Source organism: Natrix helvetica (assembly GCF_964273705.1).
Source record: "Natrix helvetica genome assembly, chromosome: Z".
Lineage (NCBI taxonomy): Eukaryota > Metazoa > Chordata > Lepidosauria > Squamata > Natricidae > Natrix > Natrix helvetica.
Window position 1 is genome coordinate 35,281,561 of NC_138554.1, and position 72,089 is coordinate 35,353,649.

General features: G+C 35.9%; 8 protein-coding genes across 8 annotated transcripts; 6 read left to right on the plus strand and 2 right to left on the minus strand.

Moving 5' to 3' along the window:
* Window positions 1–260: 260 nt before the first annotated feature.
* Window positions 261–13,509, minus strand: LOC309401535 (olfactory receptor 10A7-like; the record flags this gene model as incomplete). Its single annotated transcript, XM_081970605.1, has 2 exons — window positions 261–1,220; window positions 13,282–13,509. 2 exons carry the CDS (start codon window positions 13,507–13,509, stop codon window positions 261–263), a joined length of 1,188 nt encoding a protein of 395 aa, XP_081826731.1.
* A 1,383-nt stretch (window positions 13,510–14,892) lies between these two features.
* Window positions 14,893–16,213, plus strand: LOC309401536 (olfactory receptor 6B1-like; the record flags this gene model as incomplete). Its single annotated transcript, XM_081970606.1, has 1 exon — window positions 14,893–16,213. The coding sequence occupies one exon, from the start codon at window positions 14,893–14,895 to the stop codon at window positions 15,862–15,864; it is 972 nt and encodes a 323-aa protein (XP_081826732.1). The 3' UTR covers window positions 15,865–16,213.
* Window positions 16,214–19,489: 3,276 nt separating this feature from the next.
* Window positions 19,490–20,527, minus strand: LOC309401537 (olfactory receptor 11A1-like; the record flags this gene model as incomplete). The annotated part of the gene is made up of 1 exon (XM_081970607.1): window positions 19,490–20,527. One exon carries the CDS (start codon window positions 20,525–20,527, stop codon window positions 19,490–19,492), a length of 1,038 nt encoding a protein of 345 aa, XP_081826733.1.
* Window positions 20,528–29,900: 9,373 nt separating this feature from the next.
* LOC309401538 (olfactory receptor 1E16-like) lies at window positions 29,901–30,931 on the plus strand (the record flags this gene model as incomplete). The annotated part of the gene is given in 2 exon segments (XM_081970608.1): window positions 29,901–30,408; window positions 30,411–30,931. Coding segments are annotated over 2 exon segments (1,029 nt in total).
* Window positions 30,932–37,071: 6,140 nt separating this feature from the next.
* On the plus strand, window positions 37,072–38,004 carry LOC309401539 (olfactory receptor 1f45-like; the record flags this gene model as incomplete). Its single annotated transcript, XM_081970609.1, has 1 exon — window positions 37,072–38,004. One exon carries the CDS (start codon window positions 37,072–37,074, stop codon window positions 38,002–38,004), a length of 933 nt encoding a protein of 310 aa, XP_081826735.1.
* Window positions 38,005–43,455: 5,451 nt separating this feature from the next.
* LOC309401540 (olfactory receptor 5AP2-like) lies at window positions 43,456–44,391 on the plus strand (the record flags this gene model as incomplete). The annotated part of the gene is made up of 1 exon (XM_081970610.1): window positions 43,456–44,391. One exon carries the CDS (start codon window positions 43,456–43,458, stop codon window positions 44,389–44,391), a length of 936 nt encoding a protein of 311 aa, XP_081826736.1.
* A 7,948-nt stretch (window positions 44,392–52,339) lies between these two features.
* Window positions 52,340–53,275, plus strand: LOC309401541 (olfactory receptor 10A7-like; the record flags this gene model as incomplete). Its single annotated transcript, XM_081970611.1, has 1 exon — window positions 52,340–53,275. One exon carries the CDS (start codon window positions 52,340–52,342, stop codon window positions 53,273–53,275), a length of 936 nt encoding a protein of 311 aa, XP_081826737.1.
* An 11,415-nt stretch (window positions 53,276–64,690) lies between these two features.
* On the plus strand, window positions 64,691–65,629 carry LOC309401542 (olfactory receptor 10A7-like; the record flags this gene model as incomplete). The annotated part of the gene is made up of 1 exon (XM_081970612.1): window positions 64,691–65,629. The coding sequence occupies one exon, from the start codon at window positions 64,691–64,693 to the stop codon at window positions 65,627–65,629; it is 939 nt and encodes a 312-aa protein (XP_081826738.1).
* Window positions 65,630–72,089: the final 6,460 nt, after the last annotated feature.

A 72,089-nucleotide genomic window follows, 5' to 3' on the forward strand; every position in this document is an offset into this window, starting at 1 on the left:
TTGCAGACTTACATTGTTACATTTCTGCAATAAAATGAAAATTTAACAGCAGAAAGTCACTTGAGTGCTTCTTTAAAAAACGCCATTATTTAAATATGTATTTACACATATAATACATACATACATACATACATACATACAGTACATGATCTGGTCATCACCGAAGAATAGATGTGGATCAGGATAATTTTATTTAGAAAGCAGAAAAAAATAATTTCTGAATATCTTGATCTGCCCATAACATTTATAGCATTATGAGATTATGAAATTTTGTTGCCATGTTTTCTAATTACTTTGAAGAGAGCTTCCTTCACTTCTCTGTTTCTCAAGCTATAGATCAGAGGATTGAGCATGGGAGTCAGGACAGTATAGAATATAGAAAATATTTTGTGTAGCTCTTTTAGTGTTTCCATTTCTGGAACTATATAGACAAGAAATATTGACCCATAGAAAAGTGTCACTACAATTAGATGGGATGAACATGTGGAAAAGGCTTTCTGTTGAGCTGTTTTAGAATTGATTTGCAAGACATTATGAAGAATACAGATATATGAGGCCACTGTTATGAGAAAGGGTGGCCCTGTTCCCATAATGCCTAAAATAAATGTAGCAAGCTTTACTAAGCGTGTATTGCTACATGAAATGTTTGCTACTGGATATATATCACAAAAGAAATGATCAACTTCATTGGGTCCACAGAAGGTAAGTTTCAGCAGAAAAGAGGTTATGATAGTGTTGGTCAAGAGGCCACTCATCCAAGATGTGAGGGCCAGTTGGAGGCAGAGCCTACCATTCATGAGAATGTTGTAATGTAGTGGTTTACATATTGCTAAATATCTATCATAAGACATCATTGCTAAAAGGTAGCATTCAGTGGCTGCAAAAAATCCAAAGAAATAGTATTGTATGATGCATCCATAGACTGATATAGATTGATCTCCACTTATAAAACTAGCCAGCATCCTGGGCAGGATAGTTGAAATGTAACACGTCTCCAAGCAAGACAAATTAACAAGGAAGAAATACATGGAGGTATGAAGATGCTGGTCAGTCACAACCAGTGAAACAATTAGGAGATTTCCAGCAATGGATAAAGTATAAACAGGAAGAAATAATATGAAGAGGATTATTCGCAGTTCAAGGAGATTGCCAAATCCCAGAAGGATAAATTCTGTAGTAGTTGATTGATTTTGTTCTTGTTGAAGAAAAGTAGAGCAATTCTGAAATAAAAATGAAAAATGATATTAATCTTGGTGGCCAGACTCTATTCTTCCTTTTTTCCTTAACTCCAGGCTCTAATATTTTCTCTGAAAATGTTTTGAACATTTAGTATATTATTCTCACTTGTTTCCATTAAATAATGAAGATTGGATATCATATATCTGGATAGCCTAGAATTTATTTTAATTTATTTTTTAATAGATCTTCTTTTTACAAAGATATATTGGGAACTTTTTTTAGAGCCCTGCCAACCAGAATGATTTAAGGAATTCAGGCAACAAATTGGCAAGTGAGAGCAATCATGTGTGTCACATCGTTTGGATTTTTTTCAGCATGAGTTCTGCAAATATATTTTTGTGTTTTGCAGGAAATTTTTGTTCAGTTGAAGAGAGCATTTGTTTCTGCAAAATAAATAAATCATCATAATTTCTTATCTATTTTCTTGAAAATTTTGAATTTAAAGAAGGCAACTTGCTCAGAGTTAGTGACTATAGAAAAGAGAGTAGTGGGAGTACTATGCCTCCCTTCTTTCCCAAAGATTAGAACTATTCTAAGACTAAGTTACCTTTAAATTTAAACTGTAAGCTCAGCTTCAAATAAGAAAGTTCAATTCCCTGTCACAATCAGCCTTACACTAAATGGAAATAATTAATTGTGATCCCTTTTACATTTTTTACAACTATACAACTGCATAGTTCTTAACCATTAGCTTTGTCTGGAAAGTTTTTTTTTCATAAGTTAAATATTTATAGGGTCAGATATTTATGTGGCTGTTATTTAATGTGTTACAAAGCAAGTTAGTTAAAACTTGTTCATTCCTCCCATTTTAAAACATTAACTTATATAATCAACAGTTCCAAAAATTGTAAAGGAATTAAATCACTTGCTGCTTCTTTTTTCCACCTCTTTTCATCAACTGCATTATCTATGAAAGCAAACTGCTTCTTTTTCTCCTTCTATCCTCCAGCACACAAATAAAAATCTCACAAGAGACATTTCTTTGTACAAATTTGTTACTGTATAATCACAATTGCATATTTGAAACTGTTGATATAGATCCAGATTCTAGAATTCTAAAGGGTGAAAATTAGAGAAGGTTACATAGGGAGATGGCCAAAACATAGATACCCCTTTCATCACTAATCCTTCTTCACTAAAAAAACAACAACACCTTTTCCTTATGCTACTTTTCTTTGAAGCAAACAGATATTGACATGTTAAATCTTGCTTGTTTCGTGTTCCATACACACTGAAATTTATCCCAGTCTATCCAATATCATTGTCTTCACAGCTGTTTACTGCCCTAAATAAATCAAACAACCCACCACCAATTTATCTATTTTTGTTTATGGATTTGTAAAGAATTATGACAAAAATCCTTTGGATTCCTTTGGATTTTTGTGAAATTGATGTGTTTGATCATCTTTCAAAAGCTTCTTTCTAATGACTTTTATTATGCATCAGTCAATTCTATAAATTAAATTTGCTTCATTTAAGAATATATTTTCCTTTGCCCTTTTGCTGCCAATCAGTCTCATTAAAAAGATTATTTTAAGATAAAGAGAAGAAGCATATATTAATTTTCTCTACAGAATTTGAAAGCTAGATGTTGCATTGTCCACAAGATGTGCAATTCTTTATTTTAAGGGAAAAAAAGAAAGGATTCTCATCAAAATTGGGACTTAGATGGAAAGTATCTTCTCTCCTTGATGTTCCTCTAGCCTAGAGCAGTAGCTCTGCTTCTGACAGTTTTGTATGATATGTAGAAGGGTACTGCATTACATACTCATCTGACCAGGTTCTAACTTCTAACTTTTTGCACCTGAATAACAATAGTGCAATTTTCTATAAATATGTGCCAAATACTAAGTCATACAGGCATTTTAATTTATGATTAGAACACAAAATGCTATTTTAGCAATTCCAAGTCTTCTAAAATTTGGGGGAGGAGAGATTTATCTTTTCTAATTTTTTGTCTTAAAAGGGAAATGAATGAACTTATTTATTTAGACTACCTCTTCATTTAAAAAGAAATCAAAATTTGACTTACAGATTTAGAAATTGAAAAGTCTCCTTGTCATTACAGATTTCAAAAATTTTACAAGCTATCCTTAAGATAATAGCTTCTTTTAAAAAACAACAACAACGTATTAAAATTTTGTTCTTAATTTGCATTTGAATTCAGGGAAGATATTTCATGAATTCCAGACTATTTTTGAGAAGTCTGAATTATGCCAGTGAGAAATATTTCTCAATCTTTGTATAATTTTTTCTCAACTCCATTTCTTTTGTAAACCCTTAAAATTACAAAGGTGGGGATGTTTGTTTTGCTAGTCAATGACTGAAATAAAACAACTGCCTGTCTGCAGAAGGAATAATAAATATTCTATGAATTTATACCATGTAATAGTTGGTTTTGTTTCTTTGCTTGTAGCATACTGATGTTATGTTCTGGATTTTTATTTTGCATGTTTTTTCTTTACAATACCTAGGAAATCTACTTTTATAAAAGTTCATTAAAGTAAGTGATACATTTATTGAAACTGTAAAAGTGTTCACAGAGTACTTTTACTTACAAAGAATATGCTACTCTTCAGTTATGACAAAAATAATAGTGATATTTTATACAACTATTGTCTGTCTGCATATTAACTATCAATTAAACATTTGATACTCCTCATAAAACTCAGATTATATAAATAAAATATATTCTGCTTTGAATACATAACACAGAATATGATGAACATGTAAAGATTTACCTCTGAACTGCTTAGATTCCTAGGTGGAATCTCGGTGGTGTTCCATTCATGTTCCATCCCAAAGATATATGTTTTGTATCTTTAAATCCAAATTTTATTTTTAAATGGTCTTAAAATCAGTTTTCCTTTCATGAACATACTTAATCATTCAATGATTATGCACACCTAATTCTCTAGATATATATTTGAAATTGCTTCAAAATAAAAGTCTATAATTTACTTTCTGTGTTAATTACAAAAAGCACAGCCGAATTTAGTTATCTTTGAGTTCCAGATAGGGCAAAGAGTGGAAAAAAATCTGGACCCTGGTATCTCATTCTCAATGAATAATTCTTGAGTGAAGATTTTGGTAACAATAACTTCAAGTATTCTACATCTATGACAATGATAAACAATGTTTGCTCAACTTAAGTCCATGCTTAAGTTCTTTCTCACACTGTAAATCAATCATTTGTATTTAATTACTTCAACACCAAAGTAACCCAGTAACAAACTAAAGGTTCTAAATTTTTGATATTGAAAAATCCTTCTACCTTCTAATAATTTAAAGCATATGAAATCAGTTGCTCTAGATGAGTTAAAGGGAAATTTATTTCATAATTAGGTTATTATCTCCTGATAAATTAGTTTGCAAACTAAAATGTCAGTTTGCAAGAAATTCTGGGAGTTCTGCCAAGCATCTCAAACTATTTTTAGTCTATTGAAATACCTGCAGTGGGAGATATTCTAAATCAAACAAGAGAAACAAAGCAATATTCAGACAAGAAAAGTTGCATGTCTACTTATTAGTATTATTATCATCGAATGTATTTGCCAAACAACCTGCAGGTCAAAGCAATTCTGACCTTAGGATGCTTTTAATTGGCTTTCCATATTATCATTATTTCCTTAAGGTATAAATTGTAATTATCCTTCAAGTTAACTTGACTGCTGGTGATTTCAAGTTAAATTTGACTTTTGGTGACTTTATGGAGTTAACCCCTTGGTGTTCTTGAAAACAGTACAAAAAATATTTTGGATTGTCTTCTTTCAGGATGTTTCTTAAATGCCTAATATTCACTGCAGGTTTGGGATTCCTGGCAGTTTTTCATTCATGGTTTAACATTTTTTGACTTTACTTTCTGAATTCAGATGAATCGTCTGTAATTTATAAATCACAATGCTTCATCTTGAAATATCAGATGAGAATTCTATCTTACTTTTGAAATATTTTTTATTGCTAGACAGGGAATAAAAACAAAACAAAATGGAAACAATCTGAAACAATCTGAAAACTATGAAATGTTTCACCTAAATCAACATGACATACAGTATTAAATTGTACAGAAGTTTTTAGTCCAATATCCATTAATTTAAACTTGCCAATGGTTAGGAATTAAAGAGTTTCAACCCAACTTCAGAAGATGCTATGGAGATTTTCAAAATTCTGAGACACCAAATAATTTTATGGCTCTTTACTACTCTTGGCCTTTCTTATGACTATAGTTCTGTGATTGTGAACCTATGGCACATGTGCCACAGGTGGCATGTGGAAGCATATTTGCTGACACACAAGCCATCAGCTCCAGTGCGCATGTACATGCCAGCCAGCTGATTTTCAGCCTTCCGGAGAGCCAGGAGAGGCTATTTTTTTGCCTTCTCAGGATTCAGGAAAGCCTCTGGAGCCTGGGGAGACCCCATGGGCCAACTGGAAGTTCAAGAATGATACATTTCTGGTTTCTGGAAGATGTCCGGGGGGGGCAGAGGGGGTATTTTTGCCCTGCCCAAGCTTCAGGAAAACCTCTGGAGCCTGGGGAGGGCAAAAACTCCACCCCAAAAATGGAGCATCCTACGCACATGCATGGGGTGAGGGTCACATGTGCATGTGCAGATGGTGTGGGGTGCGTTGAATTGTGGGTGTAGGCATGCACATACACAATAGTGTGCACGTACATAGTTTTGGCACTCCTTTAGAAAACTGTTCACCATCACTGCTATTGTTATTTTCAAAACGAAGGATGGTTGTCCTGATTAATAATGGGAGTAAATTAAGGGAGATGAGATAAGAATAATAAATGGCACTCAGCTTCTTACTTTAAAATAATTTTCTACAGCCTCATACTACAGCTGAAATAATTTGCACAACTATAATATTGGCTACATAAAATTAATTTGCAGATTAAATAGATCCAGCTTGAGAGAAGCTCCTCTAAATGTCAACATGAATAGCTGTGACCCAAAATTGATTTAAGATAGGTAATAGTAACTCACAGTTTTCATTATCTATAGATTATTAGAAGCTCTTTTTTCCAGTCTTTAGAATTTTCAAAACTTTCACCATCTAATTTTGAAGGCATATGCTCCATTGATTTTTAAGAGAAAAATATGACAAAGTTCAGATTGGTTTACGATATTTTTAAAAAATATCAAAGGAAATAAATATTTATACCCATATAATAATGATTTAAGTTGACATTGGAACGTTAAAATAGAATACAGAAAAAGCATCATACATCAACACTTAAAGCAAAATAGCAATATCTAGCAATTAAATTGAAATTTTAAAATAAAAAGTAAAATTCAGAAAAAAATCATAAAAATCAATGTAATAATTAAATATAAATCCCTAAATATTTGCATATTCATTTGATCATGTAATAATATATTGTAAAATATTAAATTTATATTTTTATAAATGAAATATATTTTTTTAAAAAATTGTCATTTAATTTGAAAAGTTTTATTCACATATCTACATATTTAGCTGCTATGCTTGCAAAAATAAACCTCAACCAGTCATAATAAAATGATACGAATTAATGAATTCATAATTTTTTAACATCATTGATAAAATTGTTTAATGGATTATCATTATTAAAAAACATTTTATTTTTTTTAAAAAACCCTTTGATCTATTGATATTTATGTGATATTCCAGTCCATGCCCAAACTATGTATTGTGCTGTTTCAAAATAATGAATTCCACGGGGTATTATAAATTTTCAAGGGAAACACAATAATGTCAAACTCTTGGATACTACTGATCTGTGTACCATAACTCTCAAACTATAACTACTACTTTTGCTCTAAGGGCTCCATGAAAAAATTACAAAATTAGTCAGGATGCTTTGAAACAAAATTGGGAGTCTCTGCTGTAAATAAATATCAGTAAATAGATTTAATCAAACATGATAGCATCTCATTCTATTTTGAGGTTGCTTAATGTCTAGAATACAATGACCAATATAGTTGAATCAAAACAATTGATTTAAAATTATTGTTCCAGACCATGCCCATATTTTCTAATATAACATTTTATCACCTATTTTTGAAGTGGAGTTTTTCTATGAAAACTTAAGTAGAATAGAATTTTAATGAAACTCCATATTACAATAATGAAACTCCATATTACAAATAGATCACATGTCTATTATGATTAATATGTCTATACACATATGTAGCCTTCTAACTACGCATATTTTTTTGTTTGGCCACTCATGAGATTCAGTATCAAAAGTAATCAATGTACGAGATCGCTTCCGGTCCCTGCAGGCAATGGACGTTTCGTCTGCTGCTTGTCTTCTCGGTGGGCTCCTTTTGGAGCACAGGAGACCTTGGAGGGGACTCCTGCCATTGGGACGGCTTGCTGGAGCCTCCCAGACTCGGCGGCAGCTGGCACGGGTTTTCCAGCCTTGCCCAGGAGCCGGGGAGCAGAAGAGGGGGTATGCTTGCCTCTTCGCCTAATGGATTCCGGAGGAAACAAGTTATTCAAAGGAAATGTGGCTGAAATGTTGGCTGTGGAGAATCCTTCCTAATCTTTTCAATTACTGGTAACGGATAAGCAGCAGGCTATCGTAAGTTTTTGTTCAATCTATTTTAAACCGAAGACTGGAGGGGGGATTTTTTCTTTTCAACTCCCTCCCCTCGGACAAAGCGGCATTCAAACTTTCTCTCTCCATTCCGGAATGGAGAGAGAACAAAGGCTGACTTACCACTCGAATTAACTATGTGAGAAAGACTAAAATCACAGTTGCAAGAGTGTTTGCTGAGCTGTTTTTTAAAAAAATTAAAACTTTTGCTCTTCTCCCTGTGGAAAGGAGGAGTCGAAATGGCTCCCCTCCGCTCTTGTTTTTGTACTTACAAATGAAGTCTGCTTTTTGAAACCACCCTGTGGAAAAAAGAAATGATTTCTGGCATCTTTTAATACCTCCCCGAGGGTGCTCCGTGTCAGGCCTGTAGTTCTGTTCCTTTTAGGATCTTTGGCCTGCCACACTTTTTATTAAATTCTTATGCTGTTTTGTTAGAGTAGTAGTTGGGAGGGGGGAATAGAAAGGAGTAGGATTGTGGAATGTATTGTTATGGATTTTCTTAGAAGCTCAAGGTCGTCTTTTGTCTCCGCACCTCGACACCTGGCCGGAAGCAGAGGGGTGTACATCCCAATGTGGAAGATAAAGATTGGACATGTGATGAATTATGGGGTGTGGGGATAGATGATGAACTTTCAACTGGGTGAACCCACAGGGTGTACATTAGAGTTGAAATTTCACAGCATAATGCCAACATGTCTGTCTTATTAAATTGGAGTTTTAAAGATAACTTTGCTTTGGACAATGATTTAATTCTGCATGATATTTGGAACGCTGACACTCTGGACCTCTTCTGCTTCGTGGACCTTCTGGATTTGATTATTTGGTTTTTCCCTTCTTCTTGTACCTTTGTGTCTTGGAACAGTGAAGAAGAACTGACTTTTTACTTTCGGATTTGCCTGTTGCCCTGGACCAGCCCGGCTGCGCCCCCTGGCAATGCCATTTTCTTTGCATAAGATTTACCATCTCTGAACTTAGACAATGGGACCTAAGAAACCCCCAACGGGCAAGTCACTTTTGGCCCGGCTTCAGCGGCTTCCAGTCCAAGTACCCAGCAGCCAAAGATTGCTTCAAACAGAAGCTGCTAGAGAGAGTTCAAAAAAACTTTCTGTTAACCAAATGTTTCAGGAAATTATGAGAGATCAAAACGAACTGAGGAAGGAAGTGGCAGACCTCAAAAATGAACTCAGAGGGGTACAACATAAGACAGCAGAGAATAAACAGAGAATTGTAGTACTTGAGGAAAGCGCAGCTGGGATGGAAGAAAGGGTTAAGGAGGTCCGAAAGGGAAATTTAGAACTGGAAAATTTTATGGCCAAAATAGAATTGGAAAGAATGTCTTTTTTTCTCAGGTTCCAGAACCTACCAGAGACAGAAAATGAAGATCTTAAAGATATTATGAGCACAATTTTAGCAGAATACCTTAAGAGAAACAAAGAGCAGATGTGGGGGGGATATGACCTGGTCTATAGAATCAATTCAGCATATGCCAGAATTCATAATGTTCCAAGAGAGGTACACATTAAATTTCTCAGGAGAACCATGAGAGACGAGGTACTAGGGGCCCAAAGGGAGGGACCTTTAAAATACCAAGACAAAGAAATTACCATTCTAAAGCAAATTCCAAAAAAGATCAGAGAAAAAAGGAGGAAGTACGCTTCCTTATCAAAGAAACTATATAATAGAGGAATTTGGTTCAGATGGTTATTGCCAGAAGGAATGTTGATTTTCTGGGAGGGAAGTCTAGTTAGAATTAAGACAGTGGACGAGGCAGAGGCCTTTATTAAAAAAACATATTTCCCTCCCAGAGGACGAAGATAGCAGAGGTGAGGGGGAAAGCAGCAATGTACAAGATATGGAGGGGTGTGCACAGCTCCACCCGGGAGCAGAGAGGAGGAAGCAATATCGAAAAGGCTCAGGTCACAAAAATAAAAATATCTGAAATATTATTGCAATTGTTGATATACTAGAAAGTGACAAAGAAAGAGATGATTGAACATGTTTTTGACATAAAGTAAGAATTCTGTTTATGCTATCCTTTACATGTTATTTTTAAAATTGTAAAAGTGTGAGATTTGGGGGGATTTCTACGGCCAACATGGGAGCTACTAAAATTTTCTATGTACCCTATTACCTTTTCCCTATAAATGTTTTTAAAAACCAAAAGCAATCAATGTACCAGCATAGCCCAATTTGTCTTTTATTGCATGTAAAAGACTTTCTTTCTCTGTATGTTGATTTCTAAATAAATCCATAGAAGTAAGTAGGAAGGTATTCAGCAATTGTTCATTCTGTATAAATTTCACCATCATTTTAGCTATTGTCTATCCACTGCAGGATGAAGGCCTCTTCCGCATGTTTCCAACCAATATGGTCCTGAGCTTTCTTTTACCAATTGCACCCACAATACTTGATGATGTCATTAATCCATCTTGTTTTAGATCTCTTTCATGGAAGCTTTTTATCAAGTTGGATCCATTCTATGACTGCTTTGGTCCCCCTCCCATCAGTTCTCCTTTCTATGTGACTAACCCATTCCCATTTCAATTCTTTTACTCTCTTAAGGATATTATATACTTTCATTTGTTCTCTAATACATGTGCAAATCTTTCTAGTCTTGCAATGCCAAGCATCTATCTTTCCATGGTTATTTCTGCCAACCACATTTAACATGCTGTTCAATTTCCCTTATAGTATCACCTACCTTTGAGATCCATTGGCCAAGCTATATGTAGTGGTCTACTATGATTATTTTTCTCCAGACATAAAAAAATTTTTTTTGTTGCATTTCTTAACGTAACCTGGCTCTTCTTCAGGTTTATTTTTAAGCCAATTGATCCTCCTGCATTGTGCAACTCTTGTTATGTGTCTTTGTAGTTCTTCTGGTCTTAAGAGAAGAGAACAACATAAGCTGAAAGTCTTACATGATTTAAATATGTGACATTGATTTTTATTCCATCTTTTGCCTAATCTAGTTTGTGAAATACTTCTTCAAGGCAGGCTGAGAAAAGGATACATGATAATATATTGCCTTGTTGTTATTACCACTTTAAGATCATTAATGCAAATTGTCACCATTGTTTTTTCATATATTGAATGTGGTAAATTTATATTAGCAATGTCTACACCTTGGTTGAGCAATGCATTACTTATAGATTGTTGGAATACTGAGTCAAATGCCTTTTTGTAGTCAATGAAAACCATGCACAGAGGCATGGTGTATTCACTGTGCCTTTCAATGACTTGCTGAAAAACCTAGATGTGCTGTAGCCATTTCTGAACCCTGCCTGCTCCTTTGGCTATGCATAGTTTAATATTCTCAATTCTTTTTGTTATTATCTTGCTGAAAACTTTGTGATGCTGGAAGAATATATAAATGATAAAATAAATAACCAATTTATGTCCTTAATTACCTCATGAAATTCTAGAAGACCCCTTGCTATATAGATTTCCTTTGACTAAAGTACCTTATATTGGTCTATCATCATTTCATATTCCAAAATGAGTAAACTAGATTTTCCTTAATAATTTTATAAATTGAAAAATGTCTAAATTGTTGATTCACTTGCAGCACATCAGGCAATAACATAGAAAAGTTACCTCAAATTGCCAAGATAACATTAACATATAAACATAATTTCTATTATGTTTGGCAAAGATCAACTAAACCTTTAGGTAGAGATGGTTCAACTGAAATTCCTGTATTGATCCAGGAGTTGGACTTAATTACCTGAATACCATTTTAACTTTATGACTCAATGGTCTTTTCAATTATTTTGTCACACTGACAAAAGTAACAGTAATGATAGGTGGATCAGTAAAGCTCTACAGAAAAAGAATTTGGGAAAAATCAATCAACAAAGTGAGAAACAAAAAGAAAAAGTATGGAGAGAACCAGAGACCTGGACGAGCAGAGTTAATCTGGAAGAGCAATTTTGGACATCTTTTAAAGAAATGGATCAAGAACAAGCATATGTTTTAGTATAGTTGCCAGATGGCACTAATACATTCATATGGTGTGATGACTTGCAAGTAGTTATCTCTGTACAAATAAAAGGATAATCATTAAATCGTGGATTTAGGAAAGACTCTGGATGACTTCTAGTGTAACCTCCGCCCAGGACAGGAAACCTCATATCATTCCAGACAAATATCATTTACCATCTTTAAAGTAATCAATGAGAAAGAAGGAACATTAACATCTCTGTAGACTTGGGAATTTGATTGAATCATACATGTTTTTCTGGAAGCCAAAGAGGAAACAACTCCCCAAGCTCATCTCTTCAGAGTATTTTGTTAAGGTTTAATTTCACAAACATACAGTCTTTGTTTGCTCAGAATCTCTTTATTTCACTTTCACAAATGAAATCTTCTGCTGGTGACTTCTGGATCAATAACAGACAGAGCAGTTCTCATTGTGTAAAAAATATTCTGTTTTCTCTAAATGATTTTACTAATTTTACAGCCAGTTTGGTAAGAGCAGAAGTACAGTGGATGGAATATCTTCCTTCCCTGGATATTTCAGTTCATCATAGGGCTTCTATCTCAATCTCATTTTTTCACCTGACCAATAAAAAGGTGACCTGATCTGTGAAAAAAGGCAAATAATTTATTTTATGGAACCTTCCTCAACTTATCTTTCAGATGTATTGGATTAACTGTCATAAAGCAACCATGTAAAACATATACATTATTTTAATGTAAAAAATAGAAGTAATTTAGCAGATGAAATCATGCTAAAATGGATCTCAGGACAAATCCTTTTCAGAATTAAGAAATTATATATAAATATAGAAGGCTATATAACTTTATTGCTTTCTATCATCTATCTATCTATCTATCTATCTATCTATCATCTATCTATCTATCATCTATCTATCTATCTATCTATCTATCTATCTATCTATCTATCTATCTATCTATCTATCTATCTATCTATCTATCTATCATCTATCTATATGAAACAGACATTGTAATCTCCAGAAATTTAAGATTTATTTCTCACTTAGCTTTTGTTAGCAACTGCTAACATCATCATAGTGTTAACGTCATTAAAGAGATGTCTGCTTTATACAATGTTAATTGATTTGGCTGTTATGCACATGCTAGGCTCATCCAACTGCCTCCCAACTGTAATAAACATTCCTTCCTCCTTTATCGAACATTCTTTCCTCCCTTATCCCTGCTGCTCATCCCCAGGAAACAACGCTGAGCTGTCTGACGTTGCTTTAAAGGTATTCTCTCTGGCTTCTTCCCACACCGCTTATTCTGTCTCTCAGGTACATCCAATATATTAATCAGCTTCATTTGTTGTTTTGATATATATATATTTGGTGTCTCATTGCTTGGTAAGTGAGTAGTAGGTCAATGTGCCTATTGATGGAGTTGTTATCAGAAAACCAGGCTTCTTTCAGTAAGTGTCCCCCTTTTGTTATATCATGGGCAACAATTTTTGCCTCTGGAAAATTGAACATGCGATTGTGTTCTTTCATAGGTGTCCAGATCTGAGAGCAGTGTTCTTTGCACTGGACAGCCAATTCATGTTCATGCATTCTAGTCTGTAGTTGCTTAGCTGTTTCCCCTACATAGTTACTTGCACAGTTTCTGTAGTTAATATAGTAAACCGCTGAGGATGCCTCCTGTTTGGTTAATGCTTCTTTTGGGTGCATCACTTTCATTCTCATGTTTGATTAGGTTTATGCACCACCTTGACCCCATGCGTTCAAAGGATGCGTGTAGCAGTTTTGGATACCCCCTGTATATATGATAGCACCCTCCACGTGGATGTTCCACTTTTACTCTCAGTGGGCTGTCAGACTCCGGGTGTAATACAGTGTCTGATAAAGTCTGTGGAATAACCATTGAGCATGCAGATCAGATAGAGATGTGCACGCTCTTTTGCTTTAGCCATCGCGTACTGCAGTAGTTAGTATCCTATTGAAAAATGCTTGGATGCAGTTGGGAGGCAGTTGGATGAGCCTAGCATGCACATAATGGCCAAATCGATTGATATTGAATAAGACAGACATCTATTTAATGACATTAACACTCTGGCAATGTTAGCAATTGCTAATGAAAGCTAAGTTAGAAATAAATCTTAAAGTTCTGGAGTTCCTGTTTCTTTTATAACTACACCTGGAACTCACATGTTTAGGACAATTCGATATATATATATATATAGGAATCAAGTTACCCAAAGTGCTGTACATAAGCATTGGTGGAATGATCTACTTATGTTTTACTAATATGAACATCCTGTTTGGATATAAATTGGTATGTAGGATATGATTTTGATCCATGCATGTGGGTGGGTGTGGGTGTAGCTTTTATGCTTTAGTCTTTTGCACACTGGACCAATTTGATGAGCATCATCAAAAAGCCATATTGCTTAATTTCAACTTACCATATTTTTCAGAGTATAAGTCGCAGCTTTTTCCCTCAAAAAAGAGGCTGAAAACTGGGTGCGTCTTATACACTGAATACAGAATTTTTTGCCTCCAGAAACCCTGCCCCCTTCACCAAAATGGCCATGCATAGCCTTTAGGAGGCTTTCAGAGTTAGCCTGGGGGCTGGGGAGGGCACAAATGATTGAAACAGAGCCATTTTTTGCTCAATTTCACACACACCCAGGAGCACTCTACACGCCTCCTAAAGGCTATTCATGCCCTTTTTTGAAAAACACGGGGCCATTTTGATGAAAAATGGGCCATTTTGGGGAGGTCTGAAAAATACTCTGAAAAATATAGTATTCTATTTGATAACACTTTGGGAAACAAACTATCATGTTTCCTAGAATCAGATTCTAAAAGAAAGTTATGGGAAATATGGATCAGAGCTAACTATAATGTCAGTTCAGAATTATCTGAACAGTTGAAATAAGGTGTATATGTATTGCAAAGAAGGGATGCAAAATGGTATTTCTTAAATCAGAAAATGGCACAGGATAAAAACTTTCAGTGGCTATCTAATGTCAAAATTTTCAGCAAATTTAAAGCAGCATTTGCAAGTCTTCCTGAGCCTATCCTGAAAAAACATTTTTTCTCATTATTTTCTAGAGTTGCTATGATATGCAGAAGATTCATTCAGTGCAGAGCACAGAGAAAGGAAACCAGTCATCCATCACAGAATTTCTTCTTGAGGGTTTTGGAAATATCCCAGAATTACAGCCTTATTTATCCTTGTTCTTCCTAATTATTTATCTTGCAACAGTCATTGGGAATCTCCTCATTATATTTTTAGTTGTAGCTGATCATTACCTTCACACTCCCATGTACTTCTTTCTGGCAAATTTGTCCTGCCTAGAGACCTGCTATAGTTCAATCATTTTGCCCCAAACATTGGCCAATTTGTTCAGTGGTCAGAAATCTATTTCTTTTACTAGATGCTTGACCCAATTTTATTTGTTTGGCTCTTGTGTTAGTATAGAGACATACCTCCTGGCGTCCATGTCCTATGACTGTTATCTGGCCATTTGTAAACCTTTGCTCTATGCAACTATTATGAATAAAAAACTGTGTTTTAAACTTATAGCTGCAACATGGGTAAGTTCTATAATGGGTAATGGTATTTTGATGTGTTTGGTGGCTCAATTATCCTTCTGTGGACCCAACATTATAGACCATTATTTCTGTGATTTCTTTCCAATAACAAATTTGTCATGTAGTGACACAAAATTGCTAGAACTTGTTACCTTCATATTGACTTTTCCTTTCACTATTGCACCTTTTCTACTCACTCTCATATCTTATTTTTGCATAATTGAAAACATTCTAAAGATATCTTCAATTTCTGAAAAGCGAAAGGCTTTCTCAAACTGTTCCTCTCATCTCATAGTGGTTGGAATATTTTATAGTACAGTAATCATCGTCTACATGCTGCCAAATATACCAATTTTGAGGCAACTCAATAAAGTTTTCTCTGTTTTCTATACATTATTGACACCTCTGATTAATCCTCTGATCTACAGCTTAAGAAACAAAGAAGTTCACAAAGCCTTCAAAAGATTGGGATGTAAAATAATACATTTTAAAGGTTTTTAGACAAATTAATACATGTCTTTCTCTAATCAATTGCTTTTTCATGTTGTTTCTACCGGTACACTGCTCACAAGGTTGTGCATGCATGCACGCTGTGCATGCATGTATTATCCACCATCCCTGTGACACCCAGCTGCTTGTTGGGGCTCACGCAGGTGCCACATGCTGTGTGCAAATGCGCAATTGGCCGGTTGCGGGCAGGTGGGCCAAACGAGACACCATACCGGTACACTGTCAGCTGCTCCTGGTTGTTACTGATATGGCCATACCGTATCATACCCAAAGGAACCCACCACTGGTGTGGTTGCCTATAAGCAGCTATAGGGGTGGAGTGGGAGGTTAACCCAAGAAACCTGATTTGAATGGCTACATGAGAATTGTTAATGCATTTAGTGTATTTTTTCCTGTTTCAAAATTATGTTTTATGCATTCAACAAGGATCTCCAAAACATGATGACATAATAAACATGTTAATTCTCACACAATCCTTTGTTGATTTATATTTGCATTTTCCATGCATAACGTGAATTCTTCAGATTCAGGGTTACTGCAGTATAGTGGAGACCTGTGCAGATAATGCTAAATCTAATTTTAGAGATCTAAATCCAGCTCTAACTTATCCTGAACTTTTGACCATGCTCTCAAAGATTGGATTTGAAATATAAAACACGTAGAGGTAGTAGGTTGGGAATTTTTTTTAAAAAAACCTTTATAATTTCTACTTGTTTTGTAAGTATCTTGTCTCTGAAACTACTTGTGTTTTGGGGTATAAGAACACTAAGGAAATTTTGACATGCTGTACTGTGCCAGACTTACTGAGACTTTTTACTGAGACTACTGAGAAATGTTTTTCTGTGTCCTTATTAAGTTAAATAAGTAAGATGTGCAAATGAAACAAACAAAATGTTAAAAAGTTATGATATTTATGTAGTTATTTACCAAGCACATCTAATTATATTAAAGTAACCAAAATATATTTACAATCCCAAGGCATGTCACAACTTTTGAGTACCCCCAGGGCCCGATTTAGATGAAAAGAGGCCCTAGGCTATTCCACTTATGGGGCCCTTTCACCTCCCATTTTTAAGTTTGTAAATTACATGAGAGATAATAAAATACATCATTACTGTGATATATATCAATATATTAAATGAAACATGTTGTAATTGGTACTAACCTTTATAAAAAAATGTGGCACGGATAATAAATAAAAATAAAAGGCCCCTCTTGATCTTGAGGACCTAGGCTGAAGCCTAGTTAGCCTATAGGAAAATCTGGCCCTGAGTACCCCTAATGTTTGGAATTTGAAATTTGAAAAAAATGGACATGCCCTAATTTTTGTGCACCCAATCAAAAATTCAGTTTCTTTAAGGATTTTGTTTTTAAAAAAGCAAGCCATTCAAAGAAGCTTGGGATCTTCTACAGTTTTTGTGACATCCTTCATCATCCAGTCAGATCTGAGGAAGCTTCTTGGATGAGAAGCAAAATGTCCAGTTGCCTCTTGAAAAAGCACCTTTGGGTTTGTGAACTACAGGAAATAAAAATGAATAATAAATAGAGTTGAAGACTGAGTAGATTCTATAACCCTAAATCAAATAATGTGAAGTGTTGAGCAATTCAGAGCCATTAAAAAAACAAATGGATGGGGAGAAAAATCAGAGAGCTGGAAGGAAGCATTTATGGTCAATCCTTAATCAATACAGGTCAATCCTTAATCAATACAGGCATCCAAAATTAATTATTCTAGTTACATATCCAAAATGAATTGTTCTATTTAGTCCCAGATCCATTAGAACATATCCAACTAAAGAGAGCTCATCCACAATCTTTATGGGCATCCTTACTATTTGTGATTGCAGAAATATTGCTAAAATGTTTTCTCCAATCTGGTATGCTTATGTGCTGTGCTGTATCTTTCATAATAAAGTAATGGTCAGGGATGGCAAAGTGGAAATACAAAATTACCTTGAAGGTTGGAAATTATGGAAATCTACTATACTATATTTTCACTATATGAACTTCTACATAAATGGATATTGGGAAACACAAAATAGATACAATTGAGCAAAAACAAAAGCAAGTAGGTTGGTGGTGGAGGGAAAATGAGACAGAGAGGAGAGGATAGTTCTTTATTTTTCCCTATAAATACACATTAGAGACAATTCATTATGCTGCCCATGAACTGCCTGACTCCTTTAAAAGAATAAACACTAACACTGGACAATTACATTTCTTGTTAGCAAAGAATCAAAACATGCATTTCTGATTCATATCACCCTGCAGACTGAATCTATTACATTCTAAAGTAAAATACAAATGTAAAAAAGAGAAAACTTGTATTCTTCTAAAATATCTCCATTATTTAGATGCATATTTACACAAATATATATTGAAGCATGCTGAGAAGTAATCTGGTCATCACTGACGGACACATGTGAATCATTTTTTTAAAATTTAGAAAGCAGAGAAATCATTTCAAAATACCCTGATCTTTATATATGTGTGTGTGTGTGTTTGTGTTACAACCCCTGGTATGACCAAATATGGGAGGGAGCTCACTCCTCCCTCTTTCTGTCCTTTCGGCTCATCACAGAAAACCATCCAGGCATAAACCCATATTTTTATTTTTAATGTTGCCTTTTTATATTTGTGTTGTATTTGTGCTGATAAAATAAAGGGAGACTAGTATAGATCCATTTCGAGCTATTTAGCTCTCATCAGCTAGCCATACCCTTACTGGGATTCGAACCTGGGCTGTGTTATACACTAGGCAAGAGCCTTAGCCACTATGCCACAGGCTTCTCCTCCTTTATCAGCTGAGCCAGGGAAATAAGTATGTGTTTGTGTTACAACCCCTGGTATGCCTAAATATGGGAGGGAGCTCACTCCTCCCTCTTTCTGTCCTTTCGGCTCATCACAGAAAGAGGGAGGAGTGAGCTCCCTCCCATATTTAGGCATACCAGGGGTTGTAACACAAACACATACTTATTTCCCTGGCTCAGCTGATAAAGGAGGAGAAGCCTGTGGCATAGTGGCTAAGGCTCTTGCCTAGTGTATAACACAGCCCAGGTTCGAATCCCAGTAAGGGTATGGCTAGCTGATGAGAGCTAAATAGCTCGAAATGGATCTATACTAGTCTCCCTTTATTTTATCAGCACAAATACAACACATACACACACACGCACACACACACACACACACACACAATGTATGTATGTATGTATGTATGTATGTATGTATGTATGTATGTTGTATTTGTGCTGATAAATCAATAAAGAGAGACTAGTATGGATCCATTTCAAGCTATTTAGCTCTCATCAGCTAGCCATACCCTTACTGGGATTTGAACCAGGATATGGCTAGCTGATGAGAGCTAAATAGCTTGAAATGGATCCATACTAGTCTCCCTTTATTGATTTATCAGCACAAATACAACACAAATATAAAAAGGCAACATTAAAAATAAAAATATGGGTTTCTGCCTGGATGGTTTTCTGTGATGAGCTGAATGACAGAAAGAGGGAGTAGTGAGCTCCCTCCCATATTTGGACATACCAGGGGTTGTAACACACATACGTACATACATACATACATACATACATACATACATACATGCGCCATTACAAGATTATGAAATTTTGTTGCTATATTTTCTGATGGCTTTGAAGAGAGCTTCCTTCACCTCTCTGTTTCTCAAGCTATAGATAAGAGGGTTGAGCATAGGAGTTAAAATAGTATAGAATATAGAAAAGATTTTATGTAGCTCTTTTAGTGTTTCAGTTTCTGGAACTACATAGACAAGGAATACTGAGCCATAGAAAATTGTCACTACAATGAGGTGGGATGAACATGTGGAAAAGGCCTTCTGTTGGGCAATTTTAGATTTAATTTGTAAGACAGTATGAAGAATACAGATGTATGAGACCACTGTTAAGAGAAAAGGAATCCCTGTTCCAATTATGCATAAAATAGAGGTAGCAAGCTTTACTAAGTGTGTACTGCTGCACGAAATGTTTGCTACAGGATATATATCACAAAAGAAATGATCAATTTCATTGGGTCCACAGAAGGTAAGCTTCAGCAGTAAGGAGGTTATGATAGTGTTGGTCAAGAGGCCACTCATCCAAGATGTGAGGACCAGTTGGAGACAGAGTCTACCATTCATGAGTGTGGTGTAATGCAATGGTCTGCATATTGCTAAATATCTATCATAAGACATCATTGCTAAAAGGTAGCATTCAGTGGCTACCAGAACCCCAAAGAAGAAATACTGTACAATGCATCCATAGATAGGTATAGATTGATCTCCAGTTACAAAACTAGCCAGCATCTTGGGTAGAATGGTAGAAATATAATAGATTTCCAAACAAGACAAATTTAAAAGGAAGAAATACATGGGGGTATGAAGATGCTGGTCAGTCACAACCACTGAAACAATTAAGAGATTACCAGCAATAGAGAAAGTATAAACAGGAAGAAATAATATGAAGAGGATTATTCTCAGTTCAAGGAGATTGCCAAATCCCAGAAGGATAAATTCAATAGGAGTTGACTGGTTTCTTCCCTGCTGGTGGAAAGTCAAATGATTCTGAAATACGATTGAAAGAACATAATTAATTTTGGTGACCAGAACATCATCCTTCCTTTTTCTTTGATCCTTAAACATTATTGGACATTTAGAATAGTGGTCGCAAATCTTTTCCCATTTAATAATGTAAATTGAGTATCCAAATTCGAATAGCCGAGAGCTTTCTTCCATTTCTCATTCACTGTATACAGACATATGTATAATCTCGCTGTAGACAGACAGACAGACAGACAGACAGACAGACAGACAGACAGACAGACAGATCACATACATACATACATACATACATACATACATACATACATACATACTTACATACATACATATGAGTTGTGGAGAAAAAGAGAGAGAGAGAGAGAGAGAGAGAGAGAGAGAGAAGAAGAAGAAGAAGAAGAAGAAGAAGAAGAAGAAGAAGAAGAAGAAGAAGAAGAAGAAGAAGAAGAAGAAAGAAAGAAAGAAAGAAAGAAAGAAAGAAAGAAAGAAAGAAAGAAAGAAGGAGGAGGGCGAGGGAGGGAAGGAAGGAAGGCGACATCCCATACATCTCTTTTGCCTATTGCTTATATTTATGGATATGTCTGCATAAAGTTATTTATCTATACTCTTCAATACACAGCTATTCAGCATCTTAAATTAATGGACAAAAAGTTGGAAAAACATTATGGAACTCTGAACAGAGAAAAGGCAATATGTACATTTATTGTTTACTGGAAACTCTTTATAGACTTTTTGAAGTCAATGAAACAGAAAAAAAATGAATTTAACAGTTTTGATAATTACCTAAGGTGGATTATAGAAAGAAGTGAGCTATTGTTGTGGCACAATTAAGAGGAAAGTTTATAATTATATTTGCAACTGCTGTAGAAAAGATCAAAAGCTGCCTCTTCATACTATTTTTCTTTCTTTTTTCTTTTTCTTTTTCCTTTCCTTTCAGTTTTAGTTTTATTTAGTTTGAAATCTTTTTCTTTTCTTGTTTTTTTTATTATTTTGTATTAGTTTTCATATTCGTAAGCAATAAATTCATTGAACTGATTAAAACAGTTCACAGAAACTAAATTACTCACACTTATAAAGATTATGCTGCTCTTCAGTTATTACAAAAATGACCACAAGATTTTCTATCATCTATTTGCCTGTCATCTATCTTGTTATCATCTATCTCCACATAAAACTCAGATTATATCAATAAAATATATCTCACAGAGTACAAGTACATAAAGATTTACCTCTGAATTGTTTATATTCCTCAGTAAAATCTCTGTAGTATTCCATTCATGTTCCATCTCAAAGATGTATGCTTGTATCTTATCAAGTCCAAACTTCTGTTATGGATGGTCTTAAAATCTGTCTTAATTTTCCTGTCACACAGTATCTCAAAATAGTTAATATTTGAAATAATATATTTGAAATCACTTAAAAAAGAACAGATTTTTCCCTACATTTTAACTTCATTATTAATCACAAAAGAGCCAACAGCATTTTGTTTTGCCGAATAGAACAGAATGGAGAAAAAAATTCTGAGAACTGATATCTCATTTTAACTGATATTTGTGTAATGAATAGACTGACAATAACAAATTCAAATATTATGGATATGTGACAATATTTTATTTTAACTGATTTAAAGAAATAATATGGAATCACAGTATTTCATATTACAGAAAGGTATGATATATCCAGAATTCATGGTATGTAAAATAATGCAATAATATTCAATATAAAAGCATACTTAAGTTCTTTCTCATGTCACACTACCTTAACAATCTATAGTTCATTACTTTAAGATTGAAATAATTGAGCCAAAAAAGACAAGCATAAACTATCTCCAATTGATCCATATTTAGTGATGAAACACTCACCTTCTGATAACCCAAATTCCTTCCTGAGTAGGGGGTTGGACTAGAATACTTCCAATATTTTTCTAATTCTGTTATTCTATTTTTCTCTTTGTACCAACAAGAAATTCCTTTTTTACTAAGTTCTTATCTACTATTGTATTAGTGGGGTACTAAATTGTCTGTCTGAAAGAAAATCTAGATGTTATACCAAGCATTTCAAACTATTTATCATATATTAACATTCATATGGGAGATATTACAATTTTCAAACAGGAAAGCTTGCATATCTGTGTATGCAGTCAGATATTATTAATTACTCTTTCTACACTGATCACAAGTGTGTCCTTAAGGTATAAATCTAATTTTTCTTTCCAGTTAGATAGTGACCTCATGAACATATCCACTTGGTTTTCATGGCAATATTCCAAAGGTGTCTTCTAGAATGTATTCTCATATTTCCAATGTAGATTGCAAGATTGAGATTCTGTGGCAATTTACCATGCAAATTTTAATAAGTTTTAATTTATTTATTTTCTAAGCTTAGAATGGATAGCTATGATTTACAAATTGCAATAATGCTTCTTGGAATACTAAAGTAGAATTCAACCTTACTTTTAAAATAGATAGTTTTGTAATTCTTAGCAAAGGAAGAAAACAAAATAAAGTCTAAAGGAGTCTGAAAACTATGATATATTTCACCCAAACCAAGTTGAACAAATAGATATTTCAGAATTTGTTGGTCCAATATCCATTATTTTAAGCTAGTCTTGCCAATGATAAGGTGAAAAGGAAGTTTCAGATCAACTACAGAGCTACACTTTCTTACTCCTTATCTAAATCAAAGTGATTTAGAAATTTGTGAAACACTAAATTAATATCTGACCTTTTACACAGTAGGGTTTTCTTATCACTGTGCTTTATTTCCAAAATCAATTGGGAAGGAAAGAAATCCTATTATCAAAGGGAGCAATGTTTATAGTAGGTAAAGAAGATAAGAAAAATAGCATTCCACTCTTTACTCCAAAAGGATTTTCTATAGTCTCATACTTCAGCTAGTGTAATATACCAATAACATAGCAGTGGCCAGATAATTTATTTGAAACTAAACATGTCTGGTTGCTTTAAATAACATGAACTCCAAAGTTGCTTTAAGTTAGGAGTTAGCAATTCATGGTTCGCATGCCACATGGATGCCAGAACCACTTTTCACATCATTTTAATAATATCAAAGAAATATATTTTAGCATTTTTAACCTTTTTTCAATCAATATAAGAGTGGTGGTAGAGGAAGCAGAACTGAAATTAGAAGCATACATTAAAATAATTACCATAAAGTAGCAGAAAATAATGAAAAATATTTGTTCCAGTAGTGAATATTATGTATGCATGAATCAAAAACACAGGCCCCAGCAATTTCTTATAATTAAAACAATAATCAGAACCTGCCACTGAATATAAGGCATAAATTTCAGATATCTAATTCATCAAGCGATTTGAACATGGGAGATGCCATTAATAGCATTTAATGGAAATATTCATTTAATGGAAATATTTAAAAGAAAAGGAATACATTTCATGAATCTATCTTTCTTACACAGATACACAAAATTCCACATGAAATTGCATTTAAATAAAAATACCTAAATTTACAGTATGAAATAAATATTTCTTAAACTCACATTTATTGTTCCAATAGAATATGTGGAGCACTGGGTTTAATTGTGGAGGGCTTTTTTTAAAATAAAGAGATGGGTTAGATAAATTGAAAACAACCCACACAAACCAATTCTCCATTATACCAAGTAGCAACCCAATCTTCAACAAGAAGAGTCATGTAAGAAAATAATTCAGATGCTTACAAATACATGGCAGCATTCAATTCAGAATGCCAGGAAACAAGGAAACAGATTGCCAACAAAATGGTTATCTACACAACTTTATCAAATAGTGCCTGACCATTCAACTCGCTATAGCGCAACCAACAGAAACTATGAGAAGGATAATATATTGACAAAAAATATCTGAACCATTCAAAAGACTGTTAGAACCACACAGCAACATATAAACCGTCTGAAATCTACAAAAAAATTAAGTAAATTTTAAGTAAACCAAAAGGCATGTACACATAACCACCCCTTCTCCCCCATAACCCACCTCTGCCATCTCCACTAGTTTGCTGACTTGGAAGGTTGGGGAGCACTGATCTACAATATATAGTATCAGTGGTGGGTTCCTAACGGTACGCACCAGTAAGCCAGAGCTGGTAGTGGAAATCAGGCATACGTTTGCATACTGGTAGAGCCGGAGGTCCATGTACCTGTATGGTCTCTCCCCTGGCCTGCCCCTGATTGCTACCCCCTCCCACTGGGTCACCACTCGCTCTCTCTCTTGCCCCACCTGTCCGCACCATACTTGCTCTGTGCACCCCCTTCCTTTGCCAGAGTGGAGGACTCGGCTGTTGGAAGAAGCACTGCACTTCGCTCTCTTTGACATCCACCTCGTTTGCTATGAGGTGGGGAAAAATCCATGTGTTGGAGGGAGGAAAGGCCATCCCTAGCAGAAGCTCAGCCTTCTCCCCCCTCTAATGCATAGATTTCTCCCCACCCCATGCAAACTAGGCAGCTGTCAAAAGAGAACGAAGCTGCTGTTTTGGCCCAAGAAGCAACACCTCTGAGAGTCTCTCACTGGACGGCACCTGAGGCCACCTCGCCTCCTTCTGCCCCACCGGAAAAAAGAGTAGCTCCACTCTCATGCTCTTCTCACTGACGCTGTCCAGCCTGAAACATGAGGATCATGGAGGAAAGCATTTTCAGGCCGAGGCGCAGAAGCGGAGAGAGCACAAACCTCCTGAACAGAGGGAAGTGGCTGCCAGTGATGCTCTCAGGGCGAAAAAATTGTGAGTGGAGAAGGCTTGGCTCCCTCAGGAACCTCCAAATGCTTGCTGCCCCTCAAACACCCGCTGAGCCTTTTCCCACTGCAGATGCAAGGATCGTGGAGGAAAGAGCTTTTAGGTGGCAGCGCCTCTGCAACCACAGTTTTTGGAATTGGGGAGGGTATCCTCTGCCTGAAAATGCTTTCCTCCACAATCATCACCTTTCAGGGGGCAGATCTCACCAGGAGAAAAGAGAAGAAGGTCTGTGGTGGAAGAGACTAGGAAAAACCTGGGGAAAACTACTAGAACAATAAAATTAAAAGTGAGGAAAAGGATTTTGAAGAAAAGATATAATAATTATGAAAAGGAGGAGGAGGAGGAGGAGGAGGAGGAGGAGGAAGAGGAGGAGGAGAAGGAGAAGAAGAAGAAGAAGAAGAAGAAGAAGAAGAAGAAGAAGAAGAAGAAGAAGAAGAAGAGGAGGAGGAGGAGGAGGAGGAGGAGGAGGAAGAAGAAGAGGAGGAGGAGAAGGAGAAGAAGAAGAAGAAGAAGAAGAAGAAGAAGAAGAAGAAGAAGAAGAAGAAGAAGAAGAAGAAGAAGAAGAAGAAGAAGAAGAAGAAGAAGAGGAGGAGGAGGAGGAGGAGGAGGAGGAATAATAATAATAATAATAATAATAATAATAATAATAATAATAAATAATAATAATAATAATTAATAATAATAATAATAATAATAATAATAACAACAACAACAACAACAACAACAACAACAACTTCGCCATTGCCGGTCCCAAGCCCGGATGAGAAAGGAGGAGGGTTGGGGTCAGGTTGGCAACCTGGCCCCATAAAAAAACTCGCCAACCCATACAACATGGTGAAAGAAACGAATAAAAATTCTATACCACATCGGTCGTCGCGCGGGTTAACAAGGGCCGCGGCGGATGTTGAGGTCCCTGGGCATCCATCGACAAGTGGGCTACAAGTGGACCAGCCAACAAAACGACAGAAATATAGTGCAGATGAAAATCGTGCCATAATGGCCTGTTATTACAACTCAGAGCCAAAAAAAAGAGGCTATTTAAAGCGAATGTATGATTTATGGAAACAACAATATCGCGCAGACTGATTATAAATTGCGGCACAATTCAGTAGCACAAATGATCCACTGGAATTTGTGCAAAAATTATAATATTAAAACAACAACAAACTGGTGGGAACATAAGCCTGAAAAAGTCACCGAAAATCAGATCGTCAAGATCCTGTGGGATTTTCGTATACAAACAGACAAAATACTAGTGCATAACACACCAGACATCACACTGGTTGAGAAAAAGATGGTTACAATCATAGACATTGCAATACCAGGTGATAGCAGGGTTGAGGAGAAGGAACATGAAAAAGTCGCGAAATACTAGGACTTAAAAATTGAAATCCAACGATTATGGCACAAACCAGCAGTGGTAATTCCAGTGGTAATCGGCACACTGGGTGCTATTCCAAAAGCACTGGAATTACATTTAAAACAGTTAAAACTTGACAAAATCACCATCAGTCAAATGCAAAAAGCTGCACTGCTTGGATCTGCACGTATATTACGAAAATACGTTACGACGTCCTAGGCCCCTGGGTGGGGCCCGACTAGTAATCAATGCCAAATCTGGCGAATCAACTGGCCGCTGTGATACAATCAAATAATAATAATAATAATAATAATAATAATAATAATAATAATAAGAAGAAGAAGAAGAAGAAGAAGAAGAAGAAGAAGAAGAAGAAGAAGAAGAAGAAGAAGAAGAAGAAGAAGAAGAAGAAGAAGAAGAAGAAGAAGAAGAAGAAGAAGAAGAAGAAGAAGAAGAAGAAGAAGCAGCAGCTGCTAGGAGAATGGGAGAAAAGAAGAAAATTAATAAGAAGGGGAATCTTTGAGAGACCAAGAGAAAATGGTAGAGGAGGAGAAAGGGAAAGAAGGAACATATTAGTACATTTAAGGGAATTGTATTTATATTGTTAATGGTATGTAGTCAATTAAGATATAAGGAAATTATAGTAACATTGTTAATTGTGCATAATAACATTGTTAAATGTTCTCTATGTAAAAACTGAACTTGAGGATGCATGTTGCTTATAATAAAAAAAGACCAACAGATGAAATATGAAATGATAATTTGGTTTAACTTTGAAGGGGCAATTAGTGATATTGTTTATGTACTAAGAAGAAAATAAGTTTAAGATCAAAAATATGGAAAGAGAATAATATGGCTGAAAACAGAACTATGATGTAAAATGGATTATGTATATGAGAGAATGTAAAAGAAAAGACCTGGATAACACTTTGTTTATAAAATATGCTAAAATTTATAATAAAAAATAAAAACCTTGAATTAAAAAAACAACAACCTCTGAGTCTCTACATTTTGTGTTCTGCTGTATTCTACTGATCAGCCTGTCATGTTCCTCCAAGCTAGATTTAAAAAAAAGATTCTCCCACTTTCTTAGTTTTAAAAAAAATTGCAGCAATTCAAAGGGACTTCTCTGAGGGTAGCACTTCTGGTCCTACTCACTACAAGGTCTAATTGAGGAATTCGAATACAGCAGGATGCCTGGAACTCCTGAGTAAATCTATTTACAATTCTGAAGGGGAAAGCTATGTTAGATTTAGAATCTCAATTACTTTGGCAATACTTTGGCAAAGAAAATATTATTATTTCTATGTGAAATAGTCTAACGTCTATGTTTGAAGCAAAATGGTCCTATGGGAAAGAATGAATTAGCAGATCCTTGAGGTTTACAAGTATGACTCCATCATACTTTTTTCTCTAAAGAGCAAATCAGCAAATCCCCTGGTTTACATAAAGAAATATAATTGTCTAAAACATTTCTAGTGTACTGAACATCTACTTTTGACATTCAAAATTTAGAGCAATTCTTGGTTATTCATTGAAAGCCCCTGAACAGAGAGTGATTGCAGGTAAGTGCTAACCTACTGTTGATTTTCTTTATCTAAAAAATAGGAACCCTTAAAACCTTGCCTAAATGAGAAACCATTGTTTCAACAAACCAAAATTAGGTGTGAGCATAATTCATATTTCCAAAGCAATTTCTCATTTTGTTCTGCTCCTATAATGTACAAATGTCATCTTGTCTTTTTATTTTTTAAAAAAGCAAAACTTAAGAACTTAATTCCACTAGTTATTCTTTGCAATTTTTCAATATTTGATTCTTTCTAGAGTTGAACTGTTATTATCTCAGTTCTATTAATCATGCATCAGAGCTAATATTGATCAGTGTTCTTCATGATTTAAATTGTCTAAAAACATGGAAGTTATAAATATAGTATCTATTATCTATCAGCATATTAATTTTGTTGTTTGAGGTTAACCTGTGATAAATTGTTCTAAATTTAGCAGGATGAAAAGAAATATTGAAGATATTTAAAAAGATATAGGATATTAAACAAAGAAAAATAATCTGCTACAGAAATGCAAAGGCCCTTTTAATCTGCTCTTCCCACTTTATGGTAGGAGGTTTTTTTTTTTGTAATTTCCTAATAATTTCCCTAGATTTTGTTAAATATACTCAGTTTGAAAGATTTGAATAGAGTTTTAGAATTGGGGCAATAATTCAAATATATGATATCATTGAAAGAAGAAATATACTGATAGTTAAAATAACAGTCATGAGAAAGGTAACTGCTTTGGTATGTAAACCTAAAACATTTACCAGGTTAATATATATTGAATACAGTGGGAGTAATATCTGGGTAATCCTAAATATTGGGATTTATTGGATAGTTATTTATTAAAATCATGAAATGCCATTCTTATTTTTGTTGCTTAAAATATCTTACAACAATAAAATGGCACTGAGATTAGGAATACCAGATAAATTTAATAAAAAATTAAATATATGAGGTGACTGAGCACAGTACAATATAAAGCAAATAACAATTAGATCAACTGAAAGAGAAACAAATACAAAATAAAACCAGTCTAATATGATTTTTTTAGTTTTATTTGGAAATCCTTTAGCTCTTTAGACTATATCTGGATCTTTAAACCAGTATGTTTTTATTTTGCTATCAAAAGAATGGATATTTTTAATTTGATAGATTATTTATTGTAAACTGATATTTTTACTACATTATTGCTAATTATTGATCTTTTATTTGATTTCAGTAACACTTTAGGTGATCTTATATATAGTCCTAATCTAAAATAGCTTTGAAAATACTGGTTCATATTTTAGTTGGTATACAATGTCCAGATAATAAAGCAACATTTACCATTGTCCAAATATTAGCCCTACATCATATTCCATTATTCAGATTTTCATGTCTATTATCTAGAGAAATTGAAAATCATCATTATAAGAATAAACCTCAATTAAATTGAAAGGATAAAATCATGCTTGTAACTTTGGGATACAATAAAAGTGAACTCAGAAAATGTTATTGAATATTCATTGGCAAAAGTGGAATTCTATATTCCTAATCTAAATTTCTAATTAGATTCAAATCACAAAATATTATTTCCTCCATGAAATGACACAGACTATTTTTGAAACAGAAGATGTCATAAATATTGCTATGGCTTCATAGTGACTTCAGCAATTCTTCTGCAACTCTATTTCAAGCCTCTCTACCTAAGAAGATAAGGAAAATTCTGGTTGGAATTATATGTGCATTTACATTTTAAAATCCATTTTAAAATCCATTTCATTTTTATTTTATTTTACAATTCAACAGACCTCCCATGGGTTCCACCAATGAGAAATATACAGAAAGAAAATATGATAATTACCAAGTGGATGAAATGTTCAACATAAAAACAAAAAACCAGACTATAATCTCAGAATTCATTCTTGTGGGATTTGCAACTCTCCCTGAGTTACAGCCTCTTCTGTCCTTTTTCTTCTTAATGATATATCTTGCAACAATAACTGGGAATCTCCTCATTATATTGTTAGTCATAGTTGACCACTATCTTCACACCCCCATGTACTTTTTCCTGGGGAATCTGTCCTGCCTGGAGACCTGCTATAGTTCAATCATTTTACCAAAAATGTTGGCCAATTTGTTTACTGGTCAACAGTCTATTTCTTTTACTGGATGCCTAGTCCAATTCTATTTTTTTGGTTCTTGTGTTTGCATAGAAACATACCTCCTGGCAGCCATGTCCTATGACCGATATCTGGCAATATGTAGACCTCTACATTATACTTCTATCATGCATGTTATGGTTGGTGTTCAGATTATGATTGGATGTGGATTGGTTCTTTCTTAGCAAATTGCCTAACAATAGCACTGCTCGCTCAGTTATCATTCTGTGGCCCTAATATTATAAATCATTATTTTTGTGACTTGATTCCACTTGAAAAACTTGCATGTAGTGACACAACAATAGTTCATCTTGTTACCTTCCTTTTGACTGTCATTTTCACTATCACTCCATTTCTACTAACACTAATGTCTTATATTGCCATTATTTCCACAATTCTAAAGATATCTTCCACTACCGGAAGGCAAAAGGCCTTTTCAACCTGTTCATCTCATCTCATTGTGGTTTGTATTTTTTACGGTACACTAATAATTGTCTACATTTTGCCAGATACACCCAGTCTGAGGGAACTGAATAAAGTTTTTTCCATTTTCTACACTGTCTTGACACCTCTGATCAACCCTTTAATCTACAGTTTAAGAAATCAAGAGGTCCATAAAGCCCTGAGGAGAGTTAGATGCAGAATATATTATTTTGCAAGAATGCAAGCCAATACATTATCATAGATTTTTAAAATCATTTATTTCGTCTTATGTTTATTTTTATTTCTATATTCATAAATATTGTTACAATTATTGCCAATCATCTTGCCAAAGGAAGCTCTAGGCTGCTTATAATCAGTTGAGAGAAAACAAATTTAATACATTAAAACAATAAATAGTATCATTAAATGTGAATTAAAATTAACAGAAATGGGGAGGAAGGGATCAAGATGTATGCAGTAAGGTGGTAGATTTAAATCCAATAAACTACTGTGTGTGTGTGTGTGTGTGTGTGTTAGACTTATATATTGCTTTAAAGTGCTTTAAAGCCCTCTCTATCAATTTGCAGAGTCAGCATATTGCCCTCAACAATCTGGGTCCTCATTTTACTGACCTCGTAAAGATGGAATGCTTGGCCTGGTAAGATTCAAACTGCCAAGTTGCAGGCAGCCGGCAGGCAGCAGAAGTAGTTTGCAGGGCTGAATTGTAACCACTGTGCCATTTTGACTCTTATATGTAGTTTCCTTTTTAAAATTTATGTCTAAACTATTATATCAAAAATAATATAGCAGGGGTGCTTATATCTGGCCCACAGGGCTAGCCTGGAAACAGCAAAGGACTGGCCTGTGGTGCCTCTGTCAGCAAAAATGGATTTAGGGGGGCTGTGCATGCCCGCCGCAAGCTCTATTTTTGCTGGCAGAGAACTAGCAAACAAACTAAAAATGAAATAAAAGGAGAAATGTTTCCCCTTTTGCGTTTTAACATGCAAGAAGAGACAGGAAATGAGGAAAAGAAAGAGGAAAGAATTAAAAAAAGAAGGGAAGATGGGAAATAAAGAAGGAAGGAGAGTATAATGAGAGTGAGAGAGGGTCTCAGGGAAGTCATGCCTTAGCACTTGGTCACCAAAGGTGCCCCCGATACAAGTGTCATCAAGCTGGCCATGTCCACCATAGTCTTGCTCACCCCCAGCCCTCTGAAGCCAAACACAATCCTGATGCAACCCTCAATGAAATCAAGTTTGACAACCCTGTTCTATGGCATCTCATCTGAAATATGCTTTTCTAAGTACGTTAAATTTGTTTGTTTTGGTCCATTTTGATATTCAGAAAATGTTTGCACAAATAATAGTGAATCTTTGTGTTGTGAGCCTCATGAATATAATTAACTAATCTTTCTTAGCTACATGTTTAAATTTTTGATTATTAAATTACTTGGACATCCATACTATGAATTGGAAGACTGAGCTGTTGATATTGTACTCAATTATAAAATAAATTGTTCAAATTTTATTGTTGTTTCCTGCAGCCTTTGTGACTAAGATATAATGAAACCTGTAAGATACCTCTCAAAATAGTTTTACTTCCATACATCTACTAATCTATCAACCCCACTATATCCAATGGGGAAAACAGTTTTATTTTGTTTTTTTCCCTGAATAAGCTTACATAAGATTATATCTTTCCACAGTTACTTCTGAGAAGCAAAATATTTTTATATTAATTATATTAGTTTAAAAAGAAATTTTGAGAATAATTGTGCTCTTTTGTCATATAGTTAAAATAAATGTACAGAAATTGATAGTTTATCAAAAATGTGAAGGATCACTTAAATTTGATGAATATCCATATATTTCTATAATCCCATTGTTAGCAATATCCATATATTTTATTTATCTAGTTAGAGTCTTTTCAATATAAAATCTAACTAAAAACATTAATACAACAGGATAGAATTATTATATCCTGTTTATCCATGTCATTTATGCAAGTTTTTCAGAAAATTGAAATACACATATATAGGCACAAATGTACATCTATATTTATCTAAATATATAAAATTATTTTCATTTTAAAAATTCCTTTTCTTGACAAGGATTCAACATGGATTCATCAAAAACAGATTAGCCAAACAAATCTTATTTCATTCTTTGGCAAAGTGACTAAATTAGTGGATCAACGAAATGCTGAGGACATAGTATATTTAGATTTTAGTAAAGCATTTGATAAAGTAGACCACAACCAAGGACGTGCGGTCATTGGAGGCAGGGGAGGCAGAGCCTCACCTCTCATCATGGAATAATAATATATAATAATAATATCCACAAGGGAGTTTCATATATATATAAGAGGAAGAGGAGGGAGAAAGAGAAGCGCGCACGGGGTGGTGCCAGTTGGGCAACCAGCGGAGGCAGGAGAGTTCTCAGAAGCTCCAATAACCTTCCTGCCTCTGTTGTACTTTGCGTGTTCCTCGCGACTGCAATAGATATCCAGAAGTGGCAGGGGCTTGATGACGTCGCCGCAGCTGCCATGCACGGACGGACGGAGGTAGCGAGAGTGTCGCCGAGGCAGTCCGGCAGACGAGTGACCGAGGATCAGGCTTCCTGATCCTCCATCGCTCGCTCGCTCGCTCTTTCGTCCGCCCGGACCCCTCGGCGCCACTCTGGTTACCTCCGTCCAGCCGCGCCCAGCAGCGACGTCGGCGATGTCATCAAGACGAAGTGGCTTGGAGGCAAAGTGCTTTTCAGTGCTTTTCTGTGCGTCTGGCATTTAGGTTGATAGCCGGATGTCCTAAACACCAGACGCACAGAAAAGCAGCTGCTGTTGGGGATCGCGGAACGCGAGCCAGTGAAGCACGCTCAGGAAGGCGGGGAATGGGATCATGTGTGCTTGAGACTGAGGCAGCCTCAGGCTCCAGCACACGTGGTCCCATTCCCCGCCTTCCTGATGACGTCACCAGCCTCACCAGCCGTAAACCTCACCGCACGTCACTGCTATAGACTAAATGCCACTTGCCTTAATGCCAGTAACTGCAAGCAGGATCTTGGAGTCCTAGTGGATAATCACTTAAATCTGATCCAACAGTGTGGGTAGAAGTTAAAAATCCTAGGCCATATTAATAGAAGTATAGAATCAAGATCACATGAAGTTCTAGTACCACTTGACAAAGCCTTAGTAAGACCACACTTAGAATATTGCATCTAGTTCTTGTTACCACAATATAAAAAATATTGAGACTTTGGAAAGAGTGCAGAAAAGAGCAACAAGGATGATTACACAACTGGAGGAATTGAATATGTCTACTCTAGTGAAAAGACAGACTAGGAGACATGATAGCAGTGTTCCAATATTTGTAGGACTCCTACAAAGATGATGTGGTCAAACTATTTCCCAAAACACCAGAAGGCAGGACAAGAGACTATGGATGGAAACTAACCAAGGAGGGAAGCAAATAAGAACTAAGGAGAAATTTCCTAATGGTGAGAGCAATAAAGCAATGGAGTAGTTTGACCTCAGAAGTTGTGGATGCTCCATCACAAGGGGTTTCTAAAAAGAGACTGGATAGCCATTTGTCTGAAATGGTATAGTGTCTCCTGCTCAGGGGGGAGAACTAGAAGACCTTCAAGATCCCTTCCTATTCTATTATTCTATTATTTAGTTATATATCATAAACGGATAACACTTATCTTTTATTTACCTTATTATATACAGTAAATATCCAACTTAGGTTATTTACCATTGTCCTCACAGTTATGTGTTCAGTATAATCTTTCAAATTAAACACATTATTTGATTTGGTTAGCATATTATAAATTTGGACAACAATTACAAAAAAAAAAAAAAATCCTATTCATTTAGTCTTAAAGGAGCAATGCCTGTTTTAGCCAACCACTGAATAATAATAACTAAGGAAGAAGAACAGATTAGTATACTTGCATATTAACATTGGAAGAGATGTATGTAATGCATCTATCACACAGTGGCAGAATGTTTACCATTGGGCCTCAAATATGATATTCAAATGCTAATTATATAGGCTTGTCTGTAAATTATACCAATTGCCCAAAATCAGAAGAAAGAAGACTAATACACTTAATAAGAAGACACGGACATTACAAATAATATATAAATATATAAAGTTCAATTTTTGGAGGCCTGCAATAAAAGAGGATTATCTCTTTATTTACTTACCTACCTACCTACATTTCATTCCAGGCCAAATAGTTTTTGAACATTCAAGAAATCTGGAATGCTGCACAGTACTATTAATGATAGTATAAATATTATTTGAAGCTAATTTTATTGGTGAACTTGAAGGAATCTCATGATTTCCTTTGACTTCTTTGAAGCTTTTGTTAAGTTCCTTGAGCTTCAGTCTTTAGTGTTTCCTGTTCTGTTGGAAAGATTAACCTGTCAGATACCTTTAATTTAGATTTCCTTTAAATAAGTGATTTTTCCACACTCTCAATCAAATAAAAGTATTCTGGTCGTGGTCTGAAGCATGTGGTCTTTGGCCCATCACAGTATGGAGTTTTTTTGAAGTGGGTAGACAATAAATTGTAGTAGGTTATGTTGAACCCACAAGCCATGGTTTTTGTCCGTCTTTTTTCACTTGTTTAGAATATCAATTATTTTTGTGAGAATTTGACAGGAAAAAATTGCTCATGTTTCTATGAAACCTCCTGACCTAACATAACAAACAGCTATGATTATTTTTTAGGCAGACAGCAAGAAATCACATGAGAAAGAATAAATTAGTAGATCCTTGAGGATTATGAGGATGATTGCATCATTAATGTTTTTTCAAAGAGTAAATCAGCAAGTCCCCTGGCACATGTGGAACATTACAATACTCCAAGATTTTCTCAGTGTACTGAGCATGCACTGTTTTAATCTCACAAATTTAGAGCAATCCTTAATGGCAATCTTTGTAACATCACCTGATAGAATAAAGAATGGTTGCAACTTGCAGGTAAGATCTCATCTAGCTGATGATTTTCTTCGTCTACAAAATAGCTGTATTTCTAAACCAAGAAAAACTTTTTTTAAGTATGCCAAACTTTGGTATGAACATAATTAATCATATATATACAGTTACAAAGTCCCTGCAATCTCTCTTTTTGAATAAATATTATAATGTACACTTACTTGTAGTAGTTATTTTTTGCAGTGTTGTAATAACTGGTGTTCACTATAGCTGCATTATTTATATTCAGTTTCACTAATTTTGTGTCATAGCTAGCCACTTTTTCTCTTTATGATTTGTGTTCTACTAAAGGACTTAGACATTATGAAGGTTGTAAATAATATGCCTATTATTGTTTGTTGTTGTCTTATTGATAAGTTGTCCCAAATTTAGCAGAGCAAGGATTTCAGTGCCCATCAATAAAGACATGTGTAATGTGTGCTTATGTCTGAGTGTATATAAGAATTTATGTGTACAGAACACATGCACATATATACATACATATATATGTACATACATTCACACATACATACATATATATACTTTCACTTGATCTTGAGTTAATTTTAAATCTACTTTTTCTATTTCTTCATTTCAGTCTTTTCTCTTTTTACATTACATATAGATTCCTATTTTTTCTTTAATGTCTGATATTTTTAATTGAATTATTCCTTTCCATTCACCTCAAATCATTAATTTCATTTTACATGCATAAATATGAGGATAATATTGATGAATCTGCCTTCTTCATTAATCTCTCTAAACAGAATTCCTTCATTCATTCCATTTTGGTTCAACAGACACGTATGTGTGAATGTCACAACAAACATTCATTTATCTCATTTTATTAGCCCTACCTCAGTATTTTTAGGTATTCAAATATTCAAAGTGTTCTGACTAGAAAAATTAGGGTTTGCTCATGGAAGGGGCACATCTTATTTGCGTGATAAGTAAAAATGTTTGCTAATCATTAGCATACATTAAATAAAAGTGATCTCAGCAAGCCTATGGAGAAAGTCATCTGACAAGAATGGAGCTTCAATTTCCTCAACCAATGTCAATAGATCAATAAAATTAGATTATATCCTTCATAAAATAACATAAATCAACTTCTGTAGCACAGTTTTTAACAATGGAATGGCTTTAACAAAACTGCTTCAATTAAATTTCTAGCCTGAATACATGGAAGTGTTAGAGTGGCAGTCTTCCAATTGAACAGCGTAACTCAAAACTATATATTTGTAATCCATTTATGCAATCTTTTTAATTCTTGTTATGTTGCAGGACCGATTTCGCCTTCCATAAATCTTGGTAATGAGGAATATATCAAAAGCAAATAAACCTATGTAAATATATGTCTATAATATGTCAATTATAGAAATGAAGAAATGCTCACTGTCAAGAAAAGAAACCAGACAATGATGTCAGAATTCATCCTTATGGGATTTGCAACTCTCCCTGAGTTGCAACCTCTTTTTTTCCTTTTTTTCTTGATAATATATCTTGCAACAATAACTGGAAATCTCCTCATTATATTCTTAGTGATATCTGACCATCATCTTCATTCCCCCATGTACTTTTTCCTGGGGAATCTGTCCTGCCTGGAGACCTGTTATAGTTCAATCATTTTACCAAAAATGTTGGCCAATTTGTTTACTGGTCAACAGTCCATTTCTTTTACTGGCTGCATGATCCAATTCTATTTCTTTAGTTCTTGTGCTGGTACAGAGACTTACCTCCTGGCTGTTATGTCCTATGACCGATATCTGGCAATATGTAGACCTCTGCATTATGCTTCCATCATGCAGGGAAATATAGGTATTCAGATCATGATGGGATTGTGGATTACTTCTTTTCTAGCTGGTTGCCTAACAGTGTCTCTTTTGGCTCAGTTATCATTCTGTGGGTCCAATGTCATAAATCACTACTTTTGTGAATTGATGCCACTTGAAAAACTTTCATGTAGTGACACAAAAATGATTGAATTTGTAACCCTTTGCATTAGTTTTATTTTCATTGTCATCCCATTTGTACTAACACTAATATCCTATATTTGCATCATTGTCACAATTCTAAAAATATCTTCTGTTACTGGAAGGCAGAAGGCCTTTTCAACCTGTTCATCTCATCTCATCATGGTTTGTATTTTTTATGGTACATTAATAATTGTCTACCTTTTGCCAGATACACCCAGTTTGAGGGAACTGAATAAAGTGTTTTCCATTTTCTATACTGTCTTGACTCCTCTGATCAACCCTTTAATCTACAGTTTAAGAAACCAAGAAGTCCACAAAGCCCTAATGCGAATTAAAATCAAAATGATATATGTTGCAAAGATGAAAATTAATGTATGATCATAACTTATTAAACAACTGTTCCCTCCTGTTATCTGCCTATGTGCTGAACTGTTGCTCTTTTCCTTCATCAATAGAAAAATATTGTGCCTGAATGACCTAACATTCCATTATGCAAGATTTTCTTTCAAATCTCATTTTATATTAAAAACCATTAATAACTGATGTACAAAGTATCATATAAAAAGAATATCTTCTGTAATATTTTATCCGATGTATGCTTTACTTAACATAACATGCTTCTTTCCCTCCATATTGCTAGTGACAAAAATATTGTAAAATGTTTTTGTGTGCATCTCGGTTGTGGACATTATTAATACAATTAATTGGTATTTTATATTATATTTTGAAATTGATTGTAATACTACTTAAGAAAATCCATGTCATCCAATGAAAGTCTCAACTGGAAATATTTTAATCAATTAAACTCCATGACCCAATCACATTAGTTTCCCTTTTGTTTCCTGAAGCCTTTGTGATGTGCAGAGAAGAGCAACAAAGATGATTAGGGGACTGGAGACTAAAATGGTTGCAAGAACTGGGCATAGCTAGTCTAGTGAAGAGAAGGACCAGGGGAGACATGATAGCAGTGTTCCAATATTTGAGGGGCTGCCACAGAGAGAAGGGGGTCAAGCTATTTTCCAAAGCACCTGAAAACCAGACAAGGAATAATGAATGGAAGCTGATCCAGGAGAGATTCAGAAATAAGGAGAAATTTTCTGACAGTGAGAACAGGCAACCAATGGAACAGTTTGCCTTCAGAAGTTATGGGAGCTTCATCACTGGAAGCTTTCAAGAAGTGACTGGATTACCATCTGTCAGAAATAGTGTAGGGTCTCCTGCTTGGGCAGGGGGTTGGACTAGAAGACCTACAAGGACCCTTCCAACTCTGTTAATCTGTAAATCTATAATTTAAAATTTTAGATGTTGAAATTTTCCCACTTCCTTTACTGCTCACTTCTGCCTTCAGAAATTGTGGGTCCTTCATCACTGGAAGCTTTCAAGAAGAAAATGGACAACCATGGGTCAGAAATGGTATAGATTCTCCTGCTTGAACAGTGGGTTGGACTAGATGACCTAAAAGGTCCCTTCTAATTCTGTTATTCTATTCTATTCTATTTTACACTATGCTACTCTACTCTACTCTACTCTATTTAAATGGAATGGAGCCTTCCTACTATAGTGATACTGCAATCTAGTAACTTTTCAGTCCCATGATTCAGTGTATTTTTTCTTCAATAAAACTTTATACATGATTATAGTATCACTAAATTTGAAAACTGAAATAATTCCCATTTAAAAGTTTCCTTTGGTTGGCAGATTGTAATTAGTTTTATTAAGCGAACTAAACTTAAGCTACTTTGTATTATTCCAACAAGTATTAGTATGTAATAAAATCTCAGACTAAACATACTATATATTTGGATAGATAGTGAATGCGAAAATTTGGATACCAGTTACCAAACAATTACATGTTCCAGTAAAATGTAATTATTTTGAGAATGATTAATTCATTCAAATTCATTTTTCACATAAGGAACAGTGATTGGATCAACAGGAAGTATAAGAAAATGGAGCTGTTGATATTCTCCAAAAAAGGAAAGGGAGAAGCTTACATAAGCTAATATATTGAAGATAGTATAAAAATCTTTATGGACATTAATATAGACATGATGAAGATTTGGATGAATTGCAAAGAAAGATGATAGATAGATAAATGATAGATAGATAGATAGATAGATAGATAGATAGATAGATAGATAGATAGATAGATAGATGATAGATGGATGGATGGATGGATGGATGGATGGATGGATGGATGGACGGACGGACGGACGGACGGACAGACAGACAGACAGCTACATGGATATATATATATATACACACCCATATACACACATACACACAAGAGGTGCTTCCGGTTTGGCCCGGTTCGACTGAACCAGTAGAAAAATTATAGCCTGGGTCACAGAACCGGCAGTGACCCAGATTTGCCACACCCCCAAATTGGTTCCCTGATCTCTTATGCTGTTGCCAGCATGTTTCTGTTCATGTGCAGAACAATATTTAGTCACCTGCACATGTGCCAGCATGTGCCTACTGGTACTGACCAGTATAGGAACCCATCCCTGATACGTGTGTGTGTGTGTGTGTGTGTGTGTGTGTGTGTAAAATCCACATACATATATACACTAGATTTTGTTATATTTTCTTTCTTTTTATATTTTCTTTGGCTTACTATTTATTGCTTATTGTTCTGGGCTCTGAATAATATTTTGTCTGGCAAAGATATATGCTACTTTTTTAAATCTATAAAATAAAATAGTGCCATATAGAAAGAGTGAATTTTAGCATGTTCTTGAAGATTAAGAATACATTTCACCAGAACAGTTTGTCCAAGAGCCAATCAGCAACAAATCCCCAGGCTCATGTGAAATATTTTAATTATCCAATAGTTAAAACATAATAATATAACATACTGCTCATGCGAGCCCAAATATTTTTACCTTGGATCATCAATTACTGTAAAAAGGATAGTGTAACAAGACTTGGAGGCAACTTTCGGCAAATGGTTTACTACTATATTCCTCTCCTGCATCTTTTGTTGTTAATGGCACATTTTAGAACAGCTCTGATGGAACAACTACAGGTAAGACCTAACCTCATATATTGGCTTTCTTTGTTTCCAGGATAATCATCCTATACTAACTAGAAACAATTGTTTGAACAATGCAATAACTTTGCCCTGGCTGTAAATGGTACCTGTCTTAGTACTACATACTTACTGGTCTATTTCTTTTTTTTTTAAACTCTCATTTTCATCCTTTCCCCAAATTCCAACACTTATCTTTATCTGTGGGAAACCATACATCTATATTTGATTGCCATATTTCATATTTAATTTGTGCCACTTTTATATTTACGGTGCTCAGTAATGGCTGGAGTCCTTTCTTTAAAGTAAAATGGCAATTACTCAGCAGTTTGGTAGCACATTTTACAAGCTATAATATTATATTTAAAGGCATATATTTTCATGAGTTGGAGCTTTTTTCATTAGATGCATCTGATAAATATGTTAGTTGAAAAGAATGCTATCAGATTTTGATATGTATATTTTTGCCACCAACATAGCTCCTCTCATATACCATTAATTTTTTCACTAATTATAGATTTAGAAAAGATGGCCACATAATTTAAATTGTAATCCTCACTATGTGCATACTTTTCAAGATGACAATTTCATTGAATAAAGTGGCATTAATATCTCAGTGATTCTGAGTCATGGGACTGATTGCAGAATTAATTTTAAAAAACTTGAGCACCTTTCTTTTAATGCATTTCTTTTTACTTAGTAACAATTAAAAAAAGAAAGAAAGAACAGATGAAATAATTCTAAATTTAATTTTAGGAAATAAAATATTCACTACCATAAACTTAATTATATAGTTACAAAAAAGCAAAGAATAGAAGAATAATGAAGAAAGCATTTCACAGGAAAAGATGTATATTCTTAAAATATGAAAATCAAAAATAGTTTTTTGTCTCTCTGCAGCACAAACAGATTTTCTTAGGGATAAGCAACATAGAGAGAACATGTTTTTTTAAAAGACCTTAAAAGGATTAGCTGATTAGAACAGTAGGTGATGATCCATAGGCTATTTAACACCTTCAGTATATCATTGAATTGTGTCCAGAAGTATATTGACTAATGCTGTTGTTATTTCAGATCAGAAATATGATTCCGCAAATATATATGTCAGGAAATATAAGAAATAGACATAATCTTTTTCATAGCAGGACTTTGTGGAATATGAGTCTACTACTAGAAAGAAATTATATTTATATCCAACTGATTGATTTACTCACTCACACATTCTCCCACTCACACATTCATACATATATAACATGTGTATTCTTACTGAATCCTGTTCAGTTCAGTTCATATCCATTTTTTATTCCTCATTCCCTTTTACTTATTTCTTCTACTGTTGTTCTTTTGTCACAGATAATTTGCTGTCTTTTTCTTTAAAGTCAGAATTTTCAGTTGCAATTTTCTTTAAGAATTCTATATTAGTAATTTATTGACACTATTTTATGTATAAATTTGATGGAGGTATTGATACTTCTTTCTCCTGTATTCTTAATTTAAAATAAAAATCTTCTACTCTACTTGTGCCTAAATTATATATAAATGTTTATTTACTAGTATAGCAAGCAACATCTATTAAGCTCTCCTTATTAGATCATAGCTTATTCAGTGGTTTTTGTATTAGATGTTCATAAATATGCTATCTGGAGAGATCAGGAATAATCACTGTATGGACACATATCAATTGTATTGTAGCAGAAAAGTTTGCTTGAAACTTGTTGATGGAGGGAAAGTGATCTCAGCAAGTTTACATGGAAAACCCTTTGGACTCTGGATTGCTTCACTAAATGCCTCTGGACAAGATTTGGTATGCCCTCCACAGAATAATTTTGCATCTCAAATTTTATCCCTGAAATGACTTCATAGGATAAAATTCCATAGGAGGATACTGGGAGAGAATAGATTTTTAATTAGATTACTTGATCCAAAACTATCAGGGCATTTCATATTTGCAATCCATTGGATTCTTATTATGTTGCAGGACTGATGTGGCATGCCATTAATTTGATTAATGAGGAATGCACATAAAGCAAACAAGTTTCATTAAACTTTTAAAATATATTATTTTAAATGCAACTTTATTTTTTGTAGTTGTGCCCAACTATAGTTTTTTAAACAAATTGTGATAGATGCAATTCTACCAAATATGTGCAGTTTGGATTATTTATTTATTTTTGACCTGGGGACAAATAATCATGTGTACAGTTGCAAGTATTTATTGTGGCTCATTTTGCCAGATGTTTTTGAGTTTTGTCAGATCAATTGATTCTCATTAAAGTGATATCTCTCCCCTCCCCCTGACACACATTTTGAGATGAAAATAATGAACATTATCAGATGTAGGAGGAGCAGTAGAGCCATAGAGCAGAGTTAGGAATGACTCTAGAACCTTTATTTAGCCAAAGTGGACTAAGTCCCAATTCCATCTCCACTTCCCCCCTAGACCATTATCTAACTCCAAGTACTAAACATTACTTGTGAATATTCCTATGCATAGGGTATTTAGCAGCAAATTGGTTTAATTGGATCTTCACATATAGACCTGGTCTATAGCATTTCACATCAGACTATTGTTTATTTCCTTTAATGTCATGGACTATTAACACATGACATTGTCTATTATGATGTGGTTAATATGTTTAGAAATACAACATCTGTTCTTTCTGCTGTTTAGATATACCAACAAGATTCAAAAATGTATTTCAACATTTGATACAATCAACAGATAGAAGAAAAGAAGGAAAGATGGGGCTACTAAAGTTCTTCAAATTGTTATTATTACCAATTATTAACAGGAAATAATGGAATTAAATCAGTCAAGTGTTACAACCTTCATTCTTTCGGGATTCAGCAATTTTCCCCAAATGGGAATATTGTTCTTTATACTGTTCTTTATTATATACAGTTTGTCTATTGTGGGGAACCTACTTATTGTTCTACTTGTTGTAGCTGACCAACATCTTCATACCCCCATGTACTTCTTCCTTGTAAATTTGTCTTGTTTGGAGACTTGCTACATTTCAACCATTTTGCCCAGAATGCTGGCTAGTTTTGTAACTGGGGATAAATCTATATCTATGTATGGTTGTATGACACAATACTATTTCTTTGGTTTTTTAGCATCCACTGAATGTTATCTTCTGGCAATGATGTCTTATGATCGATATTTAGCAATCTGCAAACCTCTGCATTATGGATCTACCATGAACAGTAAATTCTGTTTCCAGCTAGCCCTCATGTCTTGGATTAGTGGTTTGTTGACTAATACTATCATAACATTTTTTCTAGTACAGTTAACATTTTGTGGTCCCTGTGAAATTGACCATTTCTTTTGTGATGTATATTCAGTGGCAAATCTTTCCTGTAGCAATACACACTTAGTGAAACTTGCTACTTTTATTCTAGGATCCATGGGTATAGGGACCCCATTTCTCCTAACAATGACCTCCTACATCTGTATACTTTATACTGTGCTGCAAATGAAATCTAAAAAAGCACAACAGAAGGCCTTCTCTACCTGTTCTTCTCATCTCACTGTAGTTACATTTTTCTTTGTTACACTATTGCTTGTCTATGTTGTCCCTGAAACAGAAAAACTGAAAGAACTACATAAGATATTTTCTCTATTCTACACTGTCGTGACTCCGATGGTCAATCCCATCATCTACAGTTTGAGAAACAAAGAAGTGAAGGAAGCCTTCTTTAAAATTATTAGAAAATATAAGAGAAGTTTTTGAATAGTATCATAACTTTTCAATTTGTGTGGAAAATAGAATTAAAGATGAGGTATAGCTTTGGTGCTACAGAGACTAATGTGGACAACATATCCTCATTTCATATACCATAGATTCTGTACCTCATTTTACCCTAGGTATTATTTTAAAATAATGTTTATGCCTGTGGCATCACTTTGTTTCAAAGGGGGCCCTAGCCCTGCATAGTCTTAATATAAATATTTTAATTTATTTCAAAAAAATATTATTCATCCTTACAAAAGTGCCATTATATGGCTCATCACAGGATGGCTCAAAATAATAGGGCACATATTATTGTACTTTATATTACTATTACTACTATTGTGGAATTGGTTTATTATTATTCTGTATTATTATCTATTGTATGTTCCCTTTGTAATATGTATAGATTTGGTTTTTCATGGAAACAATACAAAACACTTGTGAATAAAGAAAGAAAATAGTAGGGAACATTTTAATTCCTGGTAAATTGGTTGACTCTATCTGATCCTAGCCACCCTGGCAGCCATTTTATGAACTGCCATATTCTCCCATTGCAATAATTTCATGAAGCATTTAAAATATTCTCACAGAATTACTAATATGCTTGCTAGTTCAAATCTGTGTATATTTCTACTGTTCTATTTTCACTTCTAAAAAAGCATGTAGTGTTTTGGATGAAAAAGCCCATTTTAAATGTAACTTTATTACGTATATGCATTTGAGATGGAAACCCATGTAAATTTAATAAATAAATAATTATAATAATTATTTTTATTCCTTTGTATTCATTTATTTATAATCCACACTAAATCACAAACAACATACCTGTAAAGCTTACATATGTAATAATGCATATATACATATATAAGAGGAAGAAACTCTATAAAATAAAATAGTCATTGGCTGTACCAAATGGTTTGTATAAGTGAAAGCTATAGATTAAAAAAAACATTTATCTATAACCTTAATTTTGTTTTATTTATTTAGCATTTGGCAAATACATGAAATTTCCTGAGTAAATGACTAATATACATGTGTTTAGAAAACAATAGAATAGAATGTCCATCAAGAGCCTACACCGGCCAATGTCTGATCATTTGAACTACCATAAGTCCATGTAATTACCATACACTGAATAAATACAAGAAAATTCTATTGCTTTCAAAACACCCATTTACTCAGGAAATTTGGAGCTAAAACAGGAGAAAAATAAATGAATGAAATCTATTATTCTAACATAAAGGTTAACTTTCATTCTGTTTACTATCATATGACATGATAGCATCTGTCTGAATTCATTGCTGATGATTGCTTCTAGTATAGTAATATTTTAGAATATTGTTTTTACTTGTTAAATCATTATCATGGGACTGGCTGTTTTAAAAAAAGGATAAGATGATCTTATTCTAGGGCTGTTTTATTTTATTTCATTTATAAATTGAATAAAGCCCTAGATTTTTTCATCACAGGTATCCATTGTCAATGATTCCCAAACTCATCATTGGTTAAGTAAAAGCAAGAGAAATTTGTGACTAGGGGTTTTCAATCATTGTAGATATGTTTTTCCTTTACCATGACTGGGTCATTGGGTATTTTTTATTCTAGGTCCAATCTGCTATAGGGGTTATTGCCACTGTTCCATTCATCAACTTTGCCTCCCCCTGAAATAACGTTTTGAAATTTTATTTGAAAAGTTCTGGAAGAACTTTAAGCAGATGTTTTTCTAAGACTCATAATATCTGCTCTGTAGTGCAATCGTATACCAAGTCAATCTACATTTACTGAATAGTTTTAGGTAATTTCTTCTACAATATGACTAAATGGGGGGGGGGGAATCACTTCAACTCTCCAACCCCACTGATAGAAGTGTTTTCAAACTTGCCAAACAACCCCCATGGGAATGTCCCAATTTCCCCAACTAAATGCCTCAATTTACTCTTCATAAATGGAGTCTGTCAGACCCAAGAGGGAGTGTATTATCTCTAATTGCCATGAGAGTACAATACACTATTTAGAAGGATGTATAAAAAGATTCAACCCTTGATAAGGTACATATATGGTGTATGGAGAGCAGAAGAGCAAATAATTGTCTTTTGGGAGTTGATGGTAAGATGAATTGATGTAAACATTTAATAATACAATACGGTGGTGGCTATGTAATAGTATACATGTGATTTATATGTTACAAAAATGAAAAAAATAAAAAACAACCCCCCAAAAATATTCAACTCTATGTTTGAGCAAATACATACTTGATCTTCATATGGGAGTTTGGAATATCGATCAACTATCACCTTAGTGAGGAGTATAGTATATGAAGACTCTTCTATATAGGACATATAAATTTTATAAAAGTAATTGAAGAGCATCCAAAGAAAGAAAGCAATTCATCTGTAAGTGAGATGGGAAAGTTTGGTTACCTAAATATTTAAGCTTCATATATTTTGCTTATGTTTTACCAAGATCTTCTACTGGCAGTCCATGCTGTCTTTGATTTATATTTGTTTATTCATAGTACTCTGATTTAAATATATATGTCATATGGAGTAAGATTTACCACTGACATTCCCCAAGTGATTTATCTGAAATCTTGTCTGGGCATGGAATCTTGGGATGGCATGGTAGAAGACATAAGGAACTTTCAAGGTATAGTGATAAAGAATGCATTGAAATTTGGTGTAGTGCTTAAGCCTTCGTTCTAGAAACCTGGAGACTATGGTCTTACCTAAGGGATGATATATGTAACTTTGGGCTAGTCACTCTCTCTCACCCCAATTCATCAAATAGGGTTGTTGTTGTGGAGAAAATAGGAGGAAGCAACAGAATTATTTATGTTCACCTCCTTGACTTATTTATGGGACAATTTTCTATGTTGAAATAAGTTCCATTCGCACAAAGTAGATACCTAGTGCATTTGATAAGGGACTGGTGTTTGCCATTGCTCCTAATGTCACAAATATTATATTTTGGTTTTAGCCTTAATAATGACTGTACAAGAGCGGTTATTATTTCTTTCAGAAGAAGAGCATTACTATGAAATTTTCATGAGTGGCATATAGTGTTCTTCCATGAAAGAAATTATGAAAAATTAAAGAGAACTGCATTTAGTGAATTTAATACAAGATGAAAAAATGGTTTAATCAAAGATTGGTCATACAAGCTAAGGCAGATATGTGAAGTTTCTACCTATCCAGCATTCATTTTGTCATTTTTTAAAAAGTTCTACATCTTGATTAGCAATATAAATTTAACATAAGGAGATGGCTGAGACATCGATTGATACATTCTTTTATTATTCTATAGGGAAAAAATGAACAAAACAATCATAACTGACAACTGGAAACTTATAATTCATTGCCGCTTGTCAAAACATCAATTTTTATACATTTAAATTGAATACTATTTTCTAAATATTTCCTTAATAAAGTTTTACTCAGTCTGTTTTATTGCTAGTATTCATTTTAGAAAAAAAAGCTGAGATCATTATTAAATATCTTTAAAAAGGTCCACCAATTGACATCTACAATCATAATATAACCCCAAAGGTTACAGCTTTTCTACTTTCTTTCTATCCACTCCCATTTCTCTCCTTGACTTGCTCTGTTATGAAAAAGTCATATTTTTCCTAATAATTATTTTACTTGTTATCAATAAAGGAAAGCAAACACATATGAAGTGATTAATATAGATTTTCAAAATATAAGGTTAAAGACATCATCTTCATATATATTTTGGAATACATATAAATATTGTGGATTGTTTCTTGCTAAGAGACTGCATGATCAAAGAAGACTCCTCAATACTTTTACAGCATGTGGAAGATCAAGAAAAGAAACAGGTATTCCATGGTCAAAAATTAAAGCTGTCTTGTTAGGACCATCATTGCTTTTTTTTTTCCCAAGAAATTTTTATTAAACAAACAACACAAAAAATCATCATCTTGTAGAAAGTGTGTCAATTGGTTATAATTAGCTTTTGTGCATCTCTTTCACAATCATTACTTATATTTATTTATTTATTTATTTATTTATTTATTTATTTATTAATCCATTTTATATGCCACACCCTCTCCATCAAGGGACTCGGGGCGGCGTACAATTTATTACACAACAAATGAATAACAAGGAGGAGATATACAAAAAGCATTGTACAACACATAATAAATAAATAATCAATTAATTAAGAACAGCAAAATGCAATTAAAAAACAATTAAAACACCCAAAGTCAAACCTAATTTAAAATTTTATCCAGAGGGATTAGAAAATAGCTATAATTCAGGCCAGGCCGGCTAGTTGGAACAGGTGGGTCTTGAGTTTTGTGCGGAAGGAGCGGAGATCGGTTGTTGTCCTAATGTCGGGGGGGAGGTCATTCCAGAGGGCTGGGCCCATCACAGAGAAGGCCCTGCCCCTCGGCGCCGCCCTCTGGCATTGCTTGGTGGATGGCACCTGGAGAAGTCCCTCCCTGTGAGAGCGATATTCATATCAGAAGTCCCTCCCTGTGAGAGCGATATTCATATCAGATGTCAAAGATTCTTAATGAATCTTATTATCAACATAGCATAGTTCTCATTTGACTGAAGTTGTTTTAGCGTCCTTTTGCCTAAAATAATCCATAGTTAAAAACACAACCACCTGATGGCATTTCATTAGTTATTACAAAAATCATCCAATAACCTTAAGCCTTTATATATATACATACATACACATAACTTAACAATCTAAAAGTTACTAAATTACTGTTTACTAATTATAAAACTTAGTTATTTTTTGTTATCAACTTTCATATATCCAATAACATTACACCTTTATAACATATTCAAAATAAGGATTAATTAACAAAATTTCTAAGCCTTTTTTCTAAGTCACTGTTTGCAATTTATATCCAAATTCCTTATGTTAAACCAGTACATACATACATACATACATACATACATACATACATACATACATACAATTAACTATATCTCTTATCATTTTATTATTATTGTTACCATTAATATTTGTTAACAAAATCATTTACTACTTATATCCAACTTCCTCACCTCCAGCCAACATAAATATATACCTTGTTACCATTATCAACTATTTATTTAACAAAGCAATCTAAAAATTAGTAAATTCCTACTTATTAATCACCAAACTTAGCTACTTTTTATTATTAACTTTCATATATCAACCTGTATCCTTCCAGAAGGCATGTAGTCTTATTTCTTTTGACATTTGTGGAGTTAATCTTCTGTTTATTTCTTTAGTAAAGTTTTTATGGACATCTCTCCGCACCTTGTTACTTGTTGCATCTCTCAGGTAATCTCGGCACCCTCCATTTGCTACTTTAATTAATTTCTTTGGTTGTCGATCGTGCTTTTGGTAAGGTTTCTCTCCTTAAAACCATCATTTTTTCCATTTTTTCTTCTTCTGTGCCTTGAAATTTGGGGTAGAGCTCCAGTCCATCAAATTCCCTTTTCCATACTCCCATTTTTTCACTTTCAACCACTTTCACTCCACAAATCAAATTGTTAGTTTTCTTATCTTTGTATTCATTTTTCTCTTCAATTTTGGGGGCTCCATCTCCATCATTTTTTTCTAGTATAAACACTATCTTCTTCTCAATTCTCCAATAAATTTTGAATTCCATCCCAAATCTTTTGCAAAGTTAGTTTCCCTTTCTGAAAATAGCCAACACTTCTGGAGTGTTGGCTATTCCTGCCAGCTTGGTATCATCTGCAAATTTGATGAAATGGGGAACTCATCAAATTTGCAGATGATACCAAGCTGGCAGGAATAGCCAACACTCCAGAAGATAGGCTTAAGATACAGAAGGATCTTGACAAACTTGAACATTGGGCACTATCTAATAAAATGAAATTCAATGGTGAAAAGAGTAAGGTTCTACATTTAGGCAACAAAAACGGAATGCACAGGTACAGTATAGGTGATACCTTACTCAGTAGTAGTAACTGTGAAAGGGATCTTGGAGTCCTAGTGGACAACCATTTAAATATGAGCCAGCAGTGTGCACCAGCTGCCAAAAAAGCCAACACAGTTCTAGGCTGCATCAACAGAGGGATAGAATCAAGATCACGTGAAGTGTTAATACCACTTTATAATGCCTTGGTAAGGCCACACTTGGAATACTGCATTCAGTTCTGGTCGCCACGATGTAAAAAAGATGTGGAGACTCTAGAAAGAGTGCAGAGAAGAGCAACAAAGATGATTAGAGGACTGGAGACTAAAACATATGAAGAACGGTTGCAGGAACTGGGTATGTTTTGCTTAAGAGAAAGAAGGACTAGGGGAGACATGATAGCATTATTCCAATATCTCAGGGGTTGCCACAAAGAAGAGGGAGTCAAACTATTCTCCAAAGCACCTGAGGGTAGAACAAGAAGCAATGGGTGGAAACTAATCAAGGAGAGAAGCAACTTAGAACTGAGGAGAAATTTCCTGACAGTGAGAACAATTAATCAGTGGAACAGCTTGCCTCCAGAAGTTGTGAATGCCCCAACACTGGAAGTCTTTAAGAAGATGTTGGATAGCTATTTGTCTGAAACGGTATAGGGTTTCCTGCCTAGGCAGGGGGTTGGACTAGAAGACCTCCAAGGTCCCTTCCAACTCTACTATTGTATTATTGTAAAATTGTTCCATATTTCCAAATTGCAAATTACTGCCACTCTAGCTTTCCAGACATATATCTATCTATATCTATATCTATATCTATATCTATATCTATATCTATATCTATATCTATATCTATATCTATATCTATATCTATATCTATATCTATATCTATATCTATATCTATATCTATATCTATCTATCTATCTATCTATCTATCTATCTATCTATCTATCTATCTATCTATATCTATATCTATATCTATATCTATATCTATATCTATATCTATATCTATCTATCTATCTATCTATCTATCTATCTATCTATCTATCATCTATCTATATATATCATCTGTATCTATATCTATATCTATATCTATATCTATCTATCTATATCTCTTTTTCAGAAAATACATACTCATGGAATCAAAAAGTTTAGATAATAATGTGATGTAATCTATATTATGAGGATATTAAATGTCATATCTATATCAAACATTCTTATGCAAAACATAAGGCATCTGTTATGTGTATGTGTATGCTACTAGTCAGAGGTCCACTGCTTCCCACTCAGACATATAAATTCAATGTTTGTCCTAATACTTGTTAAGAAAGGACTACTAATGCAATATATGAATGTTTTAAAAATGATAAATAACAGATTATGATTGTGTCATTTAAGAGGAGGAGTCAGGATAGCTATTAATGGAAAACAGAAAAACTTTAGCTCTGTTGGGCAACCTTAAGTTTGTATTCGTATTTTAACCTAAGACATTTTACACTTGAAGAAAAATATAATGATTATGAACTTTCCATTTCCTGAAATCTGAAAATGCAAGGTAACTAATATTATAGCAAGAATTTTTCACTACATTTTATTTTAAAAAATAAGCAGAACAGCCTGGATTTCTTCTTTGAAATATTCTCAGTTTTAAAAAAGTATAGTCTTCCAACTTGTATCCCAGACATGGAGAACACTGGTAGCAGTTAAGTTGTATGACATGGTCTTGATAAGGACATAAGTAGCTAGGCAGTTAATTTAAGTTTTCACTAAACTCTCTGCACTTTCAAAAGCTGTTGGAGTGACTTTCACCTTGAGGTTCATTTACTTTAGGTTTTTTTTTTTCTACCATGGCCAGAGTCAAATGTCAGTGTTGTTCTGTCTCCTGCTAACAGAATAATATTCTTCTTCATAGAAGAACACGTAAGGGAGATCACCTCTGAATCAGCATTTGCCTTAATCATCAGAGAGAAGAAAAAAAAAGGGAAATCAGACTACTAAAGTTCTTCAGATAGCTCTTCAGAATCATCTTGATGATATTTCATTGGAAAGAATGGAAATGAATCGGTCAAGTGTTACAACATTCATTCTTTTGGGATTCAATCTTCCCAAAATGGGAATACTTCTCTTTACACTGTTTTTTATTATATACAGTTTATCTATTGTGGGAAACCTACTTATTGTTCTACTTGTTGTAGCTGACCAACATCTTCATACCCCCATGTACTTCTTCCTTGTGAATTTGTCTTGTTTGGAGACTTGTTACATCACAACCATTTTGCCCAGAATGCTGGCTAGTTTTATAACTGGGGATAAATCTATATCTGTCAATGGTTGTATGACACAATACTACTTCTTTGGTTTTTTAGCATCCACTGAATGTTATCTTCTGGCAATGATGTCTTATGATCGATATTTAGCAATCTGCAAACCTCTGCATTATGCATCTGTCATGAATGGTAAACTCTGTTTCCAGTTAGCCCTCATATCTTGGATGAGTGGTTTGTTGACTAATGCTATCATAATAGCTTTTCTTCTGCAGTTAACATTTTGTGGTCCCAGTGAAATTGATCATTTCTTTTGTGATGTGTCTCCAATAGCAAATCTTTCCTGTAGCAATGCACACTTAGTGAAGCTTGCTACATTTGTTACAGGGTCCATGGGTATAGGGACCCCATTTTTCCTAACAATGACCTCCTACATCTGTATACTTTATACTGTGTTGCAAATGAAATCTAAAAAAGCACAACAGAAGGCCTTCTCTACCTGTTCTTCTCATCTCACTGTAGTTTCATTTTTCTTCCTTTCACTATTGCTTGTCTATGTTGTCCCTGAAACAGAAAATCTGAAAGAACTACATAAGATATTTTCTCTGTTCTACACTGTCATGCCTCCAATGGTCAACCCCATCATCTACAGTTTGAGAAACAGAGAAGTGAAAGAAGCCTTCTTTAAAACTATTAGAAAATATAGCAATAATTTTTTATAGTATCATACTTTTTTAATTAATGTGGTAAAGTAGAATTAAAGATGGGGTATATTAACAGCTTTGGTGCTACAGAGACTAATATGGCCAAAGTATCCTCATTTCATGTATGATATATTCTTTACCTTATTTTACCTTAGATATCATTTTAATATTTAAAATAAGGTTTTAGCCTATGGTATCACTTTGTTTCAAAACAGTTCCTGGCCCTTCATAATCCTAATATAAATGCAATAATTAGTTTCAAAACCTCCATTCTACCCATCCCTACAGAAGTGCCTTTATATGGCTCATTATGGGAGGGTTAAAAGTATTTGGGCACATGTTATTGCAATAATAGTTTATATTATTATTACTACTATTGAGATATGATTTACTATTTTCTGTATTCTTTTCAATTGTATGTTCCCTTTATAATGTTTAAATTTGGCTTTTGATATATATGACACAAAACACTTGTAAATACATAAATAAAATAGAAGGAAACATTTTAATTTCTGGTAAATTGGTTAACTTTATCTGATCCTTGCCACCCAGGCAGCCATTTTATGAACTGCCATATTCTCCCATTGCAATAGTTTCATGAAGCACTTAAAATATTCTCACAGAATTGCTAATATGCTTGCTAGTTCAAATCTGTGTATATTTCTACTGTTCTATTTTCACTTCTAAAATTGCTTGTATTGTTTTAGATCAAAAAGCCCATTTTAAATGTAGCTTTATTACAGTCATGAATTTGAAATGGAAACGTGTGAATTTAATAAATAAATAATTATAATAATTATTTTTATTTCTATGTATTCATTTATTTACAGTCCACACTAAATCACAAAATTTAAAGTACTGTATACCCATAATGCTTACACGTGTATTTATGTATGTATGCATGCATGCGTGTGTGTGTATAAATTAACGAGTCACCGGATGTACCAAATGGTTTCTTTAAGTTAAGGATATAGATTTTAAAAAATGCAATTGCTTTCAAAATACCCATATTGTGAAGTTTCCAAAAGATGACCTAATTAATTTATGAGCCTCGAGACAAAGTTCAAAAGAAATCCAGTCATTTATTAGGATCAAAATTTTGCATGTTCTTCTGTGGAGTCGAAACTGATTTCCTTTACCTTTTACCTTTTATTTCGATTTTTATACTGCCCCCTCTCCCCAAAGGGACTCGGGGCGGTGTACAGTCAAGTGAAATAGATAAAATAGACTACAAACATGGAAACATAAAAACATAGAAGAGGAGGCAATACAACACTGTACAGGTAAAGCAGATAAAAAACAGTATATAAACAATGCTAAAAAATACCCAATTAAAATTACCCAGTTAAAAATATATCTGCCAAGAGGTATAATGAGGTTATGAATGGTCCAGGCTGGCTAAACGGAACAGGTGAGTCTTCAGTTTTCGTCGAAAGGAGAGAAAGTCGGTAGTGGTTCTGATATCGGGGGGGAGGTCATTCCAGAGGGTTGGGGCCATCACAGAGAAGGCTCTACTCCTAGGTGTCGCCCGTTGGCACTGCCTAGTGGACAGCACCCAGAGGAGCCCCTCCCTGTGAGAGCAAATCGGTCGCAGGGAAGTGTGTGGTAGGATGCGATCCCGCAAGTACCTAGGTCCTGAGCCATGGAGCGCTTTAAAGATGGTGATTAACACCTTGAAACGCACCCGAAAGACCACAGGCAGCCAGTGCAGCTTGCGCAGGAGCGGTGTTACGTGGGAGTACCTAGTACTCCCAAAAACAGCCTGCGCGGCTGCGTTCTGGACTAGCTGCAGTCTTCGAGCGCGTCCCAAGGGAAGCCCCATGTAGAGGGCATTACAGTAGTCCAGCCGAGACGTCATCAGTGCATGAGTGACCGTGCGTAGGGCATCCCGGTCCAGTAGGGGGTGCAATTGGCACACCAGGCAAACCTGGTGGAACGCCCCCCTTGCCACGGCTGCCACATGGTCATCCATTGACAGCCGGGCATCTAGGAGGACGCCCAAATTGTGCGCCCGTTCCACAGGGGGCAATTGCTCGCCCCCTATGGTCCGCGATGGAATCAACTGACTGAACTGGGTTGCCGGTAGCCACAGCCACTCAGTCTTGGAGGGGTTGAGCTTGAGTCTGTTGTCCCCCATCCAGACCCCGACGGCTTCCAAACACCGGGTCATCACCTCGACAGCCTTGTTGGGGTGGTCTGGGGTGGAAATGTACAGCTGCGTATCGTCAGCGTACAGATGATACTCCACCCCAAAACCACGGATGATCTCCCCCAGCGGCTTCACATATGCGTTGAACAGAAGGGGCGAGAGGACCGACCCCTGAGGCACCCCACAAGTGAGTGGCCTCGGAGTCGACCTCTGCCCCCCTGCCAACACACATTGCGTCCGGTCGGAGAGGTAGGAGCCGAACCACCGCAAAACGGTGCCTCCAACTCCCATCCCCCCCCAGCCGGCGCAATAGTCTTTACATTTTACCCCTAACTCTCTCCTCCCTCAGTCTGTGTCATAAATCATATCCACCAATGAGGTTGTAGAAATATGAGATCTGACTCTGGCCGAAGGTATACATGGAATCCTCCCTACAATGTCAACTTGATAATAGTCATGGTAATGCTTTACAACTTGATATCTGGCTCCCTTCACTTTCCAAAAGTGACCTGTGTGACACAAAAACAATTTGAGTACAGGTATATAATTTAGGGATGTGTTCCTCCCCCAGGCTTGCCTAGATTTTCTGTATGGAATTTTTCTATAAGGAATAAGCCTGGATATTCCTACTTTTTACCCAAGATGTCTCTGATAAGGGTTAGCCCTTCCACCCGATTAAGTATTGGAGTTGTCTCCTGTTCCACCTTAAATCAAGGACTCATTGAACCTCATAATGGTTTTGGCCCCCTATGACCACAGGGCCCAGGGGCTCCCAGGATAGTGGTCTCAGAGTGATCCAATCATGGGTTTTAAGAGGCTACTATGGAATGCTGGGTGTATCTTCCCCAGCAATTGAGGCAGTTTCAATTGCACTGTGACTGGATTGATGATCTTTACTATGGGGAATGGTACCATAAACTTTGGCCCCAGTTTCTTGCTAGGGAGTTTTAATCTAAAATATTTTGTGAACAGGTAAACCTTCTCTCCCACCCGGAATGGTCGTTGTGGGCCCTGGTGTTTCTCTGCCTGTTTCTTATTGGTTCGTGCCTCTTTAGGAAGTGCTTTTTTGATATTTTCCCAAGTTGCTTTCAGCATCGACATCCAATCAGTGTCTGAGGAGGGGGGAATCCCTTGGAAACTCAGGCATTGGGACGAAGTCCATACCGCTCACTACTTTGAACAGCATGAATCCTGTGCTACTGTGAACAGCATTATTGTATCAGCAAAAGTTGAGAGGTCTGCCCAATTGGATTGCTGTTAGTTCACATAGCACCTCAGATACTGCTCTACCATGGCGTTCAGTATCTGTGCTGCCCCATTGGTGCTTGGATGAAAAGCTGAGCCTTTATTTTTTTAAGCAACAGCCTTAGCCTTCGGGTGGAAGGGCTAACCCTGGGATGACCCAATGGACCGCAGGAACTCCCATCAGAATGTAACTGTAAACTGGACCCCTCTGTCTGAGATAATTCTTCGAGGTACACCATGCAGGCAGTAGATGTGCCTCACAAAGAGTTTGGCCAGTTTGTGAGCTGAGGGTAGTCCGCTGCAGGGTATGGACTGTCTATTACAGTCCAAATCACTGTGTTTCCCCCAGTTTTGGCAACTGTGCTATAAAGTCCATTGTGATCTCCTTCCATGGCCTCATTGGCTCTGCTACTGTTTGCAGCAGTCCAGGGGTTTTTCCCGGTCATCTCTTCATTGTAGTGCAGATGGGGCAAATTTTCAGGTAACTATCCACATCTTTCTTTATGCCAGGCCACCAGAACTGCCTCCAGACTAAGTGTAAAGTCTTTAGAAACCCAAAGTGGCCTGCTGGCTTGGAGTCGTGGCTCCTCTGAAGAATTGGGGTATGTAGGAATTCTGGGACATAGAGTTTCATCCCCTTCCATGTGAGGTTATCTCTTTTTGTCAAGATGTGTTAGTTGTTTCAAAACCAGGGATTTGCTAGCAGTTCAGTTTTGAATCTCGTGGTTAGGTTGCTTGCAGGTTGGTCTTGCTGGTCACCGCATTGCTGCCTATTGGTCACTTGGGCAGCTATTTGAGTAGAGGGAATAATGGCATCCACTACCTGCTCCCGTTCGAATTTGTACTGGGGCATGCAGGAGATGGCTTCAGCTAGAAAGTTCCTCACCCCTGGGATGTGCTTTAAAACAAAATCAAAATGGTTGAAGTATTGATCCCATCAAACTTGTTTGGGTGATAGTTTCCATGGGGTCCTGAGTGCCTCCAGTCTAGACTTCAAATGGTTTCTGGCCCTCTTCCAACAGGTGTCTCCAGGTTAGCAGTGCCCATCTCATCATGAAAGCCTCCTTTTTCCATGTGGCCCATCGTCTCTCTGTGTTTGTGAGCTTGTGGGAGGTGTAGGCGCAGGGTTGTAAGTTTTCTTGGTTGTTTCTTTGGAGTAGCACTGCTCCCACTGCCAACTCACTGGCATCTGCCTGGATTACAAAAGGTCAAGATGCTTCAGCACTGGCTCCTTTGCAAACATTTCTTTTAGTGTTTTGAACACCTCTTAGCAGGTTAGGTCCCACTGTATGGGTTGTCCCGGGCAAGATTTTGTTCCTGGGCTCCCTGTCTTCAGGAAGTCTGTCAGGGGTTTGGCAATCTTTGCAAAGGAGGGAGTGAATTGCCTGTAGAGGTTCACGAACCCTAGGAAGCTTTGTAGCCTTCTGTGGGTGCGAGGGGGTTGCCAGCCTAAGACGGCTTGTACTTTAGCTGGATCCATCTCTATTCCCTCATTTGACTCTCAGAAACCCAGGTAGTCTAACTGTGCATGGTGGAATTTGCATTTTGATAACTTGATTTACAGATTGGCTGCCAGACGTTTTTCCAGTACTTAGTGGACCAGGGGTATGTGGTCATCCATGGTCTCAATGTAGATAAGGATGTCATCTAGGTAGACGAGGACCCCCTTGTAGAGGTGCTCGTGCAGCACCTTGATTATTTACTGCATGAATACCGCTGGGGGCCCCTGTAGTCCGAAAGGCATCATTTTGAACTGAAAGCTCCCTAGGGGGCAGTTGAATACTGTTTTCCACTCATCTCCCTCTCTGATACGTACTTGATAGTATGCTTCTCTGACATCTAGTTTGGTGAAGACTTTTCCCTTGGCCAGATGAGATAGCATGTCCTTCATGAGGGGGAGGGGTTATAGGTTGTATACGCACACCCCATTTATCCCTCGAAAGTCCACCCACAATCTCATAGTTCCATCTTTTTTTTTTCTTTGAAGAGGATTGGTGCCGTGACCCGTGGCTTGGCTGGCTTGATGAACCCTCTTGATAGTTTTTTGTCTATGTATTTGCACATCTTTGCATTTCCTGGGGCATCATGGCATACAGTTTGGTCTTGGGTAGTTTTGCCCCGGGAATGATTTCAATGGCGCAGTCTGTCTCACAGTGGGGAGGCAGAACAGTGTACTTGGCCTCACTGAATACTTCTGCAATACTTCCCGATAGTCCCTCGGGATCTGTTTGGCCTATGGGGTTTTGTCAGATGTGCTTGCCAGTTGTTCTGATGTGTTCTTTTGGGAGGTTTCTGTCTGGGTGGTGTTTCTGCTAGCTGGTATGGGAAGGGTTGGGGGACCCTTGATATCTGTGGGTACCCCCTTGCCACCAGATGGTCAGTCCCCACTTGTCTAGCTAGGAAAGTCCCAGTATGACTGTGTCTGTCATTTTGGGGCTATTATGAATCTAATTACTTCCCAGTGATCTGCTAGCTCTAGCCTCACTGGTTCAGTCAGGTGGGTAGCATAGGCTCCTCCCATCAGGAACCCATTGACCTGTTCGAACTGGATTGGGTGGGCCAGTCTTTTTGCTCTGATCCCCAGTTTCAGGACTGTGGTTAGGTTGATCAAGCATCTCGTGCAGCCTGAGTCTATTAGGGCTTGAAAATCCCCCTGGCTTCCTGTTTTTGGGGCTGTGAGGTGTATTGGAAAAAGGAAAGGGTGAATTGGTTCATTCACCATTGGGTCATTTTCTCCCTCATCCTTGCTGTCATATGATTCAGGTGACTGGTTGTCGTTGCCTGGGATTCCACCACTTTCCACCACTGAAGGGGAAGGGGCTCTGCAGCCTGGAGGCCTTTCCAGGACGTATTGGTGGTCTATTTGGGGCCTCGTTCTGGTCGTGCCCTGGGCGGTGGATCTGGCCTTGGGCTGCCATGTGGCCCATCCTCCTGCATCTGTAGCATTTCAGTGGACTTCAAGGAAGGGCTGGTCTCAGTGCCTGCTGTGGTGCTGTGGTTTCACGTCGGTTGGGGGGGGGGGGTTCAGGTCAGGTTGACTTCTCTCTTTGTGTCCGGTTGCTTTCTCATGTCATTGGCGTGCGGTCCACTGTTGACTTTTGTTGCTACCCAGAGCCACTCAGAGAGTTAATTTGGGATGTTGCAGTATGAGGTTACCTGGGCAATTTGCTTGTCCAGGCTTGTTCTGAAAAAATGCACCAGCAGCCACTCTGGTAAAGGGGGTAGTCTTCCTATGACCCTCCTAAATTCATGGATGTGCTCTTTGATGGGGTGGCCCCTCTGCTTTAGGTTGCTAGGTTGCTGAGTTCCTCTTCTCCATATGGGTCCTCGTCCACCTCCTCAAATCTGGCAGAAAGACATCTATGTCTTGCACTTGGGGGGCTCTTCTCTTGTGGAGGGCTGCTAACTATTCCCTTGCTTTTCCCTCTAACCCTTCTGTGATGGCATTCACCATGGCCCTGGGGGGTGGGTAGAGGTGCCAATAGCATTCTTGGTGGCTATCAACTGAATCAATGAATAGAGCTAGCTGGTCTGAGTCCCAGTCAAACTTTCCCTTGAATTGGGATGGGTCATTCAGCCCTACTCCTCTGATCTCCTGTCAGACTTTGTATGCTTGTGCCTGATAAGGCTGGCTGTCTTCCTCACCTCTAGTTCGGAGGGAGAAAGGGGTTTTCTTGCCCTGGGCAGCCTGCCTGCTGCGTGGGAGAGGCACTGCTTGCAGTTTCAGCCTCCTTCTCCTTCTATTGGGTGGAGGAGGGAGGCTGTGCTCCAGTCTGTGTCTCCTCCCCTCAACAGGATCAGATGTCCCTCCCCTCCCTTTTGGGTGGCATGATGGCCCCTCATCAACAAGGGTGGCCTGGTCAAAATCCTCCCTTTGTTGCTCTATTGCACTCCCCAGGGATTCCATATGGAGCTTTGGGTGCCTGGATTGTGCCCAGTCCCACCTCCAGGCCACCCTTGCCAGCCTGCTTGAGACCCTTCCCTGTATCTGGGGACTAGGGTAAGGAAACACAACTTCAGCTGCCTTATGGGCTAATTTCCACCAGTACTCGTCCTTTCTTGCTTCTGCCATGGGGAAAGGTGTTGCAGCTTGGCTGTCTGGAGCTTTGATGTCTGGAGCTAGCTGCATATCTCCAGCTGCAATCAGTCTCTCTCCAGCCATGGTTGCCTGATTTTCCCTCCAAGCACCCCAAATATTGGGAGAGTGCTTGGAGAGCCCAGGGTTTAGGAAACCCGGAAATCTTGCTAGATTTTAAAAGTCAGTTTCGGCTCTTTGTGAAGTTCCCAAAAGATGACCTAATTAATTTGCGAGCCTCAAGACAAAATTCAAAAGAAATCCAATCACTTATTAAGATCAACATTTTGGCATATTCTTCTCTGGAGCCAAAACTGATTTCTGGTTAATGGTCTTTGCACTTTACCCCTAACTCTCTTCTCCCTCTGTCTGTGTCATAAATCATATCCACCAACAAGGTTGTAGAAATATGAGATCAGACTCTGGCTGAAGGTATGCATGGAATCCTCCCTCCAATGTCAACTTGATAATAGTCATGGTAACACTTTACAAGTTGACACATATATAAATGTAATGCTTACATGTGTAATAATACAGAGAGAGAGAGAGAGAGAGAGAGAGAGAGAGAGAGAGAGAGACAGAGAGAGAGACAGAGACAGAGACAGAGACAGAGACAGACAGAGACAGACAGACAGACAGACAGACAGACAGACAGACAGATAGATATTTTGGGGGGAAAAACCTTATACAATTAATGTCATTGGATATACTAAATGGTATATCTCTAGAACAAAATCTCTGGAACAACTTACAAACAGTGGATGTTATTCTAAAAATCTTAGCATTTATTGAAAACTTTATTGAAAGCATTTATGGAATACTTTTAAGCAGTTTCTTATACAATATGACTAACCTTGGAGGAAAAGAATAATTTCAACTCTTCAACCTCACTGAAAGATCCAGAAGTATTTTCAAACTTGCCAAACAACCTCCTGTGGGAATGTCCCCATTTTCCCAACTAAATGCCTCAATTTACTCTACATAAATGCAATCTGTTAGACCCAAGAGGCAGCGCATTAACTCTGATTGCCATGAGAGTATAATACATTCTTTAGAATGATGTATGAAATCGATACAACTTTATGTTTGAGCAAATGCATACTTGATCTTCATATGGGAGTTTGGAATATCGATCAACTGTCACCTTTGTCAGAAATACATTATATGAGGGGGAAGACGTTTCACTGTAGGGCATATAGAATTTTATAATTGAAGAGCATCCAAGGGGAGAGAGAAATTCATCTGTAAGGGAGATCAGAAAGTTTGGTTATGCCTACCTAAATGTCTAAATTTCATATATTTTACTTACGTTTTACCAAGGTCTTCTTTTCTACAACCAAAGCAAATAGGGCTTCTGCTGACACTCCTCACTGTCTTTGATATTGATGTACTAGTTTATTCAGAATATACTGATTTATATTTATCATATGGAGTGAGATTTACTAGTGATATTCCCCAAGCAATTTACCTAGAATCTTGCCTGAACATGGAATGCTGGATAGCTCTAATCTGGTGATGGCATGTTAGAAGTTTTAAGGAACTAAATATTTCCTTGAGAAAGTTTTCCTCAATCTGCTTTATTGCTACTATTCATTTTAGAGAAAAAAAACCAGCTGTAATACTTATTAATAATATCTTTTTTTAAGTCCAACAATTGACAATCTGCAGTCGTAATATAATCTCAAATGTTTCAGCTTTAATGCTTTCTTCCTATCCATCCCCATTTCTCTCCTAGTAATTATTTTCCTTGTTACCAAAAAAAAAAAAAAAAAGCAAACAGAGATGAAATAAATGCAAACAATTTTGAATATATAAGGATAAAGACATCATATATATTTTGGAGTACATATAACCTTGCAGGTTGTTTCTTGCTAAGGGACTGCATGATCAAAGAAGACTCCTCAATACTTTTACAGCATGGGGAAGATCGAGAAAAGAAACAGGTATTCCATGGACAAAAATTAAAGCTATCTTGTCTAGGACCATCATTGTTTTTGAGGTAAGTATTTATGCATATATCATCAGATTTTCATTTTATGTTTGGTACTCAAAAAGGAATATTGTATATTTATTTATTTTATTTTGATGAATTTTTATTTCATCAAAATTGTTGTTACCATTCACTTAGTATATTATGGGGGATACTAGTTACTGAAAAATGAGATAGATATTACATAAATCTGTTGGATTCTTTTTGGATGAATCATAGCTATGAAAGTGAGAGAATCAATTTTACTGAAAATCATTTGCAAGTTTTAGGAAGAAGGTTTTGGAGAAATTTTCAAATCTTTATAACACTGGAGCAAGAATTTGGTTGAAAAAATACTTTAACAATAGGTGTTCAAATGAAAATAACACTTTTTATCCATATTCTTGGTGAGTTTTTTTTTTAAAAGAAAATATTGCAGTTGTATGAAATATAAGAATAGTCCAAAGATCAGTAATGCCAGTGAGTCATTTTAAAATGAATTAAGATTTAAATTATCAAAACACCCTTTTTCATAAAATACATATTCATGGAATCAAAAAGATAGTTTAGATAATAATTTTATGCAATCTATATTATATGGGTATTAAGTATCATATCTAAATCAAATATTCATTTGCAAAACAGAAAGCATTTATTATGTTTGTGTTACTAGTCAGAGGTCCATTGCTTCCCACTCAGACATATAATTTCATTGTTTGTCCTAATAGTTGTTAAGAAATGTCTGCTTTTTCAATTGTGAAGTAAGTATTGGGAAATATTACAAATGATTTATTGTGGTTAAAATTTTTGAAGCCATCTGACTAAACTTGGCAAAATTAATGTCCTCTAAACATTTAACCATCCATATTATCTTCATCCCATTCCATAAAAACATTCCATATGCTTTATCTCCAAAATTATATCTTAGAGCTTTGCAATTGGCATTTCCTGAAAGCAGGGACATTGGTACTATTCAAATATAATCCTTATTCATGCCTGACTGTATGTAGGTATTGTTCTGCTTGACTCATGTCATCTCTAATATTTCAAACAACAAGAAAGCCCACTATAATTGCATCCATTTTTCTAATACATAGAACTTATATTAAACTTTGCATTAAAAAAGCAATGCTATTTTTAAATACAATTTTATTTTTTAGATGTGCCCAAGTATAGTTTAAAAGTATGATAGAGTAGATAACGGATGCGGTGGTTCAGTGGCTAAAATGCTGAGCTTGTCAATCAGAAAGGTTGGCAGTTTGGCGGTTTGAATCCCTAGTGCCTTGTAACGGAGTGAGCTTCCATTACTTGTCCCAGCTTCTGCCAACCTAGCAGTTCGAAAGGACATAAAAATGCAAGTAGAAAAATAGGGATCACCTTTGGTGGGAAGGTAATAATGTTCCATGTGCTCTTGGCATTTATTCATGCAGGCCACATGACCATGAAGACATCTTCGGACAGCATTGGCTCTTCAGCTTTGAAACGGAAATGAGCACTGCCCCCTAGAGTTGGGAACAACTGGCACATACATATGTGCGAGGGGAACCTTTACCTTTAGATAGAGTAGATACAACTACCCCAAATATCTGCACATTTCTGGGTTTGAATTTTCTGAGGATACATCTCACATTTAAAAAATGGTAGCTCCAAAGCTTTATTGCTGCTCATTTTGCCATGAGTATTGAATTCCACAAAAATTCATACCTTCCCACAGATATACATTCCAAGAAAGCACTGAACATTACTGGATGATTGTTTGTTACCCTCAACATCACAAAACATTAATATATGACATTTTCTATTATGATATGGTTAGTATGTTAAGAAATGCAACATTTTCTGTTGTCTAGGTATGTGAACAAGCAATTCTCTCAATGTATGTCAACTTTGCCTTAATCATCAGAGAGAGAGAGAGAGAGAGAAAGGGAAATGAAATTACTAAAGTTCTTCAGATGGCTTTTCAGAATCACCTTGATAGACATTGATTAGAAAAAAATGGAAATAAATCAGTCAAATGTTACAACATTCATTCTTTTGGGATTCAGTAATCTTCCACAAATGGGAATACTCCTGTTTACCCTGTTTTTCATTATATACAGTTTGTCTGTTGTGGGGAACCTACTTATTGTTCTACTTGTTGTAGCTGACCAACATCTTCATACCCCCATGTACTTCTTCCTTGTGAATTTGTCTTGTTTAGAGACATGTTACATTTCAACCATTTTGCCCAGAATGCTGGCTAGTTTTGTAACAGGGGATAAATCTATATCTGTCAATGGCTGTATGACACAATACTACTTCTTTGGTTTTTTAGCATCCACTGAATGTTATCTTCTGGCAATGATGTCTTATGATCGTTATTTAGCAATCTGCAAACCTCTGCATTATGCATCTGTCATGAATGGTAAACTCTGTTTCCAGTTAGCCCTCATATCTTGGATAAATGGTTTATTGACCAACACTATTGTAACTGCTTTTCTTGTAGGGTTAACTTTTTGTGGACCTAGTGAAATTGACCATTTCTTTTGTGATGTGTATCCAGTGGCAAATCTTTCCTGTAGCAATACACACTTAGTGAAACTTGCTACATTTATTCTAGGATTCATGGGTATAGGGACCACATTTCTCCTAACAATGACCTCCTACCTTTATATACTCTATACTGTGTTGCAAATGAAATCTAAAACAGCACAACAGAAGACCTTCTCTACCTGTTCTTCTCATCTCATAGTAGTTTCATTTTTCTTTGTTTCACTATTGCTTGTTTATGCTGTCCCTGAAACAGAAAGACTGAAGGAGCTACATAAAATATTTTCTCTGTTTTACACTGTCCTGACTCCAATGGTCAACCCCATCATCTACAGTTTGAGAAATAGAGAAGTGAAGGAAGCCCTCTTTAAAACTGTTAGAAAATACAGCAGAAGAGATTTATAGTATAACATCTCAATAATCATTGGTAAAGTATATTGAAGATGGGATTTTATAGTAGTTTTGTTGCTATAAAGAGTTAATCTGCCTAAGAGATCCTCACATAATGTATATCTCACCCTTTATCTTATTGTATTTTAAAATTTATTTTAGTATTTAAAATAATAGTTTAGGTGCTGGCATCCACTTAATTTCAAAACAGTGTCTGGCCCTACCATACCAAGTTCATAACTAGTTTGTTCATTCCGGTACATCTTGATAAAATGTCTTATTAAGTTGCAAGTAGGGTGAAATAAAAATTATATGGGCACTTTTATTAATGCTAGCATATTATTACAGTTTATATTACTATGATTATTATTGTGATAGATTCATTAATGTATTATTTTATATTGTATACCATATTTGTATGTATTTTGATTTTTTTTTATGGAAAAGACGTAAAACACTTGAAAATAAATAAAGAAAATGGCAGAGAACATTTTGGTTTCTGGTAAGTTGGTTAGTTGTACCTGATCCTTTTTTTAATTTTTTTTAAACAAAATTTTATTGGTTTTTAAAAAAATAAACAAGGAAAGGGGTAGTGGAACAGGTTACAAATTTTGGCAGTTACATTATGCAGGAAATGCCCCCCCCCATTCTCATAACTTTCATTTATTAATACATTAGGTTATTACTACTTAATAATATTTTGTCAGCAGATAAACTTTTATCTTCAGATAGTTTCAATCATTTTATACCAAACAGATTTTCTTGTTCATTTTTGTGATCTGAGTTTTCTCGATGTTGCCCCTTCTCCCCCCGCCAGCAGAGCTCTGGCCCCTCCTGTGTCCTGTGTGCCTGGTGTAGTGTCATCAGGTTTATCTAGGAGGACTTTATTTTTTTTCCATGAAGTCCTGAGCCTCTGTGGTTGTGTTGATTCTAACTCTTGTGTCCTCCCAGAATATTAACATACCTTCCGGCATCAGCCATCTAAACCACACCCCTTTCTGGTATAATTTCTTCGCTAATAGCGAATAGTTTTTTCTTTTATCTCTCACTTTCTTAGGGATCTGTTTCATAATGGCTATTTCTCTATCCTGGTATTTTAGTGCGTGCCCCCTTTGTGCACTCAGAATCTCATCTCTTGTGGTCTTTCTAAGAAATTTAATGTGTACCTCCCTTGGAACGTTGTGTGTTCTGGCATATGCTGAATTTACTCTATAGACCAGGTCCATGTCCCACCCCATCTGTTGTTTGTCTTTTTTTAATGTATTCAGCCAATAGGTTTGTCATAATATCCCTTAAATCTTCATCATCAGTCTCAATCACATCTTGAAATCTAAGAAAAAATGACATTCTTTCAAATTCCATTTTTAACTGGTGGTTCTCAAGTTCTTGGTTCCCCTTCTGCACTCTCCTCACCTCCCCCCTCATCTCAGCCATCCCTCCTCTGAAAGTTCCAGTCTCTGTGAGTTTTGAATCGCCCGGTCTTGGTTCTCTCTAAGCTGCTCATTCATCTCTTTTAGTTGATTTTTAAGTCCTCCTGCCCCTTTAAAAGTTGTTGAAACATCTGTTGAAAGTCGACCTCAGAAGGCTTAGGCTGGAGCAAGGAAGTTAAAGTCTGTTGTCCACTGGGGCTGGACATTGAAGATGTTGGGGCTGAGACAGCGTAGCCCGGCTTCCCCGGTGGTGGTCTTTTAGAAGGCATCGTAGTAAGCAGAGCAATCACAATGTCAGTACAGAGAAGAAACAGTTAGGGAGGTAGACTGCCAAGAGAGGTTACGAGGCAGGGAGTCCAAGCAGATAGGGACCTTTCTGGATTCAGCTCCTGGCAATAAAGCAATAAAGTCCTTTGTTCCAAGTCTAGGGTGAAATGTAGCAAGAGATTTATCTGAGTGTCACGGAGACAAAGACAAGATGCCGGCAGCTTCTATGGGTGGAGTCAAATTTCAGTGTCTGTAAAGATGCCGGAAGTGTGCCATCTTGCCCTGCCAGCTCCAAGATCAGAAGGCAACAGACCAAAAGTTTTCAAAGTTTTCAGATCATCATGTCATTTACACAATTGCAGTAAAAGATCTGCCTTTGCTATGAGCGTGATTTCATTGCAAGGCTCCCCCCTCCTCCTCCTCTGGGGGCAGAGAGCAAAACCATTTAAAGCCGCTTGTCCAAGGGGTGGGGGGGAAATCCCCCTCCCTCCAATCACACTTCCCAAAAACAAGTTGAAAGTTAGTTCTAAAAAGCTGGCAATCCTTTTTTTTTTCAGTCATGCAAAGGAACGGGGGGAGTTTCCACCTCACCGCACAGCAACTGAGTCCCTCAGATCTTGCTTTTCTTCCAGCTGCCTCATCGTGAAGACACTGCAGCACCTCCCCTCTTGCCTCCCGGTGCCTAGGGTGATGCGGGGAGCCCCTTCCCCGGCCGCCGCTGACACAGGGGGTCCCCCGCTACGCCGCCCCTTGGCAGGAGCCCCTCCAGGGCGTCCTGTGCCCCCTGGGTCAAGGGGGAGCCCACCAGGAGTGCGTGGGGCGAGCAGAACCTGCCCGTCATGATCCGCAGCCGGAACCGGAAGTTAGTTGTACCTGATCCTGACTACTCTGGCAGGAAGTGGTGTTTTGGGTTAAGAAACCCATTTTAACTATAATGTAATAATTAACTCAACAGAAACCCTATTAAGGAAATTGGCTAAGAAAGAGTGACCAACCCAAGATCACCAACTGACTTTCATAGGTAGACCTCATGGTCTTCCACTTTCTTGCCTCAGATATAATTGTATATGTAAAAGAATTTGGCTCTGTCTACTTAACATTCCAAATGCCATACTTTGCTAAATTGTAAGATTTTTTTCTAAGTCTAAGCTGAGTAGGACTGATATTGACATGCCACACTGTTTCAGATTCTGATATACTCATTTTTTCAGAGGAGTATATCATGTGGATCATGAATGAATGGATGGGATGTGCAATTAAATTGACCAATGAAGTTACCCAAATAATTTGTTTTGCCCAGAATATTAACTGACATAATCTTCCTCAGGTTTCAAATGAGATGAAGCATATTTATAACCTGGTGATTCCATGGCAGAGATCTTAAGAAACTTTCAAAGTGTAGTCAGTGGTGGGATTCAAATAATTTAATAACCAGGTCACCCAGGGTCAGGTTGCCTGTTGTGAGAGCTGTGGCCCATTTCCGTTCTCCAACTCTGCCACATATGTGGGATGAGCCTCCCATCCTGACCCTGAGTGAATCAGTTGTTAAATTACCCACATATACACTATCAAAGTGGATCCTGGGCACTGCACTGTGCTACAGTGGAGAAATGAGAAATGAAGCAGCCAGCATGAGTGAAGGAAGAGGGAAAGTGGCCTCCTCCTTCCCTCATGCTGGCTGCTCCATTTCCCAATTCTCCATTGCAGTGCAGCACCCAGGATCCACTTTGGAGAGTATTTCACACAATCTATCAAGGCAATATACCAGAAACAGACAGCACAAATTATAGTTAATGGTAGTTTAACAGAATCCTTTAAAATTGAAAAAGGAACAAGACAGGTGTGTTTCCTTGTCTCCATTATTGTTTATTTTAACTATGGAGTTATTGCTGAATAGAATGCATGGGTCAGATGACCTACAGGGAATTAGGATTAGGCATTATGAAAATAGAGTACGAGCATTTTCGGATGACTTGGTTGTAACTTTAACCCAACCAGGGAAGTCAGTTATAGGTTTAATGAACATAATTAATCAATAAGGTCAAGTATCTGGGTTTAAAATAAATCTAGGGAAAACAAAGATGATAGTTAAAAATATGACCACAAATCAAAAAGAAGAACTACAAAGAGCAGCAGGATGCGAGATAGTAGAAAAGGTTAAATATTTAGGAGTTTACATTACAACCTCAATGGGAAATTATATAAGTATAATTATGAACCATTATGGCATAAAATACAGTTAGAGATGAATAAATGGAAAAAACTACAATTATCCTTGTTGGGAAAGATAGCAGCAGTAAAAATGAATGTTTTGCCTAAGTTTCTATTTCTTTTTCAAATGATACCAATACTCAAAAAAGATGCAAATTTGGAAGAATGGCAGAAAGGTATTAATAACTTTGTCTGGGCGGGGAAGAAACCAAGTATAAAACTTAAAATAATGCAAGACATACATGAAAGAGGAGGTTTGAAAATGCCCAATTTAAAATTATACTATGAAGCAGTAGTTTTATCAGCAATTAGTGATTGGATTAATCTAACAGAGGATAGAATACTGAATAATGAGGGATATGATTTGGTATACGGTTGGAATGCATATTTAATATATGATAAAAAGGTGGATAAGGTTTTTAAAAGCCATATTTTAAGGAATGCCCTATTGGAAAAAATACCAATATAGGCTAAATGATAAAATACCTATGTGGGTAGGACCCGGACACGCGATAGATAATATAAGTATAGAACAAAAACAGGATGTAATTACATATAGAGAACTTCTTAATATAGAAAGAGGTGTACTACAGCTAAAGCCTTTGAATGTATTAAAAGAGGAAAGGGTAATTTAAACCTGGTTTCAGTATGGACAATTACAGGCTAGATGGAAAAAAGACCAGACAATTGGTATCACACAAAATGAGGATAGTTTGGTAAAACAAATTAGGGACCAGAGTCAAATGCATATAAAAAGGTTGTATAATATACTGAGAGAAACAGATTCTGAAACAGTTAAAGACTGTATGATAAAATGGGCACAAAATTTTGAAGAACCAATAATGATGGAAACATGGGAAAAGATTTGGGTAAGAAATGTAAAATTTACACAAGCTCAGAACTTGAAAGAGAATTTTTATAAGATGTTGTATAGATGGCATTTAAATCCTAAAAGGTTAGCTTGTATGTATCCAAATTTACAACCTAAATGTTGGAGATGTGATTGTGCTGACGCTACGTATCACCATATATGGTGGACTTGCAAAAAAGTCAAAGCATTTTGGATAAAAATATGGTGGGTTATTCAAAATATACTTAAAAAGAGGATAAAGTTCACTCCCCAGTTGTTTTTGTTAGGTATAATTACAGATTGTACAGTTACAGAGACTAATTTGATCTTGAACTTAACGACAACAGTAAGATTGTTGGTGGCGCAGTAGTGGAAGAGGGAAGAATTGCCTACTATTCAAGAATGGACGCTAAAAGTAGTAAATTTTGCAGAGATGGCCAAAATCACAGCATATTTGAAGGACCATTCAGATGAGAAATATAAGTTGGAATGGAGAAGATGGATTGACTATATTCAAAATAAGTATCGGACTAAAAAAATTCAATTAGCTTATGAGTGAAGGCACACGGAATGTTACAATTTATCTAAAGTTAGTTTAACAAAAGGGGAGTTAAAGCACAAGAGGAGGTAGGATGTTAAAGTCAGTTAGCTTACGTTAGCATATGATTGTTAAAAGTTTATACCCTGTATTTTGCTCTGGGAGGTTTGGAGGAGGGAGATTTGGGGTGGAGGGAGGGAAGGGGAAGGGGAAACATTTGTAAAATCTTTGAATCCAAACTTTCATGTAAAATATAGCTTGAGGTCCACATAAAATTGAATATCTCAACTAGAATAAATCGTGAGACTCCACATTTCTCCATTTATGATGAAATTGTTGACAATCATTTGTGTAATAAGATGGCATCTTTTCATCCAATTTTCTTCACCTTTGCCTGATGACAAATTCAGATGGGGGGGGGCGGAAATTGAGAATTACAATAAATATTCTGGCAGACTCTTTAACATTTGGGTCATCAAAAACCACCTGAAATAAAATATAAAGCAAAGCCTTTTGTAGTTTTTAGGAACAATGGTGATGGTAAAAAAAGACACTACTTTGCGGTTCTTTATGATACTTCTCCATTGCAGAAAATTACACAGATGGCATTAAAGAAGGCATTTAAAAGTTGATACATAAACACTATATTATCCTGGAGGAAAGGAGGGAAGAAGAAAATAATTAAAGACTAACCTGGTTTGTTTCTCCTTGGTACGGAAAGGAGTGAGGAAGAAAAAGACAGCCAGGGAGGCTTTCAGAACTCAATTAATATTCCATGTAATAATAGAATATTATTTGGTGGTCTTTGCGTGGTCTGTTTCTTAGCCTATTCAGCCTCAAAGTATTAACATCAGCTTTGGAAGTCAATGGAAAATCTGTCTACCTTTATTAAATATTATTTTGTTAAAAATTGAAATTATCTTGTCTGATAATTACAGAAACACTCCCTTGTGAATATGTCTAACTCCACTTCAGGAATGGCTTCATTACAATATTATTTTTCTTCATTAACAAAACTAATACATGCCTTTTTATAAATGGTGGATGGATTAACGATTTTAGGGTAAGGTGACAAAAATGCTTAACTCAAATATAATCAGTTTCCCTGAGCAATTAGCAATTCCCCAAGAAGTCTGCATTTAGCAGATTAGATTGGGTTCTTCAAAACAGGAAGGCACA